Genomic DNA, 61,667 nt, shown 5'->3' on the forward strand with positions numbered 1-61,667 from the left:
AATAGACTCACCCGGGCCATGGTATTTTGTGGAAGAGCCACACTCAAGGGACTAAAGAGCCGCATGTGGCTCGAGAGCCGCAGTTTGCCGACCACGGGTCTTAGGCGACCCTGCTAGTGGTTCTCAACATGTGGCTCGCGACCCACAGATTGAGAACCGCTGCTGTAGAGCCTAAGACCATCGGAAAACACAGATATTTACATTACAATTCATTCACAGTAGCAAAATTACAGTTATGAAGTAGCAACGAAAATAATTTTATGATTGGGGGTCACAACAACATGAACTGTATTAAAGGGTCGAGGCATTAGAAAGGTTGAGAACCACTGCTTTAGAGAGAAGAAGGGAGACAGAGAAAGAGAGAGAGCGAGAGAGAGCGAGAGAGAGAGAGAGAGAGAGAGAGAAATATCAATGTGAGAGAGAAACATTGATGGGTTGCCTCCCATACACGCCCCAACAGGAAATTGAGCCTGCCACCGTTTGGAGTAAAGGATGACGCTCCAACCAACTGAGCCACACTGGCCAGGGATAAAAACATTATTTTTATATGATACCCTTCATATGATAAGACTGATATGCAAAATGTGCATTCATTTTAAAGATAAAACAAGAGGCTTCAAAGACATTGGGAGTGGATACAGGACAAATGCCTAAATTTCTTGGCAAGTGGGGCATTCAACTTTATTCTTCATCTGTGAGGAGATATCTTGGCAGAAAAGTTTGAAAAGCATTAGGTCTCCCGGCCAACTTGATTACTCATTATTTCCTGAATACAACCTGTGTCTTCCGACTTCTATGTTTTTGCTCCTGCCATTATCTCCAATACTAACCTTTCAAGTCACAAAATGTAGCCTGAATATGGAGGAGGTGACTGACTTGTTCTTGCCCAGAACCACTGTGACAACACCACTTGTTCTTGCCCAGAAGCAGCACATTTTGACCTACATTCTGTGTTCCCACAGCTGAGAGACAATCCTCTAACCTTTGTGCAAGTCTGCCTTCTGACCTGAAATGTGAAGTCCTGGGTCCATTGTTTCATACGGGCTCTGCAACAGTATGAACTTAGCCAGTGAGGGTGATTGCTTCTAGATGATAGCCATTTGGTAAAATTAATGGTTGCTCTATATTATTTTTGTTACTTAAAACTTATTCAGCGCCAACAACCTATGAGGGAATCTTAGTCAAATTCCTAATGAACGGCTATTCATTATATTGCTAAAACTGCCACAATTATTACTTGAATTTTTAATGTTAATTTCTAGAGAGTTAGAGTCCAGTTGAAATTTTTTTTTTTTTTAAAGTGGACTGTTAGCCCTGACTTGTTTGGCTCAGTGGATAGAGCGTCAGCCTGCGGACTGAAGGGTCCCAGGTTCGATTCTGGTCAAGGGCATGTACATTGGTTGCGGGCACATCCCCGGTAGGGGGTGTGCAGGAGGCAGCTGGTCGATGTTTCTCTCTCATCGATGTTTCTAACTCTCTATCCCTCTCCCTTCCTCTCTGTAAAAAAATCAATAAAATATATTTTTTTAAAAAGTGGACTGTTAGAATATTGAGTAGAGGATCTTATATAGTTCTAGAGAGTGGCTTTTTATCCCTAAGTATGAAGTACAATGTCTTTCTACTTCTCCTTCTAAAACAATATACCAAGAAGAGATGTCTCATGACCATGCACTGGCCAGCCCAACTCTGAGTCAGTGAACCTCTCACCTACCTAGGTGAATTGTTCCTTGTGCCAAAGGATGCACAGTAGTCAAGCAAATTGGGTAAGCTTGTTCCCTATTGCTTATGCTTTATACGTCCCCAGGGCAAATGACTTGACTCTTCATACCTATCATTCCTGCCTGTTTTTGGATTTCTTTAATCTACCATATCCAAGAGAAATCTCTTCAGGTATACCTCCAACTTTCTATAGATGTAAGTCAGTTCAAGTCAAAACCTATTTATAGGTGCCTGCACTCACTGTGATAGGCACTACAGGGGAATCAAGAGTGGGTAAAACTATCTCTTTTCTACTGAAGCAACACAAAGTTTTGTGTGTATGTGTGTGTGTGTGTGTGTGTGTTTGTGTGCAGGAAGTTGAAGTACGTCGTTAAGAAGTATATAGATAACTGCAAACAAGACAGCACACACATGCTGTATGTAGGCCCACCAATAACATTTATGTGACTGAGGACAAAAAACAAATTGAGGTCCACATGCCTTATCTTTAAGTCTTTAAAAGTTATAAATCAAGTTAACAGACTATCAAATATGGTATACCCTCCTACCTCCCACAAATAGAGTATAAATAAACATTTATAACAACCAAATGGGAAAGTAAATGAAAGCTGTAGTTTTTATATGACTTAAAGGAAAGTGAAATGTCAAAAAATTACAATTTAAATATTATTGCATAGGTCTAGATTTTTGGCTGATGATGTATTGGATGAGGAAAATTAAAACACATGTAATTCACATATCATCATATATTTATGCCATAACTTTATCTTGTTAACATTTCAACAAAATCATTAATTATGCTATCATTAATAGTTTAATTTATTTGTGTTCGATTTATAGTAATGATCTGAAGTATCAGTACACAAAATATAGTAGAATTTAAAGTGCATGAAAATTGCCCTGGCTGGTGTGACTCAGTTGGTTGGGCACTGTCCCAGCCACCAGGAGGTTGCTGGTTCATTCATGATCAAGGGCACATTCCCTGGTTGGGGGTTTGATCCTCAGTGGAGAGCATCCAGGAGACAGCCAATCAATGTTGGGCAGTCATACTGACGTTTCTCTTCTCTCTTCTCTCTCTCTCTCTCTCTCAAAATATCAATAAACTATTCTTTATGAATAAATAAATAAATGCCCGCCAGTGTGGCTTGGTGATTGAGCGTCAATCTATGAACCAGGAGGTCATGGTTGGATTCCCGGTCAGGGCACATGCTGGGGTTGCTGGTGGGAGGCATGCAGGAGGCAGCCAATCGATGATTGTCTCTCATCATTGATGTTTCTATCTCTCTCTCTCTCTCCCTTCCTCTCTGAAATTAATAGAAATATATTAAAATAAATTAATTGCATGAAAATTGAGTGTGTTGAATATATTTACTACACTGAATATATTACATTAAAAATTAAATGTAAAACTATTTAAATATGTGTTTTATATTATTTTACTTATAAAATATTATTTTTAATTTATTTTAGAGAGAGAGGAATGGAGAGAAAGAAACATTGATTTATTGTTACACTTATTTATGCATTCATTGGTTGAGTCTTGTATGTGCCCTGTGCAATCTTGGTATATTGGGATTATGCTCTACCAGCCAGGGTCTAAAATATCCTTATATGTTAAAGTTAAATTAAAAAATTAAAATATAATTAATGAATATCAATATTTTAATGAATATCAAAATTATTTCAATAGAGCTAACATATTAAGATGTCTTTTTGTCTGAGATATTATATATAATAAAGTACACACATCTTAAATAATGTAGTTTGAAGAAATTTTACATTTGTAAACACCTGTGTAATCAGATTAAGGCACTGGACTTTTCTAATACACCAGCAGGATCCCTCATGCCTTCTCTCAATTGATAACTTAGCAAAAGGTAACCACTATTCAGACCTCTATATTAGTTTTGCCTATTTAAAGTAACTTTATTGGGATGCAATTAACATACCATACAATTCACCCATTTAAGTGTACAGTTCAATGGTTTTTAGTATATTCACTGAGTTGTGCGATCAAGATGCTCGGACTGGTAGGTTAGCTTGCTCCTGGGGACTGGCCGATCAGGACTGAGTAGATGGGCTGGACACACCCTGGAGCCCTCCCGCAGTCCCTCCCTGGCTGGCCAACCTCCCGCGCCCCTCCCCATCACCACAATTAATTTTAGGATACTTTTACCACCCCAAAAAGAAAATTCTGTATCTATTAGCAGTCACTCCCAATTTCCCCCCAACTATGCCAGTTCTAGGCAACCACCAATCCACTCTCTGTTTATGGATTTACCTATTCTGGACATATCGCATGAATGGAGTTACATAATATGTGGTCTTTTGTGACAATGATTTTACACTTTAGCAGAATGCTTTCAAGTTTTATCGATGTTGTAGCATATATCAGTCCTTCATTTCTTTTTATGGCTGAATAACATTCCATTACATGGATATTCACTTTATCCATTCATTAGTTGATGGTCATTTAGGTTGTTTCCACTTATTGACTATTATGAATAATGCTGCTATGAATGTTCTTGTACAAGTCTTTGTATAGACATATGTTTTCATTTCTCCTGGGTACATACAGAGGAGTAGAATTGCCAGGTCATTTGGTGACTATTTTTAACTGCCAAACTGCTTTAAAAAGTCTTTGCACCATTTAAACATTTTGCCTTAAAGTCTATTTGTCTGATATTAATATAGCCACTTCAGCTTTCTTATGGTTGTTTCTTTTATAACATATCTTTTTTCTTTCTTTTAATATCAACCTATGTGTATCTTTGAATCTTAAACTGTGTCTTCTGTAGACAGCACATAGCTGGATCTTGTTTACTAATGTAGTCTGACGTCCTCTACCTTTTAATTGGACTGTTCAATTCTTTCATACTTAATGTTATTATTATTGACTAGAGGCCCGGTGCACGAATTCATGCACCAGTGGGGTCCCTCGGCCTGGCCTGCAGGATCAGGTCGAAATTGGCTCTCCGACATCCCACGAGGGGTCCAGGATTGCGAGAGGGCACAGGCCAGGCTGAGGGACCACACCAGTGCATGATTGGCGCTGGGGAGGAGCGCGGGAGGTTGGCCAGCCAGGGAGGGACTGCGGGAGGGCTCCAGAGTGTGTCCAGCCCATCTGACTCAGTCCTGATCGGCCAGACCCCAGCAGCAAGCTAACCTACCAGTCGGAGCATCTTGATCTCACCACCCCTGGTGGCCAGTGCACGTCATAGTGAGTGGTTGAGAGACCTCAGCATATTATTAGCATATTACACTTTGATTGGTTGAATGGTCAACCAGTCGACCAGACACTTAGGATATTAGGCTTTTATTATATTGGATATCGTTGGATTTATGTCTACCATTTAAAAATGTGTCCTATGTCTCATGTCTTTCTTTTTTTTTTTTTTTAATATATTTTATTGATTTTTTACAGAGAGGAAGAGAGAGGGATAGAGAGTTAGAAATATCGATGAGAGAGAAACATCGATCAGCTGCCTCTTGCACACCCCCCACGGGGGATGTGCCCACAACCAAGGTACATGCCCTTGACCGGAATCGAACCTGGGACCCTTCAGTCCGCAGGCCGACGCTCTATCCACTGAGCCAAACCGGTTTCAGCTCATGTCTTTCTTGTTCTCTTTCTATCCTACTGCTTTTTTTCATCAAGTAAATATTTTCTATTGTAACATTTAAATTTCTTTAATGATTTTTTCACTATATATATTCAGTTACTTCCTTAGTTGTTTCTCTAGGACTTAATATCTTTTTCTTTAAAAACATATTTTATTGATTTTTTTACAGAGAGTAAGGGAGAAGGATAAAGAGTTAGAAGCATTGATGAGAGAGAAACATCGATCAGCTGCCTCCTGCACACCCCCTACTGGGGATGTGCCCACAACCAAGGTACATGCCCTTGACCGGAATCGAACCTGTGACCCTTCAGTCCGCAGGCTGACACTCTATCCACTGAGCCAAACCAGTTAGGGCTAGGACTTAATATCTTAACTCGTTAATTAATCAGAATCTTCTTTAGATTTACAACAACTTAATTTCAGTGAGATTAAAAAAAATTTGTGGTGATTCAGGAACTCTTGAGGGTATTTCCTCATATGTGTATATATCCCTGGAACTGTTATTACATCTATTGCAGTGCGTAAAAGGTACTTTGCTTTAGAACTAGAGAGAATCTGCCGAAACCGGTTTGGCTCAGTGGATAGAGCATCGGCCTGCGGACTCAAGGGTCCCAGGTTCGATTCCGGTCAAGGGCATGTACCTTGGTTGCGGGCACATCCCCAGTCGGGGGTGTGCAAGAGGCAGCTGATCGATGTTTCTAACTCTCTATCCCTCTCTCTTCCTCTCTGTAAAATATCAATAAAATATATTTAAAAAAAAAAAAGAACTAGAGAGAATCTATGGAGTCAAGCGGGCAGCCTTCTTAACTGGGATAGATGACTCTCTGCCTTGTTTGTAAGGAATTCTATTTGTAGAAAAACAAGTGATGACATAGCATGTGCAATAACTGAATCATTAAGAGAAGGAATGATGCCTGATTTCTATTTTGTTTGGGATCTACCCATGATCTAGGTTGCCCATTGTCCTTGTCTTAATCCCCAAACCTTAACTCCATATGAGTCTATGTTTTCACTAAGCCTGAGTGCCAATGGAGAAATTACCCATACTTGGGATGGAATAAATACTTACTGCTTGTTTGGTATCATTAACGGAGATGTGACCCTTTGAAGAACGGAGATGTTTGTATTTTAAAACCTGGTTTGGTTCCTGTTCTGTTTCCCTTTTTAGCTCCCTTGCACCTTCCTGCAAAAGAGCTCAGTCCCCAGGCTCAGGCCATTTTTCTTTTCCTTCCCCGCATCAACATTTAGCTGCATCTCTGGATAGTAAGACATTAGATAGCTTTTATCTTTGTACTTTTCTGTATTTTATTTTATTTTCTGCGAGGGGTATGCATTATTGACATAATCAGAAAAAAAAATGTGAAAGTTGTTTTACTGTAAACCAAAACAAAACTTGATTGCTTCTTCTTCAGTTCCTTTATATCTCAGTAGGAAGTGGACCAGTTCAACTTAAATATTAACCCAAGGAAAGCTTATTCATACCCCTTACCTCCTTTTCTTACTTACGCATTCTCTTACCTCAGTTAACATTAATTCCACCCACCCCAACTGCTAAGCCAGAAATTCTGGGTACATCCTTAACCTCCACATCCAACACTGTCAAATTCTATCAATTGTCTCTAAATCTCTCCCAAATATGCCCTGTTCTTTCCATATCACTTGCTACTGCTCTACTTTAGGCCTTTATCCTTTCTCACCTCTATTCCTGTAATGGCCTTCTACTGGATCTCACCACCTCCAGTCACATCTCCCTCCAGCCTAGTTGCCTAAATCATTACTCTTCCCCTGCTTAACAACCTTCACTGGCTCCCCACTGACGATAGAAATCTGAGTTAGGATATCTCAGCATTGCCTACAAACTTCTTAAGCTTCTACACCAACTTTTTATATTTCCACTTCTCAGCAAGTATCCTACACTTCAACAATGGTCTGGCTCCCTCTCTCTCATCTTGTTGGCTTTTGACCTTGTTCTTCCTCTGCTTAGACTATCCCTCCTTCCTTGCCTGCCCACTGAAGTCCTTCCTCCTACTGATTCAAAAAGTCTTCCTCCATTTCGACATTTCCTCTCATAGAGTGATAATCATTCCTTCTGCTTCCATTGTATCCAGAAGATAATAACATCAACAATAATGATGAACTTCAATATATTTACGCAGCACTTTTATATGCCAGTACCTGTACTTGGAGCTTTGTAGTCATTAATTCATTTAATCCTTACAATGACCCTGTTAGGCAATTTTATCCTTCCTTCCCTCCTTTCTTCCTACTTTTCTTCCTTCGTTCCTTCGTTCCTTCCTTCCTTCTTTTCCTTTCCTTTCCTTTCCTTTTCTTTTTAATTGATTTTAGAGAGGAGGAGGGAGAGAGACAAAGAAACATCAATATGAGAAACATCGATCAGCTGCCGCCTGCACACCCACTACTGAGGACCAAGCTGCAATCTGGGTATGTGCCCTTATCAGGAATCAAACCAGGGACCCTTTGGTGCACAAGCTACCTCTTTTTATTATAACACATCTTATTGTCTTGAAATGGTTTAGTTATTACCTATCTCCCCAACAGACAGTTGTTCTTATTCATGCTTATATCCCTAGCAACTATTACATGTGTTTTTGTTTTTTTAATATATTTTTTTATTGATTTCAGAGAGGAAGGGAGAGGGAGAGAGAAACATCAATGAGAGAGAATCATTGATCAGCTGCCTCCTGCATGCCCCCTACTGGGGATCAAGCCTGCAACCTAGGCATGTGCCCTCGACCAGAATCGAACCTGGGATCCTTCAGTCTGCAGGCCCTTCTATCCACTGGGCCAAACTGGCTAGGGCTACATGTGTGTTTTTTTTTTTGGAATATGAAGAAGCAACATTCAAATTTAACCAAGCCTTGATCCCAAGGATTTTCAGAACAGTGGCGGGAGAGGCTTAGTAAGGGCAGAGGCTTTCAAGGTCCCTCCAATCCTATTAGGTGGTCTTCCTCCTTGAAGTAAATGGCATTGCCATTCTCCCATTCACTTAATACCCTGGGAGTGACCTTGTTTACTACCTTTCTTCACAACTGCACCTCAAGAAATATCCTGAAATTCTCCTACTTCTATTTCCATAGCAACGACGCTAACCCAGGTCACCATCATCTATCTCATAACTTGCCCAATAGCTTCCTATCATTCCCTGGCTTCTCCCTGTTCCATTTCTGTTCTCCTCCAAGTCATTCTCTACAAAATAAGTTGATTAAAAAAAAACACAAAAAACAAGACGAAACTTAACTGAAATAAAAAAAAAAATCCAACACGATTAAGCTCTTGCTTAACTGTCCAACCTTAAACTCCTACCCTCTCTACATGGTGCTTCAAGCGAGTCTTGGCCTTCTGTTCCTCAAGCAAGCCGAACTTGTTTAGCATCAGAACCTTAAATTCACATTCATTGTCCTCTGTCCTGAATGTTCGTCTTCCCATAGTTGGCAACTTCCTCCTCATTTAAGACTTACTAGCTCGGATCACCTCCTCAAAAAGTCCTTCCATGACCATACTGTTTGCTTTCTTCCCAACACTTATTACCACCTGCAATCATCTCATTTACTTGTTTCGTTATTTGTTTTCTGCTCTAGAAACACAGGCTTCTAAGTGCAGGAGCTTCTGTTTTATTCACTGCTGTACCCCGAGCACCAGTAACAAAACACAATATTTTTTGAATGAATAAATGAGAGAAACGCACAAGTCTTCTCGGTGTTTACAGTGGCCAGCATAGTCTCAAGGGAAATGAGTTCCTGTGTTCCTACTGCTTCTTAGCTAACGGGAGGGGAGACTTAAAGTACAACAGCCATTGGGATCTACCAGATTCTATTGTCATCCAGTTGGCAGAGGCAGCAGTCACAGTTGTACAAGCGGCAAACTGGGCCTAACCGGTTTGGCTCAGCGGAGGATAGAGCGTTGGCCTTCGGACTGAAGGGTCCCAGGTTCGATTCCCGTCAAGGGCATGTACCTTGGTTGCGGGCACATCCCCAGTAGGGAGTGTGCAGGAGGCAGCTGATCGATGTTTCTCTCTCATCGATGTTTCTAGCTCTCTATCCCTCTCCCTTCCTCTCTGTAAAAAAAAAAAATAAATAAAATAAAAATCAATAAAATATTTTAAAAAATAAAAATAAAAAGAGGCAAACTGGGTAGGTTCGCAATGACTGCCAGTACTGAATTGGACTGGATGCTGATGCAGCTTCTGTCTTGGCGTGAAGTGCTGCCTCCTCTGGGTGGACAGGTAGTTATCCATCCTCTCTGTTATCAAAGGGACACAGACGGTAGTCAGTTCAGATAAACGTGATCCATCTGTTCAGGGCAGCCTGACCCTATCTGTTTGGAATAGGGTCCAAGTGATTTAGGCAGGCTAGGCTAGCTTGTGCTGGTTTGCAGGCTGTGACTGGGGCCCTTCCGTCCCTGCTGCTCTCATTCCCTGTTCACCCACTTTACTCTAAATTCACCTAACACCTTCATAAACCCTAAGCAATTAACTTTCCTAGCTAACCTACGTCCTAAGCCTCTCTCTGCATCGTTTTTCTCCTTCGGTTCGGAAGCCCCCCATTTTAATGACATAATTGCCCGTTCTTTCACGTATCTTACTGTCTCCTCATCTAGTTCGCACGTGCTGAAGGCCACCTACAGTCCCGTGTGGTTGACAAAGAAGCACCCCCTGACAAACGCTTCTGACTAGCGCTTCTGTTTTGTTCCCAGAGGGTCAGTGCGAGCGGCAACGATCCTCAGTTTTAGAAGCGGCTTCCGCGAGTCTCCAGAAGAGGCACCCGTCTCGCCAGTCCCGTGCGGGGCGCCTCTTCGGACTCGCAGGAAGTTGTCCGGGTCCCATACCTGCCGCACATCGGATCGCTAGGGCAGAAATGGAAAGCAAGCTGCCGCCGCCGCCGCCGCCGCCGCCGGCGTCACGACCCGCTGGAGCCCAGCTCCCCGCGCACCGCTCCAGGGCCGGCGGCGGGGGGGCGCTCTCGCCAGGCCGACACGCGCGCGGAAAGGGGCGGGGCTGCCGCGAGCGGTGGGCGGAGCCTGGTGGCTGCCGGGCCACCAATGAAATCCTGAGCCGGCGCGGGGCGTGCGCGTGACCCTGCGGAGCGGGCCGCGAGGCTGGGGGCGGAGGGGCCGGCGATCGGGCGCTTTATCTTAAGTCTGCGGCCGGGCTTGCGGCGCTGCCGGCCTTGGACCCACTGAGAGCTGCGCGGAGCTGACCTTCCTGCCGGCCGCGCTCTGACGGCCTCCCGGCCCTGCCTTCCTTGCCGAGGTCCCCGCTGCCGGGCTCCGGCCCCAGGTAATGCCCTTGCTCCGGATCCGATCCTCACTTCCCGCCCGGGTCCACCCACCCCGGCCGAGAGGAAGGGGGATAGAGGCGGTGGCTGCAGCTCCGGCCCCGCGGGCCGGGCCTGGTCCTGGGATCGGGGGCGGAGGAGGCGGCGGCTCCGCCTGGGCAGTTTGGGTGATGGAGAGGGCGGGAAAGTTACCATCGGGCCCCCGGTGGCGGGCAGCATTGGAGATGGCTTTGGTGTCCCACACCGGCTGTGGCATCTCTCAAGTCGGTAGTAAAGAAAGTTATAACGTAGAAGACATTTTACTCCTCCAAAAATGCACTCTAGAAGTCAGCTTCTAATTGATTGAGGGGGAAAAAAAACCCAAAACAAAAAACATGTGCGAAGGGATGAATGACATTTCAGTGCATCTAAATTTGCTTGCCTTGGCACCAAAGCCTTCAATGAAGCTCATCATTTAGTCTTAAATATTATAATGTAATTAAGTTTCTGTGGCTCTTAATACTAACAGCCACGCAGCTTAGGTGACATGTCTATTTAGAAGTTATTTGTAAGGAAGAAACAACTAGAAACTCTATAGTCTGTATGTGTATGTAGATTAAGTTTATTGGCCACTTCTTAATAATTAAGTGGCTGCCATCTGTTTAAACTGCTTTTCTATTTTTCAGAGTACTTGCCTTCCTCTTGACATAGAATTAAACTTGAAACCTTTTCCCCCCCTTGCTATAATTTAGACGGTTTGGATGAGTGACTTGTTAGGGAAATGTGTGTGTTGTCTAGACATGAGAATGGATTTTGGAAGGAGCTTTGAGACATTCAAGAGTAATCACCTAATAAAAAAAAAGTAATCATTTAAAAATACATGTGTCTCAATACATCACACTCGTCGAACTCTCAAAGATTTCCCATTTCTCATTAGCATAAAGGCCAAATTACGGCTGCCACTCTTCCTGTCTCCAGTTGATTTGGGGCCACTTTTCTTTTGGCTCTCTGGGCTCAAGCCACACGGGTTTTATTTTTGTTCTAAGAAAGCCTCTTTCTCTTTAAGATCTCCACCTCTTAGGCACTCTTCTCTCCCTTCCTCCAACTCCTCCTATGCATCCTTCATTATCAGCCCAAATACCACTTCAGAGAACCAGTCCTGTCCTGGTGAAGTTCTCCCAGCACTCTGTTTTCCTTAGCTGCAGTTAATTATCCATTGTAGTTAGCTGCATTAGTTCCTTAGATGCTTTGTTTCCTCTACTAGCATGTACGTTTCATGAACGCTAGCTAGTCCATCTTATTTATGTCTGCATTCTCTAGAGTCTGGCCTAGCACCTGGCACAAAGAAAGAATGAATGAGTTGGAGGACAGAGGAAGGAACTTTTGAATAGGAAATCATTAAATAGGGACGAGTGCCTGTTTCCTTTGGGAAGGAAGTGGAAAATGCTTTTAATAAATTTATTTTTGGAATTTATCACATAAGATTAGTAAATATGGTGACAGTACAGATGTTTGAGAACCTGTCTGTGTTCTTTAGTTTTGCTAATTGGCTGAATGACCTAATTCTTTGATGTGTAAATATTGTGGGATTGTATTGGGCAAATCTATGCTTTGAAGGAAGAGGGAGAAATTTTATGTTTTGGATTGTCAATTTATCTGCAGTTGTTTCTCCCCTCCGCCCCACACCCCTTCCCCCACTGAACCCGGGTGTGATATAGCCAAGTTCTTCACTGAGAGTAGGTGCTCAATATTTATTTGTTTTATGGATGTATATAGGTTCTTTTGCAAGCTTTATTAATAGGAACATTATAGGCAGGCTAAAGTTGACACTTATTTTAACTTGGTTCATTTGTTTCTCAAATCAGTTCTTTTTGTTTTGCTTTTGTTAAACGGAAAACCCCAGGTCCAGTATGGCAACATTTTTGCTGAAAGCCCATGATCCCAAATCTAGATTTAATACCTGATCTGATTGCTGTTTTGATCTCTCCCAGAAACAATCTTAATCTACCTGATAAGACCCCTGCCTTCCCCTACGGGAAGGTGTCCTTGCCCGAAATAGTCCACTCTTAACTTCTTAGTACAACTTATCAGAGAACCCTTCTAGTTGCTAATGAGATGCTGTCCAATTGAATCGCTTAATAAAAACAATTAGATCTTCAGATTTACTCAGCTGAATTTTAATACTTTTTTTTCATTTTTTAAAAAAGACAATCAGAAATGAATACAATAACTGAAGTGAAAAATACATTAAGTGGAATCAACAGCAGATTATTAACACTTTACTAAGCCAAATTAGATGCTATTAAACTGAATATTACAAAACCAATGCATAGATTAGATTCTTAAGAAATAATTGTTTAATCAGTGTGTTGTATTTTAAAATAGTTATCTAATCAGCTTTATGTCATCTTGGGTATAAATGTTTCCACTGCTACTTACTTAAGGCTATGTGACTTTGAACAAGTTTCATAGCATTTCCAAATCTTTTGTGTCTTTTAAAATGGAAATGTTAAGTGAGATATGTGATGCACTGAACCTGGTGTCAAGCACAGTAAGTGTTATTGACTTAGTAAAAATTAATGCCTGGTGTCTTCATTGCTGGATCTCTTGCAAGACTAGTCTTATGATCAGTGTTTTCACTTCCTCAGCTCATTTTGCAACCCAGTCCAATACATTTCTTTGTCCTTCCTGAAACTAACTGTAGAAGTAAATCACAGCTATTAATGTCCCCAAATTGTGAAATATTACCATCCTTTTTTTCTCCATTTAAAATACTTATTGATTTTATTTTTTTTAATATATTTTATTGATTTTTTACAGAGAGGAAGGGAGAGGGAGAGAGAGGGATAGAGAGCTAGAAACATTGATGAGAGAGAAACATCCATCAGCTGCCTCCTGCACACTCCCCACTGGGGATGTGCCCGCAACCAAGGTACATGCCCTTGATCGGAATCGAACCTGGGACCCTTCAGTCCGCAGGCCAACGCTTTATCTACTGAGCCAAACCAGATAGGGCTAAAATATTTATTGATTTTAGAGAGAGGATAGAAGGGAAGGAGGGAGGGAGAGAAGGAGAGAGAGAGAGAGAGAGAGAGACTTGGATTTGTAGTTCCACTTATTTATGCATTTATTAGTTGCTTCTTGTATGTGCTCTGACCAGAGATTGAACCTGTAACCTTAGAGTATCGGGACGATGCTGTAAACAAATGAGTTACCCGGTTGGGGCCTCCATTTTTTGGTCCTTCTTAAATTTTCCTTGATACTGGCCATAGAGTACATCTTGAATCGTCTAACTTGATTTCGAACATTCCGTGCTTCTAGTTCTCCTAAGCCTTGCTTTTTAAGGGTTCCTTAATTCCCTTATGATATTGGGGGAATTACTCAACCACCTGTAAAATGGGATATTAGTACCTGCCTACCTGCATAGGTGGTTGTGAGAACTACATGAACCATAGTGTAAAATTAATATTAGTTTTATTATTTCCTAGGTGACTTCTTGACTTATGGTCTCCCTGGGAGACCTCCTTCCTGTGCCTTGGCCTCAGCTGCTGCCTGTATATACTGATGAATCCCAGATTTCCATCTTCATTCTGAACTTGTGTGTTCATCTGCCTGTTGGTCATCATCACTTGGCTGACCCACACCCACATCATATTAAACTTGTCTATTCCTTTCTCCTCTAAAGTTGCTGAGTTAGAAAACTCACTTGGGATCTGTATTTACAACTGCCTTCTGGATATAGTCATCTGAATATCTCATAGATGCCTCAGATTAATGTTTGTAAATTTATCTCCCTTATCTCTTCTTTCTTCATTTGTTCACTTAGTAAACTCATGTCATTTGATCCTTACTTCAGACCTTTATCATTTTTTGTGTGAGCTCTGTTCTCCCTGTCAATATCTCCTTTCATAGCACAGCTGTCATATTGTCACCTGAGTTATCTTACTAAACGACAAATGTCAAGTCACCCTGTTATTTAAAAAACGATCAGCTCCTTGTTTGTGTGCTAAGTTCCAGACTCCTTGGAATGGCCTCGTAAAGGCCTCTGGCTTTTATTTTTGCCCTTCTGCTTGCTCTGTGCTCAGCTTTATTCCTTCTCTTCCTTTAAGATTTAAACTAAATTGTACTTTCTTCAGGAAACCTTTTCCAATTGCCCCTAAGATCAATTGGCCACCAGGCTGAACTGCCTTCATACTATATGATATCTCAACTACTGTTCTGTAACGCCATGAGGTGTTATAATTACATTTTAATGACTTTTGCCCACTGGATTTTCACTTCTGGAGGGTACAGACTATTGTGGTAATCTGTGTATCCTAGGGCTTGGCACACACCTCAATAAAATGTTTGAAATAATGTTTGAAAAACATTTTTAGGCAAATTGCCTTGCCTTCTGAATTTAAACTATCACAGCCTTCTAAAGATTGTCAAGGTCATTAAAAACATGAACACAGTCTGTACTCGTTCATTTTTTTCCATAGTGTGCTCTCTTTCCATCCTGTTTTGATGCCTGGCAAACTTCTATTTCTTCTTTTGAACTCTGGCTCTAATGCTACTTCCTCCATGAGGACTTGTTTGACTTCCCTAAGTAGTTATCCCTTCTCTTGACACATTGTGTGTGTGTGTGTGTGTGTGTGTGTGTGTGTGTGTGTGTACAATGTAATGGGGTAGACCTCTGTTATTACAACATGTTCATCTAACATCATTGTAGAAAGAGGTGCTTAATATACATGAATTTTATTTTCAGATAATTGATTGGCACATATCTTTTAAGTGTCAGAACTTAAGAAAGATTTTTAGTCTAAATTGCCTTGCCTTCTATTTTTAAACTACCATAGCCTTTTAAAGATGTGCCAATGTCACTAAAACATGAACTTCAGCTAAGGTCTGCTTTGATACAATGATGTATGAGGGGATGCATAAGAAACAACTCCTTTGATCACACTAAAAAGAAAACATAAAACTTCTACTTGTTCTCTCTTTTTTTAATGTTGAGTCATACTTTTAAAGTTTTCTTTCTTTACTGACATTTACAACTATGCTTCTGGCAGTCACTACTTTTTTTTTTTTCTGTTTGAAAATGGGGACAGAATTTACCCCAACATATGGTTATTGTTAGCAGTAAAGGAGATAATGTACACAAAGTTCTTATCAGAGAGTAGAAAATAGTAAGTACCCATTAAGAGAAACTTACTAACAATTCTGATCATGTTTATTCTAATTATTTGAATTGTTTCAGGAGAACAGTCGCTCAAGTTTGAGAGATTTCCAAAGGAGTAAAGGGTATGGCATTTGCCAGCAAATTGTTTTTCAGAGTCTCTTAGGTAACCTAAGGTTAGAATTGGGTCCTGAATGGCAAATGTTGATGAATAGTCTTAAGTTCTAGAACAGATCATTTTTATGTATATACTTACAACTTAAATCCCAAACTAGGTAAATATCCTTATTGACCTAGTTATATAACATCATTATATTTATCATTTAATATTAATGGGTAAAGTTAGAAAGAAAAGGGAACATCAATTCCAGCTGTTGTACTAGCCTATTAATGATTGTTTCATGGACATGTGAAGCACAATTGTTTTATTTTTTTAATGTATGTGAAAATGCTTGGTACCCATTTATTAATTCATTCAACAAATGAGTAGATATATTCCAGTTATAGTTCTAGATACTTGGGTAAAATGGTGAACTAGACAAAATTCTACTCTTCATGGGGATTATAGTCTTGTAGATAGATAATAAGTGCTATAATGTATTGGGTAATAAGTGTTTTGAAGAAAAAGCAAGGTAACGAATAAGAATAACAGGGCGTGAGATTGTTTATTTTAGTTGAGCAGAGAACTTGAATGAAGTGAAGGAGAAAGCCTCGAGGATAAGCTGTGGGAATGAGCTAGGCTTGCTCAAGAAATAGCAAAAGGCCAAAGTAACTAGAGTAGAGCAAGTGAGAGAATTGTAGTAGGAGGTTGAGGGTGCTGGAGGGAGAGGGTAGGTGGTGAGTGGCAGATCACGGAGGAGTTACTAGACAATGATGAGGACTTAAAACAACATCCAATGTTTGAAGGATTTGGAGCAGGGGAGTGACTTGCTCTGACATCTTTAAAAAGGATTACCCTGGGTGTTATGTTAAAAAATAGTGCAGAAGGGAGGAATTGAAGAGAGTCCAGTAGGAGGCTACTATAGTGAGAGGTGGCAGTGGCTTAGACTGTGGTGAAGGTGGTAGATATGCCGAGAAAAGATTAGAATTGGGTATATATTTTGAAGACAGAGTAAATTGGACTTGCTGTTGGATTGGATAAGGGAGATGAAAGAATCAAGGATCACTTCCTAGTTTTGTTTTTTTTAAATCCAGGCAATGATTGACTGTTAGTCCCATTGACTGAGATGGGGAAGGCAGTAAGAAGAATGGAATTGGAGGGAACCTCAGTAATTCAGTTTTGATCATGTTGTGCGATGCCTATGAGACATCTACTTGAAGTAGGCCTTTGGATATGAGCCTGGAGCTCAGAGAAATGTGGGCTGGTGTGAGGAGAAGGGAATTAAAGAATTTGTGTGGTGGTATCAGAGTAAGTGAACTGGTGGTGTTCAGAGGGTTAGATGCTGGAAATCAGAATTATGGACATGGAGCAGTTATTGGTGACAGCAAGTTCTAGGGGAAGGTGTAATAGACATAGGAACAGCTTGCTGGAGACAAGAAATCAAGATTGAAAGACAGGGTATTGGATGGATCTGTGTACATGGGTGATGAAGTGTGGAAGAATTAGTGAGGGGATAGGGAGTGAGTGAGCTGTTCATCTCCATGAATGAGGGGAGTGATCAGGACGACAGCACATACTTGCAACAGGAGAGGTATCAGTTGAGATAATCTGGCTGACCTGGGGAGGAGAGAGGTGACCTGGAGGTAATAGGACACAAGGAGGAGAACTCCCCTTCCAGGTGCTGTGTTAATGGGAGGGCAAGAAAACACTATGGTACACCTCACATAGGATCAGTGTTCCATGTTAGCACCTCGAAACCATGTAGCATTAATTACAGTTTGAATTTTTGACTTTGCAGCAGCTCAAGTTGTTTGCCTAGCTCCTCTCTAGATTGGTTTACTCTGGGTGTTATGTTAAAAATTAGTACAGAAGGGAGAAATTGTCATTTCATTCAGTTCTATTTTAGATGAGTGGTCAAAAGGTCTTCTCTCTTTCCTCCCTCACCTGGGTGAATGCAGTGTCTGCTCACTGGCCCTTTGCTTGCACTCTTGACCTCATTGTGGTCTGCTCTCCATACAGAGGTCAAAATGATCCATCTGTCTAGAGAAGGAACAATTGAGCTGAGCATTAGTATAATTTGCCTCTATTTTTTTTGCTGTAACAGCTATACACTGTTAGCTGACATGCATGGCAGGAGGAACTCAATTTAGACATCACCTCATAATTTTACCATCTACGTGATCTAAGGATTTGGTCAGAATTGAGGTGAGCCATTTTAAGTAATAGTTATCCTTCCTAACATCGTATGTATGACAATAATAAAATGTTAATATTACCTTGAAAACCACATGATGTTTGAGCTGCACTTGAGGAAGTATGTAACTATAGCACTTTATTTACCCTCATTTAGTACATCATAAAGCAAACAAGTAGAATTTGAGGAATGACATGGCTTAATGTTTGACTGTGTCATTTAGCATACAGGAGGTACGTGTGTAGATATCAGATCACTTAATTCTTTACACTTGGTTGTTAATAAAATGTTGGCACTTTAGTGCATATTATCATACTTTTTTATGATGATAAACTGCAGTAGCATTTATATTAATTTTCTAGATGAAGAAACAGATTGAGAGAGTTTGGAAGGTTTACCCAAGTACATAATGATAAGATGGAGCCAAGATGTAAACCGTATTCTGATAGCAAATCCTGTGCTTTTCCACTGTTCCAGTTCTCACTTCCTGCTAATAGAGGAATTTGAGGCCAGCGGCATTCGTATAGACTCTGATAAAAAGGTTTTGTTATGAAGTTAGGATTTTCTTCGTTGGCTCACTTCTAAAATAAGTAGGTGGAATTATGGCAGTGTGATGGTGCAAACTTAGGACTGCTGTTTTAGCTTTTGATGTAAGGCTTCATTCTTTAGATGAGGCTGATGGTTCCTAATTTCATGACAAAGGTCTTTTTCTACAGGGTATCCAAGCTTAATTTTTTTTTTGGTCTATTAGACATCATTTATTTGTCAAACTTGGTTTAGTAAGTATTTTTTTCACCTCTTAATCAGTGCTTTTAATCAGCATGAGAACTGATTTCCCACTGAGTTGATAGACTCATCCAAAAGCAAAGTGACATTGTTTTTGTTAGCCCATATTGTTTTATGTGACAAATGTATAATTTTTTTTTCATTATCGAAATAGTTAAAGTAGTTTTTGCATACCTTTAAGAGTCCCAGGGACCCACATCCCCCAATTAAGAGCAGTTGTAGATCTTATTTTGGAGTAGGATGTGTAAAGGTGTTAACAGTCAAGATGATGCTTACTGGCTTCCTCCTAGCATATATTTTCCTCTTGATTCTCTTAGAGCATTGTATCCTTTTACTTAGGATAATGGGTTGTGGTATTAACTGATACATCCACTTTCTGTATAATGCATGCCTGCCATGCTCCAGGGACTCCCCACTAGATTTTGGGGATTCAAAGAGTAAATACCATGTAGTCCCTGTCTTTGAAGAGCTTATGCTAGTGTCAGAGGGAGACAGCATTGCTCTCTGAGTATAGTAGTGAGGTGTTAGTCACAGTGGGAGCACCGAGGAATGTGAGATGACTGGTGGTGGTCAAAGGAGCCTTAGCAGAGGACACGGGTCTGGTGATTACAGGATAGGCTGTGGAATCCGGTAGTTCTGGTTTTGAATCCCAGTTGTGCTGTTAGAGAATCATATGATTTAGGGCAAGTTAAACCACTTCCCTAACAATATTTTTCTCATCTGTAAAATGAGGATAATACCTACTTTCTAACTTTGTAAAGATTTGATAAGAAAATGGAAAGGACTCAGCAGCACATGGTAGGTACATAATAGCTGCTTACTAAGTCAAAGCTGCAGTTGTTATTACTATTGCTCTTCCTGCTGCTGTGGTTGTGACTCTTACTTTGAAGGGTGAGTAGGGTTAGCTAGATAAAGAAAGGCAGAGGAGAATGTGCTTTCTAGAGACAGGAAAGAGGGTAATAGAAGACATGGTGACCAAAGACATTTGAGGAATAAGGTAATCGTAACTACTTTAAAGATTATATTGAAGTTAAAATACATCATACATGTATAGTAAAGCACATAAGGACTCAGAAGTAGAGTCCGTTTTTAATCCACTTTATCCCCTGTGTAGTTCCTTTTTTAAATATCTGGGTTCTTTTTGCATCTCTCAATCTCTATGGTTTCCTTCCCTGATTTCTTTTCTACTTCTTGATGTGTTACCTCAAGATGTGTAGGACATCTTTCAGAGTTTAGTTGTCTGTTCTCACTTCTCTGATCTTTTCTGTTGGAGAACTAGAAGCTCTTCTGGCTTCCTCTGTCACTGTCACACAAATGCCTTTCAGATTTGTCAGTTGCCCTTATCTCTTTCCTAGATTCCTCTCAATTAGATCTAATTGGTCTCCTAAAAGTTCTACTTGACATCTACCCTTCCATAATTGTTTCATTTGTTCAATTTCAGAAAATATTGGAAGGGGACTGATCTACATTTGTCAGATTTTTACTTTGTCAAGCAGTGATATTTAAGAAAACAACCAAACTCCCATGTACTACATTTCATACAGAAAAGAACAATTTAACCTAAAAGTTTAGAAAGATGGTAATCTTAGCATTTAAAAATATGTAGCTTTAAAACTAATGTAGTGAGTACTTCATTATTTTTCTTTTTGCTTCAGATTAATGAAAATGTAATATATAATAAACACTGCTTTGGAGTAAGCCTTATTCTGTCTTGACATTGATCTGTCCAAAATTTGACTTTGATCATATTTTCCAGCGCTTAAAATGGCTCACCACTGCCTAACAGAGAGAAAAAGAATTCCTCATTTCTTAGGCCTTTACAATTTGATTCCAGCTCTCTTTTCTAGTCTTTCCTCTTGTCATATTTCTCTTTTATCAACTTTAAAAAAGTTGAAATAGTGTTGTTTGGCTTGGACCTGGATTCAGATATGACCCTGTCATTAGCTGTTTGGTCTCCACAGGTTACTGTAGTGAGGAGGAAAGCTGCCCTTGGCCCTTGGGGGCTGCACGGGGGCTGTCAGCTAGGCCTCGTGATGCTGCGAGACAGGCGGTGCTTAAAGCTAGCTCTTGGTGCTCCGTTGAAAACAATTTCATTGACCGTCAACTTCAGAAAAGGCATTCTGTGACCACGATGGGTCAAGACAAAAACAAGTCCATGCCATCATCATGTCTGAACACAAACAAAACATGATCATTGTCCAAGTCACAAAATTTCCAGCATCCTTCTCCCTAGAGTAACATCAGTTAGGGTTTCTGCTTTATCAATTCCAGCTTCATCTTCCTTCTAGGGAGCCTTCCTATAGAGATTTCTTGAGAAACCCAGTCATAGCATTGTCTTGGCTTTCTGACAGCACCCAAGCAACAATGAACCTCTGCTTCTTTGTACTCTCACCCAAAATCACCTAGCCAAGTTCCAAATCCTAAATAAGGCAGTTCTAATACTCCCTTACTGAGTCACCCCACAGTTTCCCATGGTGTGCGTTCCTAATAAACCCACGTTGTGCAACTGGTGTGCGGGTGGAAGGTATTGACAGTAACTATATTGATATTTTTAGAGAGAGGAAGGGAGAGGGATAGAGAGTTAGAAACATCGATGAGAGAGAAACATCGATCAGCTGCCTCCTGCACACTCCCTACTGGGTATGTGCCTGCAACCAAGGTACATGCCCTTGACCGGAATCGAACCTGGGACCCTTAAGTCCGAAGGCCGATGCTCTATCCACTAAGCCAAACCGGTTAGGGGGAGCCTTATTTTTTTCTCATATGGAAACCAGGAGTAACACCATCTGTTTTGCAGAGTTGTTATGAAGATTACATGGGAAAACGGAAAGCACATAGCAGAGTCCTTGCACTTTGTAGATACTCAACAAAAGCTTGTTTCTTGTCCTCTTGTAATGTGGTCTCTTGTGATCTCTTGAACAGGGCTCCTTATTTTAACCCTTTCTTACCCATGAGTGCCCTGTTCTCCTCCTTCAAGACTACGTCCAGATACCTTCTATTCCGTGAAACCTTTACATGATTTTTCTCATACTTATGCCTTGTTCAATTAAAATGTTCTTTAAGAATGAGGGCTATGTTTAAATAAGAGCCTTTGAAACCAGTTAGTTACTTTATAGTGACTAATTTCTTCACATTTGTTATAGTATCTTATACTCAGAAAATGCTTAAACATGATCAAAGTAAAACAGAAGTGAGAGAATATATCATTCTTTTACCTCTAAATATCGTGATATTGTGAAATTTGCCTAAACCAGATACTTGGTTCAAAACTTTTTGCATCTTCTTTCCTAGATAACACAATGGTGGGCGAGGAGATGTCTCTAAGAAAACGGCTGTCAAAGTCCAATGACGATCCTGAAGAAAAGGAAGACCAGGGAAACCCTGCAAAGCAGGCCCCAGAGACACCTAATAATGGTGAGGCTTTTAATTTTTTTTTGAGGTGAATTCATGAAAGAGAGCAAATTCATGTTCTAGAACACTGAGCCATCTCTTTAGCTCTCTTTATTATACATGGATTTGCTGGCAGGCACTGCAAAGATGCAGAAGGGAAAACTATACTGAGAATGTAAAGGAACACCAATTTAATTGTTGGTCACAGCCACCTTAGATACTACTGGTGACACGGCACATCTCATAGAGGTGAGTTTTATTGATGTAAATGGAGTTTGCAATGTATACTTTAATGTAGGATTTATATTACATAGTGTTTCATGTAATGAATACATTAGAAAACAAGCTCTTAATTAATTCAGTGAATATTTTTTGGGTATCTACTATGTTTTAGACACCATTCATCCATTTATTCATTTCTTCAACCACCTAACCTACCAGTAATGATTGGTGCCCTGCTAGGTGCTTGAGGCTTACAGCAGTGATCAATCCTCATGGAGCTCTGAGTTAAATGAATAAGTAACCCTCCGTCTGCAATGAGCATAATTGGATTATTATGAATAAGTACTACTAATTACTCTCTTAACAGATGTAATGAGTCTGAAAGTAATAACCAGGATAACTAACCTAGTTCACTACCGGCTATAAATCTTGGGAGAGGTAGAGAGATTAGGAAGTTTTATTCTTATATTCAAGTCTGTTTAGCACATGAATACAAAGATAAGTATGACAGTACTTGTTAAGGTCAAGGTTTATACTTAAGATTGATAGCTCCAACTGATGTCATTTATTGCATCAGGCTATTTATTTTTGCAATGACATTTGTATAGGTTTCATTTCAACAAGGATTTGAAAGTTTGAGGCTTGTTTGGTTAACAAATAGAAGTGAAACTTTGAGACAAGTTCTCTGGCATCATGAACTTCTTAAATAAAGAAACATTCTTTTGCTTTTCCGAGTTAAATTTAATTGTAAATATGAGCAGCTGGATCCCCAAAATGTTTTAGCTTACATTTGCATAATGAAGTTTATTGATTGCTGTACTCTTAATTAGCTACTTATGAAATATTTGTATTGCATATGGGCTAGTTTTAGTGTGATATAAAATGGGAAATTTGAGTCAATATTGGGTAGAAACATTCCCCTTTCATAATTTAGGGACTGGGTGATAATCCATTTTGTTTGTCTTAGATACAGAAAAATTACTTTTTATTGAAACTTTCTATCACCAGATACAATTTTCTCTATGTCCCAATTTAAAAATGTGTTTAAATTACTCTAATTTCTACATATTTTCAGTACTCCCCATTGTTTAGTTAATATTAAGTTTTAATTATTCCAGGTTTTAGATATTAAAAATTGAATTTTTAAGCTTACTAGTAAATTAAGTATGACCTCCTTCTTGGTTTAATGTTAAGTAATGCTCATCTGAAAATAAGATTGTGTTTCTCTACTTATTTAAATATTTGGTCACTTTGGGAAATAAGCAGGTGGGTAAAATGTGGCCTTTGAGTTTTAAGGACTTAAAAGACAACATGCTACGCCAGTCCATGTGGCCCACCAACCAGGACCCAGAACATCTGCACCACCCGGTAGCTTATTAGAAACATCCCACCTCACATTTACTGAATAAAATTTCATTTTAATAACATTCCCAGACGATTCATATGCATCAAGTTAGAGACATGCATCTTACTGGCAGTTTTCAATTGGGGCATTTATTAAAGTCAGGGCCTTTCAGAGAAACAGAACCAATTGGATATATGTAGATACATAGAAAGAGTTATCCTGAGGGATTGCCTCAGATGGAGGCTGAGCAGTCCCACAGTCTTCTGTCTACACCAGGGAGGCAGTGCTGTAGGCCTAGTCTGTTTGTTTAAACCTTAAGTTCGAAGTACTGAGAACCAAAGAAACAGGAGCAGCATTGTCCCAGGGCAAGTCAAGCAAGAAGAGCCTACGTGTCCTTCCTTTGCCTTTCATTCTGTTCAGGCCCTCCAGCATTGGAGAGGGCATTCTTCCCTCAGTCCACTGGGTCAGCTGCTTCTCTTTTCTGCAAACACCCAGACATAATGCTTTACCAGCTGTCTGGGCTTCCCTTAGCCCAGTCAAATTGACATACAAAGTTAACCATCCAAGGGAATATATAATTACTGTAGAATGAAAAGAAACCACCCAAACAAACAAAAACGGCCTCTTGGTCCCCATTATAGATCTACTGAATCAGAATCTCAGGGGAAGGGTCCAGGAATGTTACGTTTGGAAAAGCTTGCTGGATAGTGCTGATTCACATCGCTGGCTGTGAACCACTGGTATCAAGAACTCTGAGACTCAACTAGAACTACCTTGTGATATATCACTTTGAGACAACCCCATGACTTTTCCCCATTAAACTCAACATATGTAACTCTTGGATTCTTATTCCGTGGTTTATAATTCTAGTAACCTATGGGTAGGGTGACTTTGTCTTAATTTGCTCAGGTTAGTCTCAATTTTTACCTGTGTCCAGCGTAATTCTTTTTTTTTTTTTTATAAATATTTTATTGATTTTTTACAGAGAGGAAGGTAGAGAGATAGAGAGTTAGAAACATCGATGAGAGAGAAACATCAATCAGCTGCCTCCTGCATACCTCCCACTGGGGATGTGCCCGAAACCAAGGTACATGCCCTTGACCGGAATCGAACCTGGGACCCTTCAGTCCGCAGGCGACGCTCTTTCCACTGAGCCAAACCGGTTTCGGCGAGCGTAATTCTTTATGTTGTCTCCTTGCATTCTCAGAAGTGCCCCAGTTTGTTAGATAAATTATATGATTACCCAACCTTTGGTTTATTGAATTAATAGCGACCATTATAGTGATTTTACAGTATTTAGTTCACATTTTCACAAAAATGTGCTTAGTTTATCCAATGCCTATCAGGTGAAATTGTGATTAATTAGACTCAAAATTCTATCATTGAGAAATGAGTATATGTCCTTCCAGAGATATTTAATTTCCATAAGTAAGTAACATTTTACAAAATAGAGTATTTTACATGCTGTTTAGTAACTGGGATTTTCAGCACATTGTAGATGTCTTCCCATTGCCAAGTAATAGGTAAATGGCTATCAAGTATTGTATTTTATACACTATACTATTTACTTGTTTCTCTGATGAATATTTAAGTGGTTTCTTTTTTTTCTGTTATAAAAAAATGGTAATGAATATTTTTACATAATTGTCAGATGCCAAAGAGAAATTGCAGGGCTAAAGTATGTTATTTTTAAGTATTTATTTTGATACATAGTATTGGATTGCAACATTTACCTTATAAACTTAACCTATGTGTTTTTGTTGTTACTATGCCTGCTTAAGTTTTTGTTGTTGCCTGTTTAAATTTTAAAAACCTTATTTCTTCCTTACTATTTCTTTTCATGACAGTGTACCTGTCATTTCTGCTCTTTCCAATTTGCATCTCGTGTAATACTCTGTGGAATGGTTCATACTAGAAGTAAACAGAAATGAGAACCCTGCATAGCTTGATAGGAAAAGCTAAAATTTAGAATCTTACCTAGACCTACTGTTCTGCCATTTACTGTACCAGTTCTGTCTTTACCCTAAATGTGGAAATATGATTTGAGTAGGGATTGGTCTGAGTTCTTTTTCTTTCTTTTCCTCCTCATTTTCTTTTCTCCTCTAAATCCTCTTTTCTCCCCATTTGGCCCCTTCTCCTCTTGCTTTTTCTTTTTTCCTTTCATTCCTTCTAATATTTTTATTGATAAAACTTACAAACCATAAAATTCACCATTTTAAGGAGTACAATTCCCTGGTTGTCAGTACATTTACATTTTACAATCACATTAGGAAAATTTCCTGAGGTGGAACCTTCCTGGAGGACAGTGCCTAGAGACCAATGACAGAGGCCAGAAACTCCAAAATTAAAGTGAGGGAAAGCAGGGAATAGCAGGGTGTTGGACGCCAGCAAGAATGTGCATCTATCTCCATTTACTGCACGGAAAGGGGCTGGAACCTTGATATATAGAGCTTCCAGGAACACAGGTGGCTTGTGGTTAAGAGCTGTATATTCCAAGGCAGTAACAATTCAATGGACCTGTTTTGTAAGAACAATCCTGTCAGGTGATATAGGCTCACCCCTCTAGCCACTGAGCCAAACCGGTTTCGGCTAGTTTTAATTTTTTGAAGAACTGGCATACTGTTTTCTATAGTGGCTGCACCATTTTACAATCCCACCAATGGTGTATAAGGGTTGTACTTTCACCACATCCTTACCAACACTTATTATTATTATTTTTAAATATATTTTATTGATTTCAGAGAGGAAGGGAGAGAGAGATAGAAACATCAATGATGAGAGAGAATCATTGATCCATTGCTTCCTACATGCCCCTTACTGGGGATCGAGTCCACAAGCAGGGCTTAACCAGAATGAACCTGGGACCCTTCAGTCAGCAGGCCGATGCTCCATCCACTGAGCCAAACCAGCTAGGGTTATTATTATTTTTTAAAATAGTAGCCATTCTAATGGGTGTGGGGTGATACCGCATTGTGATTTTGATTCGAAGTTCTCTAATTATTAGTGATGTTGAACACTTTTCATATACCTGTTAACCATTCGTATACCTTCTTTGGAGAAATATCTGTTCACGTCCTTTGGCCATTTTTTAGTTAATTGTTGTTGAGTCATAGGAGTTCTTGAGTAAAGTTGTAGCAGTTATATTCTGGAAATTAACTCATCAGTTATATGACTTACAAATATTATACCCCAGTCCATAGGTTGCGTTTTCACTCTGTTGATTGTGTCCTTTGATGCATAGACATTTTTAAGTTTGAAATGATCCTATTGGTCTATTTTTACATTTATTGCCGTACTTTTGGTGTCATATCCAGGAAATCATTGACAAGCCCAATGTCTTAAGGGTTTTCTCCTGTTCTTTTTTTTCTAGGAGTTTTATAGTTTTGTGTCTTATATTTAGGTCAGTAATAAATTTTGAGTTAATTTTTGGTATAAGATAAAGGTTCAACTTCAGTCTTTTGCACATAAATATCCACATCAGTTTTTCAGGAGTATTGCCATCTAGGGTAGGCTGAAAAATGCTCTCCCCCTAACGGCCCTAAAATTTGGAACTGAATGCTTCTTTGTATGGCAAGAAAAGAGGGTAGTGGGGTGGTCTTTGCAGATATCAATTAAATTGAGAATCTTGAAATAAGATTATCTTGAATATCAATGTGGGCCCTGAATATAGTCACATATATCACAAGTAGGAGGCAGATTTGACCACACACAGAGTAGACGTTGATGTGGAGAGTGAGCAGAGAGAGATTTATAGATACTGGCCTGATTTATAGAGACTGGCCTTGAAGATTGGTGTGATGTGGCCACAGGTCAAGGGATGCTGGCAGCTATCAGAAGCTGAAGAGTAAGGACCTGAAACTACTTAGTCTCCAGAGGGAGTGCAGTCTTACTGAGATAACCTTGATTTCAGCTCAGCCTCCAGAACTATAAGAGAATAAATTTCTATTCTTTTAAGCCACCACATTTGTGGTAACTTATTCCAGCAGCCACAAGAAACTAATACACCACCCTAACAATATTAAATCTATCGATCCATGAACATGGGATGTCTTTCAGTTTATTCAGGGCTCCTTTAATAATTTTCAACAATGTTTTATAATTTTCAGAATGTAAGTTTTATACTTGTTTTGTTGAATTTATTCCTAAGTGTTTTGTTTCTTTTGATGCTACTGTATGTGGAATTGTTTTAATTTCATTTTCTGATTGTTGCTACTGTATAGAAGTGCTTTTGTGTATTGGTACTATATCCTGCAACCTTGCTGAACTTATTTTTTAGGTCTAATAATCTAATAGCTTTTGTTTGGTTTTGTAGTATTTTATATATATATATATGTTTTTATTGATTTCACAGAGAGAAAGGGAGAGGGAGAGAGAAATAGAAACATCAATGTGAGAGAATCATCAATCAGCTGCCTCCTGCACACCCCCTACTGGGGATCAAGCCCGAAACCCAGGCATGTGCCCTGACCTGGAATCGAGCCATGATCTCTTTGTTTATGGGTCGACACTCAACCACTGAGCCACACTGGCTGGGCTATAGTATATTCTGTATATGATCATGCTACCTGCAAATAATAGTTATTTGTGGGCTTTTGTAAATGCCCTTTATCAGATTGAGGAAGTTCTCTACCTTTCTCCTAATTAACAAATTTATGCTTATCCTTGACTACTTTTTACTTTGCTACTTTGTTCATTTGAGAGCTAATTAATGATCCTACATAATAATAGGCAAATATGCAAATTGACCGCACCTTCGCTACGCCCAAGCCATGCCCACCAGCCAATCAGGGCGAGTATGCAAATTACCCCAACCAAGATGGCGGTTAATTTGCCTATGCTGAGGGAGGGAGGAGTGAAGACTGAAGACAACTTAGAAGGAAGAGGGAGGAAAAGCGGAAAGCAAGCTGACTGCCAGAGGGAAAGCTCAGGCGGGGCAGGGCGGGGCGGTGCAGGGCGGAATGGGGCGGGGCGGGCGGCAGCGGCAGTGCAAGCAGGATTCTTCCTGCAAATGGGCTACTAGTATAATAATAACAACCATTAACAGGTTTATTGTATGCCAGGCACTGTTTTAAGTGTTTTACAAGCATTAACTCAGTTAATATACTATAGTTCTATTCAAGCTCAGTGTTGTGTGTGTATGTGTGTGTGTGTGTGTGTATATATATATATATATATAATATTTGAACATAAAGAACATATTTTATAACATACTAGAGGCCTGGTGCACAAAATTTGTGCTCGGGGGCGCGGGGTGTCCCTCAGCCCAGCCTGCACCCTCTCCAATCTGAGATCCCTCTCACAATCCAGGACTGCTGGCTCCCAACCACTCACCTGCCTACCTGTCTGATTGCCCCTAAACACTTCTGCCTGCCAGCCTGATTACCCCCTAACCACTCCCCTGCCAGCCTGATGGACGCCTAACTGCTCCTCTGCCAGCCCGATTACCCCTAACTGCTCTTCCCTGCTGGCCTGGTCCCCCCCAACTGCCCTCCCCTACAGGCCTAGTCCTCCTCAACTGCCCTCCCCTGCAGGCCTGGTCCCCCCCAACTGCCCTCCCCTGCAGGCCTGGTCCCCCCCCAACTGCCTTCACCTGTAGGCCTGGTCCCCCCCAACTGCCCTCCCCTGCTGGCCCGGTCACCCCTAACTGCTCTCCCCTGCAGGCCTGGGTCCCCCCACAATTGCCCTCCCCTGTAGGCTTGCCCTCCCCCAAATGTCCTCCCCTGCAGGCCTGATCTCCCCCAACTGCCCTCCCTTGCAGGCCTGGTCCCTCCCAACTGCCCTCCCCTGCTGCCTGATCGCCCACAACTGCCCTCCCTGCTGGCCTGATCGTCCACAACTGCCCTCCCCTGCCAGCCATCTTGTGGCAGCCATCTTGTGTCCACATGCGGGCGGCCATCTTATGTGTTGGAGTGATGGTCAATTTGCACATCACTCTTTTATTAGATATGATTTTGTATGTCTCTCAGCCTTTTGTAATATATTTTGAAAATCCCTTGGCAAAAAAATGAAAAAAAAATCATTTATTTTGTAATCTTGCCCCTTCATCCAATATATGCATCTAATCATAAAACTGACCAGTCCACATAGAGCCTTTATCTACTGAATAGGTTGAGGGTACATTCCCTCCCACCTCCCTTAGGATAAAGGCAAAAGTACTGTACTTTCCGGCATATAAGACGACTGGGCGTATAAGATTTTCCTGGGTTAAAAAGTCATTTTATACGCCAGAAAATACGGTACATTGGACTATATTGATGGGGTTAGATATAATGGATTAGATATATTGGACTACCGTATTTTCCGGCATATAAAACGACTTTTTAACCCAGGAAAATCTTATACGCCCAGTCATCTTATATGCCGGAAAATACGGTATATTTGTTTTAGAAAAAGCAGATAAGCAAAAGTCCATATGGTTGTGATTTTTCCTTGGGTACATTCCAAGAAAATTGTTTTTAGGTCAAAGGGAATGTATATTATAAGATTATTTTGGTAGAGATTGCCAAATATGTCCTCTGGAAATATTGCACTCCCAGTGGCAATATGGGAGTACCTGTTACTTCAAACTCTTTTCAGTCATGGATGATGTAACCTTTTGAGTAAATAATATGGTATTCTGAGAGATGAAAAATTTCACTAACTGGAAAAATGCTTTGTGTAACGAGAGGTAACATAGTTACCAGCAGAAATAAAGTTATTGAATATTAATTAATACTTTTTATAGCTTTTAAGGTCAAAAGAAGGAGATTGAATGTTTTAGCTCATTATAGGAAGATTAGTCAAAAGAAATGGAAGATATTAGCTGGTACTTTCTTTGACAGCTTTTTAAACTTTAAAAAAGAAAGAATTATGCTAAAAGATCAGCCCATAAAGGTTTCAAATTTTAAGAGGGCCTACAAAATATTGTCAGTGATTATTGTTTTCTGGGGTGAAATGTATTTGAGGCAAATTTGTCTTCTAAGAGAATTGCTAAAAAATCATTTGGGTACAATTTTGCCCAGGCATAACTGGTACATTCAGTTTTAAATAATGGGGCATGAGGTACAACCTGACTATTTTGAAAGGAAGTCTATGATATGTTTTGCTTCTAATGATATATTCTTCCTGATTTTATCTCCATGTGTTGCCAAACCCGGGGCAGGAATATAATCATAAATTGTAACAATTTTCTAATGGGGGAAATATTAATACGGTCCACTTTATGACAGTTTTTAAAGGTGTAGCTGCAAGAAATATGTATGGATAAAATGTTTGAGGAAAGAGCTTATATTTTTTAACGTTTTCATTGTTCTATCAAGAACATTGTTGGCCCTGGCTGGGTAGGTAACTCACTTGGTTAGAGTGTTGTCCTGATATGCCAAGGTTTGATCTCTGGTCAGGACACATAAAAGAAGCAACCATTGAGTGCATTAATAAGCGGAACAACTAATCAATATTCTCTCTCTCTCCTTAAAATCCTATATAATAAAGATGTAATAATAGTCGTTACACCATGAAGCGTAACAACCGACCGAGTAATGACCGGATCACAGATCAGCAGGAGGGTGGGGCAGTGAGCTACAAGTGGGCAGCAGAGAGCTACAGGAGGGGGCAGGGCAGCAAGCTATGACTGAGAGTGGGGGTGGCGCGCGGGGGGGCAGAGGGAGCTACAGGAGGGCGGCAGCGAGCTACTGGCTACAAGCAAAGCGGTGGAGAGCTATAGGAGGGGGCAGGGCAGAAGCTATGGGGTGGGCTACAGGAAGGCAGGGCAGTGGGTGGAGACCTAGAGGGAAGTGGCAAGCTACTGGCGCACGGATTCATGCACAAGGCTACTAGTCAATAATAAAACAGAACATTCTGGAATCTAGTTTTAATAACTTTATCAAAAGTTAAATCTTGGAATTCTAGGCACTTAGAATAAGAATTGGTCTTAGCTGTCATTTACTTATGCCCTTACATGCAACCCATGCATCTGAGATTAAAGTCTGGTTACTGTCTCCAGGTTAGTCTAGTGTCGTTAAACACCTTTGATCTATGTGTGTATAAGGCAGTGTACCAAGTTTGCTAATAGTTCAGATAAATAAGATACTAAAACAGAAAGCAGTCCTATGTTATAAATAGGAGCTAAGTAAATGATAGTAACTAAATGGAATAGGAGACCAACAGGGTGAGGGGTGCCTTGCTTTGGAATGGAAGGAAGTCTCACAGAAGTAGAATTTGGCCTTTGAACAAGAGACTGGGAGAGAGCCTTCAGGCCAGAAGATAGAGGTTCGCAAAGGCCTGGAGTTTAAGACGATATAGATTATGTGTATGGTGTTTTGTTTGGGGCAGAGGGAGTAGTGCAGATGGATTTGTGTTTTGTTTTCATAGATAGGAAGACAAAATTGGACAGGCCAGGAGGAAATGAGAAGGTAGGGCTTGAAGTCTTATTGCGTATGCAGTCATGACTGACTGCCTACGTAGTGGGTGACTTATAGCCTGTTAGTGCTTAGATTTCCTCTTGCAGAACAAAGGAGGGCAAATGTGAAGGCCCTGTTTACAATATATCACACTAGATTCATTAAGGTATTATCTCCTCATTGATGGTGCTGAAGCTCTCTGTCCCACATCCTTAGGTAGCTTTACAGTTCTCTGCTATATATATAGTAAATCAACTAAGAATTAAAATCTACATGAGTTCTTTTTGTTTTGTTTTGTTTTTACATGAAATCTTTTAATATTTCTGCCAGACATTCTCTCTTTGGATTTAAAAATGGGATCATATGGTGTTATAAAAGTTTAATGGTAATAAGGCTAATTCTCTTATTGCATATACAGGGGTGGACAAAAGTAGGTTTATAGTTATTTGTATGGAAAGAGACACACAGGTTATGATTATTGCAATAGTTTTATTAACTCTGTTTTGCATATTCACAACTGTAAACCTAGTTTTGTTCAGCTCTGTGTGGGTAACCCACACAGTTGATACAGGTGTGTGATAAAAGAAAAATAAACCAAAGTTAACTCTGATTGAGTAATATAGTTTCTGGATTTATTTTGATTACAGAGTAGAAATCTGTTTTTAGCTTTGAAAAAGTTATAGACCAATTGTGATTGGTATTTCTTTTTATTGCTTTTGTAGATTATTCATATTACCCCTTTAAAATCTCAATCTGTTGTCCTCATGCTAAATACTGGGGCTATTTTCTCTTCATAGTCCTAATTAAAAAAATGCAAGATATTTTGGTTTCATTAAAAAATTGCTGAAATATGCTTATAAATTTTTAAGTTTTAAAGTAACATATACTAATTTAAAAATGCAAGCATCATAGAAAGTCATTAAGTAATAATTCTCCTTAAGTAGTCATGTTTTCTTTCTTTTCCTATATGTGGCATTGTGTTTGGAATATTTTTCTGCAATTTGCTTATTCTAAACTTAGTAATTCTTAGACATCTTTTTATTCAGGATATGTATATAAGTGTAATTCTTTTAAAAGTATCTGTGTAGTATTTCTGTTGCACAAATGCTTGGTAATTTATTTAACTTATTTCTGTGGGTGGGCATTTAAATTATTTCCAAGGTTTCAGTATTATAATAGTGCTGTATAGAAGATCCTTGAAACAGTATCATTGCTTACTAGTGCTAGTGTACTAGTACTTGTAGGATACATTCTTAAAAGTGAAATTGCTGAGTCGAAGAGTTTTTGCATTTAAAATTAAGATGTTACTAAATTTACTTTTTAAAATGTTACACCAGTTAATATTCCCATCTATATTGTTGCCCCATACTCTATATCCTGTTTGCAGTCGGACATCTCTCACAATCCTGATATGCCAAGGTTTGATCTTTTTTTAAACTTGCAATTTGATGGGAACAAAACACATAGCATAAGTTTGTTCTCATAAATTATAAGTGAGTTAGAGAACTTTTTTTTTTTTTTAAATATATTTTTTATTGATTTTTTTACAGAGAGGAAGGGAGAGGGATAGAAAGTTAGAAACATCGATGAGAGAGAAACATCGATCAGTTGCCTCCTGCACACCTCTTACTGGGGATGTGCCCGCAACCAAGGTACATGCCCTTGACCGGAATCGAACCTGGGACCTTTCAGTCCGCAGGCCGACGCTCTATCCACTGAGCCAAACCGGTTAAGGCTAGAGAACTTTTAAAATATACTTATTGACTATGTATTTCTTTCTTTAAAAGTTCTGTTCATGTCCTTTGCACATTTTTGTACCCTATCTGGTGGCAATTATTTTTCTTTTCTTTTTTTTTTTTTAAAGTGCTCTTCTCTATTAAGGAAATTAATCCTCTGATTATTATGTACTTTGAATATTTTTTAACTTGCTCTATGTTTTTTGACTTTGCTTATGGTGTGCCTTGCCACATTTAGTTTTTATGTAATCATGTATTTTATTGCTTTTAGATTTCTTGTCATGTAAGGAAGACAAATTTTTTACTTAGTGCTTTTCGGATTCAAATATTTGATCCATTTGAAATTTATTTTTAATAATAAGTGTTAGAGATCTCTAATATAGTTTTTCAAAATGGCTAGCTAAATTGTTTCAATGTTATCTATTAACTCTTCTTTTCTGTATGAATATTTGTATACTGACCCTTGTTTCTAGTTCAGAATCCACTTATTTATGGTCATGCAGACATGTGATTAGTTGAGATTTTTACAAGGTTTTTGAGGTCAGTGGAGCAATAAAAGTGATAGATAGACTATAATTATTTTATCTCCCTTTTTGTTTTAAAGATAGATAAATATCTTTCAAGGAATAGTTCTAAATCCAATAGTTCTTTATCTGGACATAAAAGTACCTTTCCACATGACTCTTAGATTACTGATATCTCTGGAAGGCAAGGCGAGGCCGGGATGACCTTCTTCTAAGGCAGCAAATTTCAACATTTTTCATACCACAGCACAAATTAAGTAAGTACTAAAATTCTGCAGCACACTAAAAATACATTTTTTGCTGATCTGACACAAAAATAGATGTAATTTTTATTCATTCACACTGGATGATTACTGTTGTGTTGGCTGTTGTCATTTTTTTTTTTTAATTTGACAATTTAAGGGAAAAGAGGTCAGTACCTCTGACTAAATAGCCAGGTATTGAATGTTTTAAAAATTCTTGCAGCACACTGGTTAAAAATCGCTGTTCTAAAGCATACTTATTGAGAGTTTTTAAGAAAATGATTAGGATTTTAAAATGAGTTTGAACTTCTAGGCAATAAAAATCTGTTAGTGTCTCCACACTAGCTAATTCTGTACTTGCTACAGGAGACAAAAGAATATGTTTGTTAAAATAACTGAAACGAAGAATGGTTATTAGTCACCGCTTAGTACTCTTTAGTCATCTTTAGGAATTCAGCCACTATAGGCCTCGATTGTTTTTATTTTTAACTTTTTTATGATGCACATTGCATGACGAGGGCACAGAAGACCCCTAGTTTTACTTCTTTGTTCAGTTACTTACTGGCCATGTGACTTGTGGTCAAGTTGTTTAACTTCTTTGATTCTTAGTTTCTTCATTTTTTAAAAAAGATATGAAACCAACTCTCTTGCTTATCTACTGGGTTGTTATAAAGAATAAATGAGATGATGCATGATAAATAGTTCATAAATGTTGGCATTTGTAGCAGGTTTGATGAGGATGGAGATTTAGAAATTTGGGCTCCATTAGTAACCCCTGAAAGAGAAGAGTTGCAGAAATAGGTTGGGAATGAATAGCTAGTGAGAAAGTGAAGATGGGCAGGGTAAACCACTTTGCTAGTGTTATCAGAGAATTGCACGGGTGGAATTTCTTTGTTGCTAGTGGGAGTAGGGTTCTTGGGACGCTGCTGGAATAAGAATTTCCAGAGGCCCCCACGGGAGGATGAGATGTGGTAGAAAGCTTTATTTGTGTGGAGTTATATCCCTCGGTTTCTAAAGCCCCAATTTCCTTGAACCAGTCCTGGAAAAGGTGCAGTGCATCTGGGGATCCAGCGGAGCTGAAAGCAAAGCCATTCTATTATTTCTTCAGGAATTATTCAAAAAACGTTTAACGAGAGCTTATTTAATATGTGTGTGTGTGTGTGTGTGTGTATTATTAATTTCAGAGAGGAAGGGAGAGGGAGAGAGAGATAGAAACATCAATGTTGAGAAAGAGAATCATTGATCAGCTGCCTCCTGCATGCCCCACACTTGGGATCGAGCCTGCAACCCCGGCATGTGCCCTGACCGGGAATCAGACTGTGACGTACTGGTTCATAGGTCGATGCTCAATCACTGAGCCATGCTAACTGGGTAACACTTAAGTGTTTTTTATTATGGCCATCCTAGTGCATAGGAAGTGAAATTTCATTGTGATTTTGATTTGCATTTCCCTGATGACCAGTAATGTTGAACATCTTTTCAAGTGGTATTGGCCATTTCTATATCTTTCTTGGAAAAATGTCTGATTAGATATATTGCCTATATTTAAATTGGATTATTTGTCTTTATATTTGAGTTGTAAGGATTCTTTATATATTGTGGCTGCAAGATCCTGATTATATTGGTAAATTCCAACACCCCCCCCCCGCATCCTGATTATATTGGTAAATTCCAACACCCCCCCCCGCATTTTTATTTTCTTGATAGTGTCCTGTCTTTTGCAGCAAAAAAATGTTTTTATTTTTTTAAATATTAAAGTCCAAGTTATCTATTTTTTTTTTAAATGTTGCTTGTGCATTTTACTAGTCACAGTTGCAGGATCCACTCAGAGAATCTAATTTCCCATGCTGTCAGAAGTATATCTTATTGCATTATATGATTAATATATAGTTGTAATTACTGTGTATACATATAATAGTGCTTTTTTTTCTTCTTAGCATTTTTATGTATAAATTTCCTTCTGTTTATATTACTCGCGCTTCATTTTCAGGAGCTGTCATGTTTTGTGGTAGTACCGTAGTTTACATAGTCATCCTTTCTGTTTGTTTGGTTTTCAACTTCATGATTTAAATAGCGCTGGTGGGGGAAGAAATTGTGCTGGTATCCATCAACTTAAAAGTTACTTTCTTTTCCTTAGGCCGGGTTGACATAAAAGAGATAATTGCAAAGAAGAAACAGTTGACAGCAGAGGCAGAGGTAAGTAACTCCGTCTTCCAGAAACGAAAATATAGAGTGTGCCCTGGCTGGTTTTGCTCGGTGGATAGAGCGTCAGCCTGCGGGCTGAAGGGTCCTAGGTTCAATTCCCATCAAGGGCATTTGCCCAGGTTAAGGCTTGATCCCCAGTAGGGGGCCTGCAGGAGACAGCCAATCAACGATTCTCTCTCATCATTGATGTTTCTATCTCACTTTCACTCTTCCTTCCTCTCTGAAAAAAAAAAAAATGTAGAGTGTCAGGGTAAAGAGTTTTGTTTAGTAAATTTTTAATGATAAAGTCTTTAAAGAATTATTTGCCTTCTTATCAGTTGACATTGTCCTTCTGTGGAACAGGAACATAGGTCTGCTGCCTTGTCATCCTACATAAGAACCAGGTTGCTCTTTCCCCTTCTCTCCCATCCATCACTGTCATTTTTCTGACTTTGACCAGCAAAACTTGGTTTTTGTGAAGCATATTAAAGTTGAATTTCTATATGAATGTCTGTGTAGGTACTTTGTGAAAGTAGCAAGGTTCATGGAAATCATAGGCTTCCAGTAAATGATCAGTCTGAATCCAGAAGCAGATTCCCTGTTAGGGCTGTAGGGAAAATATCAACTAAAAAACAACAACGTGGAGCCATTTCACGCTGGGCAAACAGTCTGTGAATCAGAATTGAGCAGTGCCCTCAGGAATTCTGGAGGACAAAGAACGATTTAGAAAAATACTGTGTGTGCTTGAATGTAAGTTGACTTCAAGGCAGCCTCCCTTTTTTCTGAGATTACTTTAAGAATTTATTGGCCAACATGAATATCTAAATATCCAATGCTATAGATGAAATAGCCCCATTCTTATCTATTAATTTAGTTACATGTGCATGCATGTACATATGCACTGATTTAGAATAACAAATTTAGAAATTTTTATTTTTTAGCATCATATTTATATGGGGTTCTTGGACCCAGTTCTAACATGGGGGTGTAGGTTCCCTCCACACTAACAAGCACTTCTTGGATGCCAGCAAGGGTGTCTCAAGAATTCAACTAAATTCTGATACTGTCTACCTGGATATAAAAATCAAATCCTGCAGGTAAAGGACTCAGTCCCACAAGACTGCCCTCCCTTTCGGATGCTGGAAGCAAGCTCAGGTTACTTGTGCTTCTGACAGCTGGCTGTGGATTGGAAGTTCCAAACCTCCCCTGCAACTCAGAATGCCAGTTGCAAGTCCAGGTTGTCCCCTGTACTTCAGACCCACTGGCTATAACTCCGAGGTTCCCTGGGTCTGATAAATTTGCTAGAATGACGGACAGAACTCAGGAAAACCGGTTTACTACTAGATTACCAATTCCTTACAAAAGATAAGAATCAACAGCCAGATGAGATATGGGGCGAGATCCTGAACAAAGGAATATCTGTCCTTAGGGTGCTCGCGGCCTGGCAGGTGGAAGCATCCTGGTTCCGTAGCATGTAGGGGTCACAAGCTGGCTTCCTGAGTTTTTATGGAGGTAGTGATGGGACTGAACGTTCCAAACCTCTAATCACAGGGTTGGTTCTCCTGGCAACCCAGTTATCACTCATCTTTATTGGACAATTTTTCCCTAATCTCTAAAGTGAGAATATTGGACTAGCTGTCTCTGAGGTCCCCTTTAGCAATACCATTCTGTGTCATAATTGTGTAGCTAACTTAAATTTCAGCTCCTGATTCACTATTTCCTGTTGCAAAGGGAATGGGTAGTCTGTAGATCTTATTGGGCAGCTCTTTCAGCTCCACAGAACTAGAGTTGTTAGATAAAATACGGTCTGCCTAATTAAATTTGAATTTCAGATAAACAACAAATAGTTTTCTAGTCATCATGCAGTGTTTGAGACAGACTGGAAAGGTTATTTGCTGTTTATCAAATTGAACTGGGTGTTCCCATATTTGTAGTTGCTACAACTTGCAACCTACAAAGAATTCTGAAAATTTATATATGGACATAGAGGAGCTCATAGTAAGGAAAGCAGTGAAGAAGGTTGTCAAGTACTGAGCTTTTTAGTCTGAAGGGAAGAGGAATGAAAGAGGTTATGACATTAATGGGTTGAAACTAGTGGGTTCAACTGATTGAATCTCTGAAGACCACTTCTAGGTCTAAATACTGTTGTAAAAAAGTTTTAAATACTTATTAAAAAGAACATGGTGCTTGGGGTTATGCAACATTATGTAACCCTGAGCCATGACCTTGTGAAATTCTTAGAATTGTGTTGTAACAAAACTTGAAAGGCCTTGGAACAGTTCAAGGAAGTTTAAATGATTAAGTCCCAACCAACTTATGTTAATAGCTGAATTAGCTTTGTTTTAACATTGTGTTATTTCAGTTTTTCCATTTGGCTGCAAATAACAGAAAATTACTTTGGCTTAAATTTAAGCATATTTGATATTAATGTATCTTGTAGAATCCTGGGAGAAGTTGGACATCCAGGCTTTGGAAAGGGAAATGATTTTAATTGAGATATTCCTGAATTTTTCAGTTAATGAGATTTCCAGTCACTCTCTCCAAGCTCAGAGTTTCAGATTTATGAGAGAGAGAGAGAATTGGATTTTGGCGAGAAGGGCAGGACCCATATAATTCAGCCCTGGCCTGGACCCTGGATGACTGTCTGACCTTGAGCACAGGTTCCAGAGAAAAGTGAATATGTTGAGGAGGGTAAAGGAAGTGTCTTTACTATCAGTATTTGTAGAACTTTTATTAATGTACACAATTTTATAGAGGAAATGTTAGTATAATATGAAAATTGAACAGATGAAAAATTACTTCCTTTTTCTACTTCTTAAAAATACATATTTGTTGCAAAATATTTCATTTGCTTCTTATATTGCATTTCAAGTACTATTGTTTTTCACATCGTTAACTCATGCTATTGCCCAACCACTAAAAGAACAAACTGTAATGAGTAAGACGCAGATGTCATGTCTGCAGATAAGGACTTCTCTTCGTTTGTCACTTGTTGAGGAACCTCTTCTAAAAACGTTTTTGGATAGTGCCAGTCTATTTCTTTTATGAAAAAATTGATTTTAGAGCGGGTGGGAGTGGGGAAGAGAGAAACATCAATGTGAGCGAGAAATATCAATTGGTTGCCTCCTGTACATACCCCAACCAGGGATAGAACCCACAACTTAAGTATGTGCCCTGACCAGGAATTGAACCCACAACCTTTTGGTGTACAGGATGATGCTCCAACAAACTGAGCCACCCAGCCAGGGCCAGAGTATACATTTTTACTGTGTGTTTCTTTCTCTCAACTTACTTAAAAAAAATTTTTTATGCCTCTGTGCCTTTGAAAGGGTTATTTTTATCTATCCATAAATGCCCCTGCTTTTTTCTCTTTTAAAGATTCATTCCAAAATAACCTCTGTTTGGAACCCTTTTAGGAGAGTTATCTTTCTAAAATGCAAGTCTGAACATGTACATAACCGTATGCTTAAAACATCGGTTTCCAGTTGCCCTTAGGATACATTGAAAATTTTAAAATGGCTTAAGCGACGTAGTCTCTAGACCCTGTTTGTCTGTGTTCATCTCTGGTCACTGGTGCGTGTGTGCTTCACTGTGTTCCAACCAGAAGGCCTTTACTTTGAAGTGGTTGTTCCCCATTTTTAGAATCCTAAGTTGTGCACTTCAGCTGCTTATTTTAAAAAATGAGGTTTCTTTGAGCTCTAAAATACAGTGATTCTTTTTAATAGATTATCTATGTATCTGCGTTTCTAGTTTCTAGTTAACTGCCTGTCTTCCATTGTCCTTCTGTCCATCTGTTGTCATGATGAGACAGTCCATGGGTTGGGTGAAATTAATATTAATAGAGATGAGATTGGGGAGATAAGCAAAGTAGAAAGCCTATTACTTCAGCCTCCTTTCCAGGTTACTGATATTAGACATTGCTTAGATTTATTGTGATCACATTCTGAAGTTCTAATCAAAGCCAGTTCCATGCTACTGGAAGGCTCAGAAGAAGGCAGAGTGGAGCGTTTCTTGTACTGTGCTTTTCTGTTTCCCTCTTTATTTCCACCAGTACTGTATTTGATAGATGGAAGGAGGAGGCTACAGAAATTTAATGGTGTCATGGAAGCGTTCTTCCTTGTCTCCCACTAGCAGCAGCTTCTATCAACTGTAGTTCCTCAAAGAAGAAAGGCATTAAAAGATGGTGGATTTAAATAGCTACCTTTTAATAGTAATAGCACAAAATGACAGAATTGGCTTAACTGCAGTTTTTATTGTGCATTGTTTTGTTTCTGTTATCAGAGGCTAGCTCTGACTGAGTGGGAAGGGGATGGAGCTACATGTACGTATAGAGTGATAACTATGTCAAGTACTGTGCTGTGCGCTTTTGCATGTGTTTTTTTGTTTTGTTTTGTTTTTGTTTTGGACTTTTTAAAAAGTTCACACAACAGTTTAGCAAGTTAGATGGTATTCATCTCAGTTTTGCTCAGAAAAGTGAAATAGCTTTCCTGAGGTCACAAAACAAGTGGTGGAGGTAGAATTTGAACCCAAGTCTCCTTGGCTGAAAGTTCATACCTTTTTTTTACTATTTTATTATTAGCACTACAGACATCTTTTGATTTACTAGCTCAAGTATAGATTTATGTGCTACTCACATATAAATTTTACTGCAGGAATAAGAGACATGGATTAATATTAAAATGGGAACTTTTTTAGCTCAGCATACCCAAGCAGTATTCTGGTAAGTCAGAGGTTGGAGTCAGAGTTGGGGGAGAGAGTTTCTGAAAGAAAGTTACAAGGAGACTTAACACTTGTTTCCACCTTCTACTAGGCTATTGAGATGCCTGTGATTTTCATTTTTATTTCTTATTTGGTTCTCCTATCCCTCTGAACTGTTCTTCGTGGCATTCACTACACCATTAACAATTTATGTCTTCATTGATACAGACAGTGAGCTGTGTAAGAGCAGGCTGTGTGTATCTTGTTCACCACCATAGTGCTGAATAATAGAAGTAGCCTTGTTATCCAGGTCTGTTTGGTCCCTGAGTTCAGATAGTGAGTTGTTGGGATAACCAGGGATACCCTTATTTATGGGATGACTGTAGAAGAAGAGAAGGTGGGAGTTCTAGAGTATGAGGGGAAGGAGAGGAAGAGGAGGAAAGAGTAAAGGAAAGTGTACAATTGACAAGAAGGATGAGGAAAAGGAGATTGCTATAGGTTTTCTTACTACGTGACTTGGAATGTATAGTAAAGGCTCATTTGTGGTCAACTAGTAAATAAGGCACAAGACCTTGTGCCATAGGAGTTTACTCTATTCAACTTGAATTGGGTGGAATAGGACCTGATTTTAGCAGTTTGTACTGACACTTATAGAACATTCATTATGGTGTTTTTTTCATGCTGTCGTCTACTTAACCCAATACTTAAATTGGGAAAAGAGACTAGTTCCAAAGTATGAGGAAGCCTGCTGAAAGAAATAGCTTGCCTTTCTCAAGATTCCAGGCTTCTCTTTTACTGTTGAGTAAAATATCAGTGGGCTGATTGATATGAATAAAGGGTAAAGTTGAGTAAAATATCAATAGACAGATTGATGTGAGTCAGAAGTTAAGTGTTAAGACCTTACACGGTTTAGACCCACTTCTGCCCTCCCTCCCCCCCTCCCCAATCTTTCCTGACCTCACTTCTTATCACTCCTTTGCTTTAACTATAAAGTCCTGCTTCTTGCTATTTATGGAACATGCCAAGGGTATTCCTGCTTCAGGGCTTTTTACATTAAAAAAAAAAAAAAGCCCTAGCCGGTTTGGCTCATTGGATAGAGCATTGGCCTGTGGACTGAAGAGTCCCAGGTTCGATTCCGGTCAAGGGCACATGCCAGGGTTGCAGGCTCGATCCCCAGTAGGGGGTATGCAGGAGGCAGCCGATCAGTGATTGTCTCTCATCATTGATATTTCTTTCTCTCTCTCCCTCTTCCTTCCTATCTGAAATCAATAAAAAATATATATTTAAATAAAATAGATTGTTGCTTTTTAAGGAGAGAGAAAGGAAAGGGGGAGGGAGGGGAGGAGAGAGGGAGGGAGGGAGGGAGAGAGGGAGGGAGGGAGATATGAGAGCATAGCATCCATTCCCTGCCTCCTCCTGCACATTCCCTACTGGGGACCGAGCTTGCAACCAGGGCATGTGCCCTGACTGGGAGTCCAGCAAGCAACCTTTTAGTGCACAGGATGTCCAACCAACTGAGCCACACTGGCCAGGGCTCTTCCTAGTACTTTTCCACAGATATCTTTTGCCCTCTTAACTTTCAAGTCTTCTCAAATGTCATCTAATCTTTAGGCTTTCCCTGATTTCTCTATGAAAAATAACACCCCACCACCATCCCTCTGCTTTATTTCTTTGCATAACACCATCTAGCATACTATGTCCTGTAATATCCATGAGCACAGGGACTAGATTTTGTTTATTGTTGTATCTCCAGCGCCCAGAACAGTACCCAGTACCCAGAACTTAGTGGAAGGAATGAATTCTTTCCCCTTCTCTTTTAGTATATTTCTACGTGGGACATTTTTGTCATTGGAAAAAATCCCCTCTATTTGTTAACCAGTCCAATTCTAGAAATTAAGTGAGAAAAGAACTTCTTTTCTTCATGTCATTTTGGTGGGAGGGGGCATTGTTTTCTTTTTAGTCAAGGAAACAACCTGTTGAAAAATTACAAAATGAAGATGGGCATAACTAGTAATTGAAATGGAGCAAGCAAAAGGATTAAATAAAGTACTATTAGATAATCTTATTATGGAAAAATAATGTTATAAAAGCTATTTTTTCTTCCAGGGAACATACTTCTATATTTTGTCCTTAAAACCAGCCTACATCTTTCATATTTTCTGTTTTGGCTTATACTTTCCTATTTCTCTGCTTTTTATCACATTGTCTTCTTCTGCCACTTTTCACTTAAAATTAAGTCCTATTGCTTCTTCAAGGTTCCAGCTTAAAAAGACATTTTAATCGTCTCATCCTTGTTTCTTTGTTTGCTGCACTATTATATATTCTTTGAGTCTTCATTGATGGTTATGTTGCTCTGGCCACACACTTCTGTGTACTGTACTTCCCATCTCCATCAGCTGTCTCACTGCTTGGGCCCCAAGAGGCATTTGGGAACGGTGGGAGACAAAGCGGTTTAAAAAGCCTTCATATGTAGTTCCATTGGTACATTGATATCTTTATTTTTGTAAAAAATATATATTTTTATTGATTTCAGAGAGGAAGGGAGAGGGAGATAGAAACATCAATGATGAGAGAGAATCATTGATTGGCTGCCTCCTGGGGATCCTACTGGGGGTTGAGCCTGCAACCCAGGCATGTGCCCTGACCAGGAATCGAACCATGACCTCCTGGTTCATAGGTTGATGCTCAACTACTGAGCAACACTGGCCAGGCATCTTTACTTTACTTTTAAAGGACATGGTCAAACTCTAGAACCTAGAAAATGCTACTTCAGATATTTTAGGTTTAGTCTAAATAATGTAATTAAAGGAAAGAGTGTTTTTTAAATTGAAGAATTAGAAAGTAACACTTCGTTTACTTTTATTTAGATGGGTTCTGCCAGTTTCAAAACACTCATATTTATAATTTGAGCATTTACAGTAGGTGGCCTATTATAATCGGAAGAAATATTTGTTTGCTTCATACTTTTCAAAAGCTGGATGTTAAAAATAGTCTGAGACCAAAATGTGTAACAATTTTACATTACAAAAATATGTGTTAGGGCTAGGTAAACATATAGCTATGGAGTTAGGAATAAATATTGTCATAGAAATGTTGGTAGTGTACAGAAGTGACATGATCTAAAATATAAATAGTGGGTACTTGGGTATAGGGGTTGCTTAAGAAGAAAGGGGACTTAAAATTTTATAATACTGATTTTTATTGTTGTTCTGAAGTCAAACCTCAGAGGGAAGGTAGGGCAGGGTGGGGGTAAGAGGGAGAGATCAACCAAAGGACTTGTATGCATGCAAATAAACCTAACCAATGGACACAGACACCAGGGGGTGAGGGCATGAGTGGGGAGGTAGATGGGCAATGGGGGGATAAGGACACATATGTAATACCTATATGTAAGGTAAATTGATTCTTTACCTTAATCAATAAAGAAAAAAAAATAGACTGTCATTTTTATCATTTCTGTTATTTTGTTTTTATTATTTATAGTTCATTTAGTAGATTACTTTGATATCTTGATTTATGCTTAAAATAGTATAAATTTTTTTAAAGACATAAGTTTTTTTTTTTTTAGTAGCCATTTCTGAAACTACAGGTCAGCTATAGAAATCGTTTTTCTGCCTTTATTCCTGTGAAGCCACTTAAAATGGATTTCCTTGATCCAGCTCTGTTTAAGAGAACACGTTAGAAAATGTTAGTATCCCATAAGCATGTGTTCTAATGCTTTCCTTTATTTGTTTTACAATTCTAGGAATTGAAGCCATATTTTATGAAGGAAGTTGGCACTCACTTTGATGATTTTGTGACCAATCTCATTGAAAAATCCGTATCATTAGACAGTGGTGGGTGTACTCTCACATCCTTTTCTGTTCTTGGAGGAGTGAACAACCATAGAGCTAAGTAAGTATGAATATTAGGTTCTCCTACTGCAGACATCTGCTCTAGTGTAGCTCAGTGGTTACAATGTGGACTGTGGTAAAAATGCCTGGATGCCAACCTGGCACCACTTTTCGTTAGCTGTGTGTTGCTCTAGACCAGGCGTCCTCAAACTACGGCCCGCGGGCCACATGCGGGTGTTCTTGCCGTTTTGTTTTTTTACTTCAAAATAAGATATGTGCAGTGTGCATAGGAATTGGCTCATAGTTTTTTTTAAACTATAGTCCGGCCCTCCAACGGTCTGAGGGACAGTGAACTGGCCCCTGTTTAAAAAGTTTGAGGACCCCTGCTTTAGACATACCATTGAACCACTGGAAGGGTGGGTTCTTTCATCTTAATAAGTGGCTTATAACAAATGTGCATACTTCATTTAACACTACACTGACACTGACACTTGAGTGCTTTTCATTTAAACCAAACAGTGACCCTATGGGTAGGTAGTATAATTATCTGCCTAGTACAGATTAGGAAACTGAAGCACAGAGCAAGCAGTTAGTTGTTGTCCAGGATTCCGCAGCGGGGATTTGAACCCAGAGTCCATGCTCTTCGCCACATCGTTATACTGCCTCTCTGTTGTATTCTCTGCGATACTTGTTTTAAAGTACAGTGCATTAGTATCTATCTTTCTAATCAGTCAGTCATCCAGAGCATGGAGGGAAGGCTCTCAAAGGCCAGTGTGCGCTAATTTGCCAGTCTGTGCTTTCCTTGGTTTTGTGCCTCTGTGGTCTTTGTCAGTCCCTCCTTTTCTGAAGGACAGGTTGAACCAGGAATAGTCAACGGAAGTGCCGACGGTATTCCTGAAAGCCCTAAAGAAGATGATCATGCTAGATGTTAACAGAGTTTAACAACTGGAGGCAGCCCTTAACATCAGGAGGCTGTTGGGGATTGTCGGAAGTCCTTTGACATGACAGAGGACATCACAGATAGATATCAGTGCATCTTCGAGAACAGACCAGTAACAATAGTGAACTGGAGTAAGGATGGCTGAGGGCCTGTCTGTGACCTTAGGGATGTTTAGGAGAAGGAAGAGTGGTGGTCTGTGTGGCGTCAGGAACTAGAGCTACCTTAGGGAGGTGTGCCTAACCCCTCTTCCTCCCTAACCAGATAGGCGTGTATCTGCCTCATAGCGGTGCTCAGGAGTAAATGAGACGACACGCATAAAATCCTACTCACTGTACCTGCGTCCTAGTGAGAGGCAGTTAATTAATTTTACTTGCTGTAGTTGGTAATATTCTTCCTCTTATTCTTAGGCTTAAATTTCTTATAATACTTGAAGTACTAGTACTTACATTTTGTTTTACTTTTTGCTCTTCCCAGAGATCTGAGAGCACCTCCAGAACACGGAAAGATTTTTGTTGTAAGGCGATCTCTCTTAGAGTAAGTACTTTAAGTGCTTTTGTTAATTATAAGTTTAAATAAAAAAAACACACATGCACACAACTATTCTGATTGTTGGAATCACTGCTTAATCTATGAATGTTTAAAGAGTTTGTTCCATATTCACATACATCATTTGCGTTGATACTGCTCTTTGTACATTTGCTGTGCCCTGGCTCTGCATCTAGTTTCAAAGGAGGAGTTAGAAATCAGAATGGTTGTCTGTCTTTGATAAATTCCTTCAATTTGTGCTGCAGAGAACTGGTTACTCAAAGAGCTAGGATAGGGTTTTCTATTTAGGTAATGCACTTCAAGAGAATTTTGGTGTTGCTGCCTTTTTGGTATATAATTTTTTAATCTCTTCTTTGGCTAGCCAGATTAAACACATGATAGTTTTCTCAGATTTACTTGTTTTAAAACCCTGATTATGTGGATCTTATGAAAAAGACACCAGGCACGGTAAATTAATTGTGGTGACATCATTTGTGAACTGAAAAGTAAAGGTGCACTTTGAGTGTGTAATTAATATTTCTTTTGTAATGTTCTCTGAGATCATTCATTAATTCATTCACTCATTCATTAGAATACTTCTTTAATTTAACCTGCGTTAGTATAGGTCATCTGAAATAGTTGGGCTGGTGAATCTTAGTTATGGATGTGCTTTTCTTTTAAAAATGCATCATATGCTTATCAAAATATATTTTCTATGGGCCAAATTGATCTGTATTACTTAGTTTTGATTAGAAGGCCAACGTTTTCTAAATATCTAATGTAGACTACCACTTCAGTATTATGTTCTTTGAAGAGATTTATCTTTTAACATCTATATCTGGGGGAAATGCAGGCTTTCCATGTAAAAGAGAAATTAAAGCAAATATTTTCAACATTATAATTAAGATTTTAGTGATAGTATTCTATATGTGAAAAATAAACAAAATTAAAATACACATTTTTAAATCAAGGAAATAAAACACATATTTTATGGCTCAGGTGGGTTTTTATTAGAATTGAAGGTCCTTAACCCAGATATTTAATAGTATTTTAGATGTCTCAAAAAGTTAGGAGATTAGCATACATCTTTCCATAAATAAAGCTAAAACACTTGTTTTAATCAAATATAAAAAGTCCTTATTTAGAAAAAGTCATCTCGAAAGTAATTGGTGTGTTTTAAAAGAAAAGTAACCCAGTCTTAGTAAAATAAAAATATCAAAGAGGCTAGAAAATAAAAGCATTTGTAAATGGTTAAGTTTATAGACTTATAGGGTAGATCAATATTATAGAAATGCTATCTTAATGTGTGTATATATATATATATATACATATATATATATATATACATATATATATATATAGAGAGAGAGAGAGAGAGAGAGAGAAAGAGAGAGAGAGAGAGAGAGAGAGAGAGAGGAATGTAAGACTAGGATGTTTAAAAAAGTTTTTAGCCTTTGAAATAGCTTCTGTGTCCCCTGTTTTCAGTGAATGGCCTTTTGCCTACATTAGAAGACAGTCACCTCTGGTAGGTTTTCAAGAATGCACACCATTTTTTTTAAATGTTTGATATCCATGCTGTTTTCTAGGAAGCACTGTTATCTTATCAGAAAGAGCCTTGTCCTAAGCTCTTCCAATAAGTTTTACCTTGGTCATGTCACTTACTGTCTCTACTTCAGGTTTAATATTTTTAATATTCTGTGATTACTGTTTGAGATATTTTTGGAGGGTAGATTAAATATTTCTGGACTGCTTTAAAGTCTTTAATATATGACATTTAAAAATCAAATATAGATTATTCATTTTATTTGTTTGAACTACATTTACAGTGAGCTGTTCGAGGTGGACCACATCAGAACAATATATCACATGTTTATTGCCCTCCTCATTCTCTTTATCCTCAGCACACTTGTGGTAGATTACATTGACGAAGGAAGGTAAGACAAGAAAAAGGATGGCTCATAGGATGTTGGGAGTTTTCATTGTATGTAAATTTTGGTAGAGGGTGATTTGGTTAAATTTGCTTCAGAAAATTCCAAAGTAGCTGATTTGAGGTTGAGATTTCTGATTCTTAAAAAGTACAATACAACTAAAAAGATTAGAAATTTCATTTCTTTTATTTTTCTAAATGGTCTATTTGAATAGACCATAATTGGTAGTTTCTAGGTAATTTTCCTAAACGGGAGAATTTTGTATATATGATTTATCAATTTTTTTTATTATGGCATGCATTTCAGGTCGGTACTAAAAATAAGTAGCTTATTGGAATTTCACATTTGAAAAATGTATTTTTAATATAAAAATCAAATTGTAACTTTAAAAATGACAGTGTAGTAATCATATTTTGAATTATATGCTTTATTAGAAAATTAAATTTTGAGATGATATATTAATAGATTTTTTTGTTTATTTTTTATTTTTTTTAATTCTTTATTGTTTAAAGTATTACATATAGTATTACATATGTCTCCTTTTTCCCCCATTGACTTCTTCCCCGGCCACTCCCACCCCCCATAGATTGTTTAATTTATACCTATTTCCTTCTGAAAAATCATCTTTTGTACATAACAATGATTGCTATTTGCATACTTTAAATATGGACTTTGCCATAGAATATTTTAGAGTTTAAAATGTATTAATGTAAGAATCTAACTTTTGAAGAGTTCCAAGTCTTACTATTTTTTTTTAAATATATTTTATTGATTTTTTACAGAGAGGAAGAGAGAGAGAGAGAGAGTTAGAAACACCGATGAGAGAGAAACATCGATCAGCTGCCTCCTGCACACCTCCCACTGGGGATGTGCCCGCAACCAAGGTACATGCCCTTGACCGGAATCGAACCTGGGACCTTTCAGTCCGCAGGCCGACGCTCTATCCACTGAGCCAAACCGGTTTCGGCCAAAGTCTTACTATTTTAAGTTATATTAGGTATTTTATGTGCAAAGACTGTATTATCTTAGGGCTTTTAGAAACTTTGTTATTGAAATATATTGTGAAGCAGTCTCAGAAGCAGTTCTGTAGCACAACTTCAGTGACGTCAGTGTGTTAATGTTGCTGTGTTTCCTAAAGCTGCGAGTTTGGGGCCTGAAAGTTTTGAATTCTGGGAATCAATGCATGTTTTTAAAAATGTGCTTTTGTGTCTTTCCTCTGTGCTTTTTCTCCGCAGGCTGGTGCTTGAGTTCAGTCTCATATACTATGCTTTTGGCCAGCTTCCTGTTGTTATATGTACATGGTGCGCCATGTTCTTGAGTACACTTTCCGTTCCCTATTTCCTCTTTCAACATTGGGCCAGAGGCTACAGCAGGAGTTCTCATCCAGTGATCCATTCTCTCTTCCATGGCTTTCTCCTCATGGTCTTCCAGATTGGAATTCTAGGTTTTGGACCAACGTATATTGTATTAGCATATACACTGCCACCAGCTTCCCGGTGCATTGTTATCTTTGAACAGGTAAGGTTTTGAGTGTTTCTCAGTGCAGTGCTGTGCTTAGTTAAAATAATGATTGGAACAATAATAATAATAACATCATTATTATAACAATATAATACTGATATTCTGTTATTTTTGGATAAATTTTTATAACTGATTCTTTATGCTATTGTCTAAAATTAAAGTGTTAAAGTAGATCATCTCATCTCATAAAATTTGTTCTAACTTCAGTGTTCTCTGATGCTTAATAATTGAAATAAATCATACGGAACTGTTCTAGATGAATTCAGATTTTGTTCTTGAATACTTTTTGTAGTAGTCATCTATACCATAAAATGTTTTTGTAATCAAAATCCCCCACTTTTGAAATGTCAGATTCATTATTTTGTCATATAACTGTTTCCATCTAAAGAACGGATTTATTTTGTCCCTACACCCTTCTGATTTTCTTACATTGGGTGTCCATAATGCTCTGTTTGACTAATGGAAAGGACCATGTCAGGAGTCTTTTTTTTTTTTTTTTTAGACTTTTGTAATATGGTGCTTTTAGGCGCAAAATAATATGTCCTTCTTTAGAGGTTGTTTTTAATTTGCTTTATTCCATAAAAGTGAATTTGAGTTGGTATATGCAAAATTAAAACATTCTTTATGTGACTGTAGTGTAGTGTTGTTCTGGGGTTGCTTATATGAGGCAAGACAATGATAGAAAATACATCTTTTTCTCCCTCTCTCCTTTTTTAGATTCGTTTGATAATGAAGGTCCATTCGTTTGTCAGAGAGAATGTGCCTCGGGTACTAACTTCAGCTAAGGAGAAGTCAAGTATGTAATTCTATTACATCCAAGGACTATTCATAGGGTATTTCATCCTTTGGTGTTTAGGGGGATGGCACATTACATTCTGCAGACATTATGTTTGATTTTAATTATGTAGCCTCCACATTGATTTGGAAGACTATCTCACTATTTTCTGACTGTTTCTGTTTTGTCTTGGTACCTGCAATTTAAAACCATTGATCATTAGATTCTTGTAACTTTATGTAATTTTTATAGAATGTTAAACTCATCACACCCATGTGTGCTTATTACTCTGAGTTGCTGCTTAAAACTCTAGAAATTATCTCAGTCACAGGAATAACTCAGTCTAGAGGGATTGGTCTATTAACATTAGAATAAGAAGTCATCATTTGGGAGATCAGGAAGAAACAACATAAGCTAAGGAGAAGTCATTTTATTCTTCCCTACCCTATGCTCCCTTACTTTCCCTTTGTAGTTTTGCTGAGAGCTCCTGACCTAGCCAAGTTTTCCTTTTCCAGGAACAGTTCCGGTACCCACAGTCAACCAGTACTTGTATTTCCTGTTCGCTCCAACCCTCATCTACCGGGACAACTATCCCAGGTAATGGCACTGTGAAGTACAAATGTGCTGAGCACCTGAGGTGTGGCATCAATGGGCTGCAGCAGATGGGCAAGGGCCAGTTCACACAGGGCTACAGAGAATGTAGAAGGAGTTTTCATTTTCTCACTGGCCTGGAGAGCCCCAAATGGTGATTCTAGCAGTCTTATTTGATCACACTAATTCTTGACAGAATGTATTTTATTTAGAAAATTTATTTCGTTGCTTCTTTTTTAGGACTCCCACTGTAAGGTGGGGTTATGTGGCTATGCAGTTTGCACAGGTAAGTTTTTTTTCACTGCCTAAGGTTTGGTGATTGGTGGGAGATTGGGGATTAGAATTTATTATAAAACTTAATATATTTAAAGTGTTAGTAAATTTATGTTTATTGGCAGCTGTAGAACTCTTTCTGAAGTTTTGAAATTATTCTCAATACAGTGAAAATGTTTGTTTTGCCAACCTCAAAAGTAATTTTCTTCAATAAAATAATTTGTTTTAATTAAAGTAATTCCATTTGGTTACTTCAGTCAGCACCTACATTAATTTCCCCCTCCCCTCCTGTTTTTGTATTTTTGGATATATATGTGGGCCTGACACTCCTCACTACCTCCTCCTCCTGAACCACTTATCAGAATCAAATCCCAGAAAATCCCATTTTAAATTCTTGTTTCAATCAAATACCCATTTATGAAACAAATTATTTTGTTATGGGTTCATGTAGCAGGAAAATCAGGTTCCAAGAGTCTGATCTTCTACAAATGCCCTTTGGTAAAGGGTTGGAAAAAGATATGGTAGAAACTAGGCCTGAGTAATATCTGGAGGGTACAATTTGCAATCTTATGTATTAGTGTTAAATGGAATATATATGTAAACATTAGAGGTCACGTATGTATCTTCTTTTGCAGGAAAATCACCGTCTTTCCTTACCAAGCCATCATTCTTACGACTATCCTTGTTGTGCTCCAGGTGTTCGGCTGCTTGTTTTACATGTACTACGTCTTTGAAAGGCTGTGTGCCCCCTTGTTTCGGAATATCAAGCAGGAGCCCTTCAGTGCTCGTGTTCTGGTCCTGTGTGTATTTAACTCCATCTTGCCAGGTAACATGGGTATTGGTTAATTTGGCCACTTATAAAGTTGCAAGGAAAATAGAAAGCTATTGCACCTTTGATTTACCTGCTTTTCACTTATAAATTCACCTACATATCTATTCCTATCTTGGCTTCTTTCCATCTGTCTCATAAATGAAGTATATTTCAGTCTCAGTCCAATTTTTCCATTGGTCTTCTGGCTTTTACTCAAGTTTTGCTTTCTCTGACTGGATAATGCATATTTATGCTTTATTTCCCTATAATCTTGCTCCTAATCCAAGCAGGGCACTGAAATAGACTTTATTTTTAAAATCATTTGTTACTTCCTGATTCTAAATCCAGTGGCTGCTTTAGCCCTTACTCTGATCTCCATGAAGCACTGGCTGTTGTTGACCACATTTTGAAATCTCCTACCGCTCTTTCTTATTCTCCTGTCTTTCCAGCCATACTTCAGACTTCTAACTTGCTTCATTCCACTTATTTTTTTCTGGAAATACATGAGTACCTACTATATTTCAGATGCTGACAATATAGCAGTGAACAAACTCTTCACTCTGGAAGCTTGTAGTCTAATTATATATACAGTTTTCTTTACTTCTTTCTTTTCTCTACCCATTAAGTGTTGGTAACATTTTCCATGATCACCTTGTCTCTTCCTTCTCTCTCTCCCAGATTTCTAATAACCCTCCTTGATTGCTCTTCAAGGGTTACTCCAGCAAACTCTCATCTGTTCCTCTAATTAGGATAATGTGTTACATACTCATGTGTCTTCCTCACTAGGCTACAAATTCCTTGAGATCAAGGTTTGTGTCTTATAGCCACTCAGCCAGTCACAGTCTCTCCCATATTGTCTAATCCATAGCAGATGCTCTATAAATACTTTTGAATAAATGAGTGAAAGGGGTGAGCATGTATTTTACATTATAGTAATAATATATACTACATAAGGAGAATAAACAAAGTGCTGATGAACTTTGTATCATGCTGGAGATGACATTTAACATTGGGTATTGGAAATAGGCATTTGCTTGGCAGAGAAGTGGTGGAAAGGTGCTTTCAGGTAGTGGGATGGGTGCAAAGGCATAGACTTACTTTAGAATGGCCGAAGTCCAGGTAGGGATGATGTGTGTGACACTGGGAGTGGAGTTGGAGATAAGTTAACCTTATCACTATTGACATTCAGGGCTGGATAATTATTTGTTTTGGGGGGCTGTCTTATGTGTTGTATGATATTTAGCACCATTCTGGCCTCTAACAACCAGATACCAATAGCACACCCCTAGTCCTTGAGTTGTGACAACCAAAAATGTCTTCAGAATTGTCAAATGTTCCTGGCGGGTGGTGGTCGTCGGGACTTCTCCCCCAGTTTTAAACAACTGGTTTATGGGAATGCACGAGGGCCGGATCTTAAAGGGCCTTGGGTATTGAAGCATTTCTAATAAAAACAGGCTCATTTGTCATCTGTAAAACCCATTTGGAAGGAAGTGACTGCTTTATAAAATGGAAATAATTAACTTTAAGAAGAACACTATCACCTCTGGAATGAGTAAGCTGGAATAATCATTTTTATTTTACAAAATAATTCTAGCTAAGCAGGTGATGACAAAAATAACCGCTTGGTATATGAGCTATTTGGAAATACTCAATATTATTAATTTTATTTTCAGGTGTGCTGGGGCTGTTACTTACTTTTTTTGCCTTTTTGCACTGTTGGCTCAATGCCTTTGCCGAGATGTTACGCTTTGGTGACAGAATGTTTTATAAGGTAATATATACTCGGACTCATTTTTCTTTTCACAATTACTATGTCCTCATTGCCAGGTATTTGAGCATTGTAGGCTACTAGCTTTTTAACATGAACATTGTCAGATAATGTTTTTCCACAAGTTTTACCAATATCAAGTCTGAAATTCTGATATCAGTGTAATTAGTAAAGCCTTATCTTCTACCTCTGATATCCTCCCCTTCCCATAACATATGGTTTCTGCTGGATCCTGTGTTGGTGATTACAGAAGGAAAGCATGTGTCTAGAGGGTGGTATGAGACTTGGCTGACTGTTCATTCATTTGAAATTGGCTGTCTGGTGCTGTAGGAGTAATTTCAGTAAATTATTCCATTTAAAGTTGCTGAAGGGAGGAAATAAGTTTTTCCTTTTTTATTTATGAAAAGCATTAATTCTGCTTAAAATAGCATTCTATACTTGCAAAGTTGGAATTAAGTTCTAAACTCAGGATCTGATTTTTAGTTTGTGGTTTTGGTAACACTCCAAGCCTACCACTTCTTTCTCAAAAAAATAGTGACTGTAGGCTGTTAATTTTAGGTGTCTGATTCCCTTAGTCTGAATTAAAGTATGAAGCAAGATATATGTAAAGGCCCTGGCTGGTTTGGCTCAGTGGATAGAGCATCGGCCTGCAGACTGAAAGGTCCCGGGTTTGATTCCGGTCAAGGGCACATGCCTGGGTTGTGGGCTCAGTCCCCAGTGTGGGGCATGCAGGAGGCAGCCAATCAATGATTCTCATCATTGATGTTTCTCCCTCTCCCTTCTTCTCTGAAATCAATAAAAATATATTTAAAAAAAAGATATATGTAAAGGAGCACCAGGTTTTGGAGATAGCCAACATCTCGCTCCTTATACTCTTTAGCTTTAGCATGCTACGTAACCCTGTGTGACCTTAGAATTCTCTCATTGTGTTTTAGCAAGGCAGTGGGGATTCACTGATTGCTATTTAGAGGAACACTAGATTGAATGATTGTTTATGTTCTGTGTCTTCCACCATAACTTGTTTTATAATGAGACAGAATGAACCTAGGGAATGAATTATATAGAACTAGAATTAATGTCTTATTAAACATCAGTCACCTAAATGCCTTTGAAGATTTTTCTGACATCAGTGTATCATAACACACTGGATATTATGTGTGTATGTTCTTTGGGAATATTCAGGGGTTTTTGCTTTGGCTCTGTGTGTATATACATGTATGTGTGTGTGGCATGTGTGTAGTTTCATAGCTTTGGTTTTTTCCTCAGGATTGGTGGAATTCCACATCCTACTCCAACTATTACAGGACCTGGAATGTGGTGGTCCATGACTGGCTGTATTACTATGCTTACAAGGACTTTCTCTGGGTAAGCAGCAGGATTTAGTTGATGTTGTTCAAGAAATGGAGATTCTTTTCCAGAAAGTACAGGTCTTAATATAGTATAGCTGGGGGAAGTTATACTTAGTTGTCTTTAATTCTCTTATGAGCCATTTATGTCTAAGAAATCTTCTGCCTTGAATAATACTGCGGAGAGACCAGTATGGACAGTTACTGGGTCTAATACCATGTTTTCATTCTGGATTTTATTTTATATAATTACAAAGTAAGAATGCAGGCAAACATTCAGATAAGTTGAAATGATCCACCATTTATGGATCATTTCTTATGAATCTCACTGATAACAGATAATCTCCTCTAACTTTTTCTTCATTTACTTTTTTTTTTTTAATCTGTTCAAAGTGGAGAACCACCCTATGTTTTACTATCTCTCCAGTAGGTCCTATACTAGGTCTTTGAGACATTCTTCAGAGCAGAATATATTTAAACTGATGAAATGAAATCTTGAATCTCAGGGTTGATTAATGCTGGTATCTCCTCCGGGTTATTGGCTAAGTGGTTGCATGTTATGGTTCAGATAGCATTGTATTCGAGTGTTCTTTCCTTTATATGTGTAGTTTCACTTATGGACAAGGCAAGTCTCTTCTTTCTAATTCTTAGTTTTGTTACCTGTAAAAATGGAGAGGATGCCTGCCCTGTCTACCATACTGTGCTACTCTAAAGGTTGAGACCTGATGTCTTCATTAATATATAAAAACTATGTTTTGTCCATCATAGTGACTTAACAGTATAAGTTATTAATGTTTTTAAAAATATGCCCCGATCTTTCTATCAACATTATTGGTTTTGAAAATGCCTTATTTGAAAATAAGGATTTTTAAGCATAGGTGTTTTTTCTAATTATAATACATTTGGGTTAATCCAAGGAGTAGATTGGAAAGTCCAATCTATACTAATAAAAGGGTAATATGCTAATTAGACCGGGTGGACTGGATATCTTCCGGTCGTTCTGTCTTCCTTCTGGACAAAGCCACAGTGGCGGGGGCCGAGGCAGAGGCGGTTAGGGGCTATCATGCTGGCAGGTGAGGATGATTAGGGGGCAATCAGGCCAGCAGGGGAGGGCAGTTAGGGGTGATCAGGCTGGCAGGCAGAGGGGTTAGGGGCAATCAGACAGGCAGGCAGAGTGGTTAGGGGCAACCAGGCAGGCGAGCATTTAGGAGCCAGCAGTCCTGGATTGCGAGAGGGATGTCCTGGATTGGAGAGGGTGCAGGCCAGGCTGAGGGACCCTCCTCCCCGCCCCCTTGCACGAATTTCGTGCACCGGGCCTCTAGTATAAATATAATTAAATTGATGCCTTTAACATGTGATAATTATAAGTCTTATGTAGTTTGTGCTTAGTTACCTTTTAAAAACTGCTTTCTAATATTTTCTTTTTACCCTAGTTTTTCACTAAGAGATTCAAGTCTGCTGCCATGTTAGCCGTCTTTGCTGTGTCGGCTGTCGTGCACGAATACGCCTTAGCTGTTTGCTTGAGCTTTTTCTACCCAGTGCTCTTCGTGCTCTTCATGTTCTTTGGAAGTAAGTATCTTGGCATGCCATGAGGACTGAGGATGATGCCAAAAGAGAAATTTAGAAAATAAAGTATAAAATCAATGTAGAAAGCTAGATAGTAAGCAGTAATACTATCTCAAGGCAGTGTTTGCTTATCAGAGGGTAAAGAACATTGATTTTGAGTAATTATACACAACTCTGTTTCAAGATGTTTATACTTTGAAGTAGAGAAATGAGCCACATAATCTCTTGCAGACTATTGGTAACAGTGATTGGGTAGGTCACAAAAACAATAAAAAACAGCTTCCCATTCTTCAACTCTATCATTATTCACCCGCTGAAAAAAACTGGCCCTCTTTTGGGTGGGGGGAAAGGATAAGTTAGAATATGAATGATTCAATTAAATATATGTTCACCTGTTCTGAGTACTGTCTGATTTCCAATTAATCACTGATTAATAAACCTCAACACTGAAGCTTCATTTTTATTTATAGGAGCAGCAGCCAGAATAAACCATGTACGCACAGTTGATGCTCATTGTGATACTTAGATGATTATAGCAGCTATCTGAGGCTGCTTATAGATTGTCTTGATTTATATCTTTTGTTCTCTTCCTAACTTTAGTGGCTTTCAACTTCATTGTCAATGATAGCCGGAAAAGGCCAATTTGGAACGTCATGATGTGGACTTCCCTTTTTGCGGGCCAGGGAGTCCTCCTGTGCTTTTATTCTCAAGAGTGGTATGCACGTCAGCACTGTCCTCTGAAAAATGTGAGTCAGCAGTCAGGCCACAGTGGAAAAGTGACATGTTTGTCCCCGATTGTGGAGCAATTTTAAGGGGAAGGAGAGTAGTGGAGATTATGATGAAGTAATGTTAAGCGGAGAGAAACATTATCTGATCTTATTGCTACTGTTCTTAAAATTTTTCTTTTGCTTTTATTCATTTTGAACTCTCCTACTTGGTGCTCCCCCCCCTCCTTTTTTTTAAATTTCCTACTCTTTTACTGCTTTTTCTTTAGCTCCTTCTAATTTTCTTCCTGTGTCCTAAAAATGTAGGACATGTGTATCCTATCCTACACACACACCTAAATATATATGTATATTTTACCTCTTCTTTTCCAAAGTATTACGTCTTTGTAAAAATGTCCAGGTACGCTCATATGCCTAGGATCCCATTTCCCTTGATTTTCTTTTGTTGCTATTGTTGTTTAGTCTTTCATGGTTATGTAAGAGTCTCATCCTAGAGCTTTAGCTTTCAGCTGCATGTGGATAACTCCCAAATAATTAGGGGGTGCCTTCTTTATATGTCCGGGTATTTCTCACAGGCACCTATAACTGAAGATGCCCACAATCAAATCAGTTTCTCTGCCAAAGCTTCTGCTGTCTACACTGTTTTTGTTATGCTGCCCTAATGCTCCCTTCTTATTTCCTATTAACCCTCTGTGTGCATTTGAAGTAACTGCTCTGGACTACTAAAAATAGGGGTGTACTAAAATAAAATGCAAGATACATAAAGAGGTAATACCTATTTGACATTTGGTCAGAAGTGCAATTGTGTAGGGTCTACTGGACTTTAAAAGCTTCATGTAAAGCCTCTAAACCAAGTAAATCTATGCTGTAGATAAAAATAATGAACATCTTTTGAATTATTGAACTGTTTATCACTTAAAGGTTACTGAAATGCTGAGAGGCATTTTAGAGGTATTCAGTATATGACACTAACATCCCTATCTCTCCCCACACCTCATGCACATAGTGCACCCAAATAAACTACATTTATTTTCCTTTTTTTTTCTCAAAGCCCACATTTCTGGATTATATCCGGCCACGTTCCTGGACTTGCCGTTACGTGTTTTAGAAGATTGGACTTAGTTTCCTTCATTGACACTGAAGATTGGGTATTCTGCCTGACTTGGGGCCAGCATCTATTTCCAGCTATTACTGATGAAGTTATCCGTGTTATTTGGACCACTCCATGCTTGACAGATGACTCACTCCATCCCTAGGTCATCGGGAGCTGAGCTGTTGGAAGTTTACTGGAATTAATGTACACTTAAGCAGTGCTTTTTTGTTTTATTTTGCGGAGAAGGAAGACTTACAGCTAACGTAATGACAGATGTTTGCTGGGTCATATTGGCTTAAGCCTCAGAAATTATATGTTTTGTTTCTTGACTATCTAGAGACTAAACATCATGTTTTCTTGGCCATTGAATTAGCCAAAACACTTATGAAGAATCATTTAAATACCTCTGGCTTAGAAATTGTTTTCATGCACACTGGTGGAATGTATGCTAATTAACAATGCAATTGGGAAAGAAAAAAATTATGGAACGTTTTGCTATGTCTAATAGAGAGAAAATATCTACTTTCCAAAGATAATCTTACTATAAATCCTAATTTGTGGGTTGTTGTTGTTCTTCTCAGCCTGTATTTTTTTGAAAAAAGTTTGGTTCTACCCAAGTGTTACCTTGTTTTTACTATACAGTGTAGGTCATGGTTTCTATGAAGCAAAATTACATCTTTCACCTTGAATTCTTGAGTTTTCATTCATAATATTATCTATTGAGAAGAACAGAAATAGGATGGGAAAGAGAAAGAAGGCACAGGACAAAGAAAAATATTTCCTCTTGTAACTTTCAAAGTAATTTTTTAAAAAATCTTGCGGAGTCAATCATGTATTTAAATTATTTTATCATGGAACTTGTATGGAAAATAATTTTTAAAAACTTTAAGGTCATAACTTCTTTTAAGTTATTTAGAAGTATCCTTTGGTACAGTTATTTTGTTGTCTAATAACTACTGACTTGAATTAATTTGCAGACTAGTAAGTCTGTAACTGAAGTATTAATCGCCTCCAATAATATTAAAGTGATTCTTAAAGATCCAGAAGCTGGCTTCTGTATGTTCTCAATTATACTTTTAGTGGTATTATACTTTAGGTCAGTGGTCGGCAAACTGCGGCTCTGTTGACTAATGAGTTTGCCGACCGCTGCTTTAGGTGAAACAAATTATTATGTGCTCATTTTCAGGAAAATGTACTCTATTATGTGATGTTCCCATGTTATAAGGTGCCCATTGCTCATTCAGTGTGGTGTGAGGACTTATTTTGTTTGTATGTATGAGGTGTGACTATGTTTGTAAAGATTGAGCATTGGAGGGTGTATCTGAGGCCATGCATGTAGTTCAACTTTCCACCCAAAGAAGTAGGACTTACGAATTATTCAAGAAATTACTGTTATTTGGGGTAGACAACTTGACAGGCCCTCTTGGAATTCTAACAGGCCTACTGTTATCCAAAAGGTTTGGGGCAATCTTTTCCAAATTGTTTTAAAGACAGTTTGAGTCTAATAAGAAGGTAGAAGGAGTTTCTTAATAGTCACAACTTAATCTGTAGCACAAGTACTCAGTTTAATCACCTATTTTATTCCCCATACCTTTGATTCAGGTGAATTTAAGCAGTTTTTAAGCATCACATCCAATTTCAACAGACAGACGTGCACCTCAAGGTTATCTTCTACATGTTCTTACACAGTAATGGAACCATAACCTCCAAACAGGACTGCTTTAATATACCTTCTAATTACTGGTGTTTTTATTAAAAATTAAAATTAGTCAACCACTTACATTTATAACTGCATTTTAAATATGAGGGAGCTGATAAAATGAGATTGATGTAAGATTTGTTAAAGTGAGAGAATGGAATTCTTAGTTCTGCATTTCTGTTAAGTAATGTAAACATATACTCTCATTGAGAGGACTGTGTTGTTCTGTACTGATTCTAAATACTCTATTTGTTGGACTGATCAAGGAAGGCTATTTAAAAAAAAAAAATGCAACTATAGCTGGTTTGGTTAAATGGATAGAGAGAGCATTTGCCTGTGACTGAAGGGTCCCAGGTTTGATTCCAGTCAAGAGCACATGCCTGGGTTGTGGGCTTGATCCTCCAGTAGGGGGCGTGCAGGAGGCAGCTGATCAATGATTCTCATCATTGATGTTTCTATCTTTCCCTTCCTCTCTGAAAACAATAAAAATATATTTAAAAAGTTGACTCTATCAGTTAAAAATACAAAAAACCTATCTTCCCTTTGTTTATTAGTAATTTTTTTTCTGCCCTAGATTTTTATGTGACAACAAATAATTTGTGACACTTTAGAGACACTTTAGAATGATAAGACTTTCCTGAGAAATTTTCAGAAACACTCAAAGGAATAGCAACTTTCTGTGTAAGAAACTAGTTTGGTAG

At 38.6% G+C, this 61,667-nt stretch overlaps 1 protein-coding gene across 2 annotated transcripts; it reads left to right on the plus strand.

The window, feature by feature from the left end:
- The first annotated feature begins 10,431 nt into the window (after positions 1-10,431).
- SOAT1 (sterol O-acyltransferase 1) lies at positions 10,432-60,313 on the plus strand. 2 transcript variants are annotated; one of them, XM_054711697.1, is made up of 17 exons: positions 10,432-10,638; positions 17,978-18,078; positions 22,145-22,267; positions 36,828-36,886; positions 45,318-45,466; positions 46,820-46,879; positions 48,697-48,804; positions 50,034-50,316; positions 51,037-51,115; positions 51,610-51,691; positions 51,926-51,971; positions 52,655-52,784; positions 54,443-54,540; positions 55,804-55,902; positions 57,317-57,452; positions 58,050-58,195; positions 59,226-60,313. In XM_054711697.1, exons 3-17 carry the CDS (start codon positions 22,153-22,155, stop codon positions 59,280-59,282), a joined length of 1,647 nt encoding a protein of 548 aa, XP_054567672.1. In that variant the 5' UTR covers positions 10,432-10,638; positions 17,978-18,078; positions 22,145-22,152; the 3' UTR covers positions 59,283-60,313. The 2 variants fall into 2 exon arrangements, with proteins under 2 accessions (XP_054567672.1, XP_054567671.1); XM_054711696.1 differs by lacking the exon at positions 17,978-18,078.
- Positions 60,314-61,667: the final 1,354 nt, after the last annotated feature.

This window comes from Eptesicus fuscus, chromosome 22 (assembly GCF_027574615.1).
Source record: "Eptesicus fuscus isolate TK198812 chromosome 22, DD_ASM_mEF_20220401, whole genome shotgun sequence".
NCBI lineage: Eukaryota > Metazoa > Chordata > Mammalia > Chiroptera > Vespertilionidae > Eptesicus > Eptesicus fuscus.

What these genes read in the sequence shown, in the direction of transcription:
- SOAT1 (XM_054711697.1), top strand. Translation starts at nt 22,153, where the DNA reads ATGGTGGGCGAGGAGATGTCTCTAAGAAAACGGCTGTCAAAGTCCAAT. An exon ending in GTGAACAACCATAGAGCTAA is followed by an intron (nt 45,467 to 46,819) that starts GTAAGTATGAAT and finishes TGCTCTTCCCAG; the next exon opens with AGATCTGAGAGCACCTCCAG. An exon ending in TACCGGGACAACTATCCCAG is followed by an intron (nt 51,692 to 51,925) that starts GTAATGGCACTG and finishes CTTCTTTTTTAG; the next exon opens with GACTCCCACTGTAAGGTGGG.